The sequence below is a fragment of the Leptodactylus fuscus genome, chromosome 1 (assembly GCF_031893055.1).
Source record: "Leptodactylus fuscus isolate aLepFus1 chromosome 1, aLepFus1.hap2, whole genome shotgun sequence".
Lineage (NCBI taxonomy): Eukaryota > Metazoa > Chordata > Amphibia > Anura > Leptodactylidae > Leptodactylus > Leptodactylus fuscus.
The window spans coordinates 263,512,860-263,573,807 of record NC_134265.1 but is presented as its reverse complement, the minus strand read 5'-3'; the positions used below and the strand labels follow the sequence as shown (position 1 = coordinate 263,573,807).

General features: G+C 42.1%; 1 protein-coding gene across 1 annotated transcript; it reads right to left on the bottom strand.

Annotated features, from left to right (window-relative positions):
• Positions 1 to 5,981: 5,981 nt before the first annotated feature.
• FAM241A (family with sequence similarity 241 member A) lies at positions 5,982 to 28,800 on the bottom strand. Its single transcript, XM_075265416.1, has 2 exons — positions 28,529 to 28,800; positions 5,982 to 6,306 (listed from the first exon to the last, which is right to left on the bottom strand). Exons 1-2 carry the CDS (start codon positions 28,655 to 28,657, stop codon positions 6,061 to 6,063), a joined length of 375 nt encoding a protein of 124 aa, XP_075121517.1. The 5' UTR covers positions 28,658 to 28,800; the 3' UTR covers positions 5,982 to 6,060.
• Between the last annotated feature and the right edge of the window lie 32,148 nt (positions 28,801 to 60,948).

Below are 60,948 nucleotides of genomic sequence, written 5' to 3'. Positions count from 1 at the left end.
ACATGCTGGAGGATTAGATACACAGGTCAGCACACAGTATCACACGCCAGAGGATTAGATACACGCGTCTGCACACAGTTCCACATGCCAGAAGATTAGATACGCACGTCTGCACAAAGTACCATACACTGGAGGATTAGATACAAAGGTCAGCACACAGTATCACACGCCAGTGGATTAGATACGAGCGTCCTCACACAGTACCACGTGCCGGAGGATTAGATATGCACATCTGCACACAGTACCAAATGCTGGAGGATTAGATACACACGTCTTAACACAATACCACACGCCAGAGAATTAGATACGCAAGTCTGCCCATAGTTCCCCACACCACAGGATTAGATATGCGCCAATGCACACAGTTACACATGCCAGAGGATTAGATATGCGAGTCTTCACACAGTACCACACGCCAGAGGATTAGATACGTGCATCTTCACACAGTTCCACATGCTGGAGGATTAGATACGTGTGTCTATACACAGTTCCACATGTTGCAGGATTAGATTTGCGCATCTGCACACAGTTCCACACCCTGGAGGATTAGATACGTGCGTCTATACACAGTTACACATGCCACAGCATTAGATACGCACGTCTGTGCATAGTTCCACATGCTGGAGGATTAGATACGCACGTATTTACACAATACCGGAGGATTAGATACGCGCGTCTACACACAGTACCACACGCTGGAGGATTAAATACGCATGTCTGCACACAGTACCACAAGCCAGAGGATTAGATACGCGCGTATGCACACAATACCACACGCCGGAGGATTAGATACGTGCCACAACACACAGTACCACACGCTATAGAATTAGATACGCACCACTCCACACAGTACCACAAGCCAGTGGAATAGATACGTGCGTCAGCACACAGTACCACACGCCGGGGGATTAGATACATGGCTCTTAACAGAGTACCACATATTAGAGTTTTACTCCAGGTTTCCATAGCAACCCAGCCATTTTTCTTCACTTTGTCAGCCTTAAAGGGGTAGGGCGCTGTAAATGATACTGTTACACAATGTCACATACACACAGCTTTACTCCAGGTCTCCATAACAACCGATTGCAGGTTTTTCACTGATATCCAAGATGAGATACACATGATCACATGATGCTTATAGACACACACAAACGATATACAAAATACACCAGTGCAAAATTGGAAAATTCTTATGGGGCCACTAAACAAAAAATTAAATGTACCTGTGCAAAGTCGGGTCCTCCTGCTAGTTTTTTATATTTCTGAAGATTGTTCCAACGTAATAATTAATAATAATTTCCTTCCGTTACAGATACAAAGCCTTTCATGAGAAAAAATAAATAAAAATATCTAGCCTTGTGTCGTATCATTTTTTTGTATGTTCTCCCCATGTTTCTGTCGGTTTCCCCAAGAATTCAGTATTCCGCCAAAGACGTACTGATAGGGAATTTAGATTGTGGGCCCCATATGGAATAGCAATGAAAAGATCTGTAAAACACTGCAAAATATAATGCCACTATATAAGTAAGCTAAATAAATTATAAGTCAAATTATAATTATAAAGTTATTCTGTAAATGAAGATTAGAAAGATTCATAATTCTGTGACTAATAAAGAAGATTCCTGCCCTTTCCTAAGGCCCAGTTCACATCAGCATTCAAGTGGAGACCACACAGACCTCATTATAGTCTCTGGGGTCCATGTGGTTTCTTAGGTAACCACTTTTTAATGCATATAGGTTTCTGTTCAAGAGATTCCCAAACATTGATGTGAACCGGGCCTTAATGACAGATTTTTACTCTTATTATACTCTATGGAAACTATCCCTCTATGAGCAGACCAGACCCTTCTCTAACCAAAGACCACTTATTCAAGGGCACATCTCTGTGCTGCGTCACATCACTGGATGCATCAGGGGAGAAAAGTAGCTAACATTGCACTAGAGAAGACAGATCATCTCATGCTCAATGAGTGAGTGCTGAACAGGGACTGACTGCCGTGCCAAGCATATGTCCAAAACAGTCCTAATTTTGCTGGGACAGTCCTGTTCAAATTTAAAGATGAGCAGCGAAGGGGGAAAGTGGAAAAGGGGGTCATGATGGATTCTAACAATGAGAGGTGAACCCATACTGGGATTCAGGTTGGGGACTAGGAATAAGAGGGGAGCTATACTAAGTACCATGATTTAAAGTGATATCATGCTGGGGACTAGGAATGAGAGGAAAGTCAAGCTGAGGACAGATTTAGAAAGATGCCATGCTGCAGACCAAGAATGAAAGGGTCATACTGAACTAGGTCACTAGTGGATTAAGAAACACTGATGCATACCCAGCAATAAGCTAAACAGAGTTTATGGTAGAATTCCAATGGTAGTAAATTTAGCATCTGCGTTACCAATGTCAGCATCCTCTCAACACATATCTAGATTACCATAGGGTTTTATGTTGATCCATCTTCAATGAGAGACCCCTGGGAGATACAGGTATTACAACTTTCATTAGGTGGATTGAAACTGGCCCCTCTCTCTCTCTGGGAGTTTAGACATCCTACCAACCCCAAGAAGAATGGTACTAGTTCCAAAATCCCTTGCTTTCTTCTTGTGGGTGACTGCTGAGGCTATTATGGGACATCTAGCAATCTGTACAGGAAATCTTTCCGTGCAGATACAATACGTCTTACAGGTTCCCTCCAACCACCACTGTTTATTTAATCGACATCCCTGCAAAGAATACATCATCAATCCTGATCTGAAATACCACGTATGAGATGTTGTCTTTTACTATTGTTCCTTTTCTCACGAGTTGGGGCTCCCAGCACAGTAAAGCTGAGCCTACTACCTCTGGCTTCCTGTGTGTGGGAGCAGAAAGTATAGACATAACCATCCCCTGAGCTTCCAAAATCCTGCAAATGGAAGGACTATTATGTCAGTTCTATTCAATAAAGTGGATCTGCTAAGATTACTGAAGAGGGTTATAAGAAAAGATTTTTTTTTTTTTTTGTTTTACACTATTTCTCTTTTTTTGATACAAGGGTCCTACCTGGGACAATAGGCAATGACATCCTATCCTACTAATATTAATTAATATTTATTTAATATATTTAAAAAGTTTATATGTTTGTTACTCATTCACGCAAAAATGGCTGAACAGATTTGGCTGAAATTTGCAACATACATAGATAGGAACCCCAGTTTAAATCATAGGCTACTTTTTATCCCACTACAGGACCATTAAGCACGAACTTAGACACACACTACATTTGAGGACCTTTGACAGGCCCTTCAGCCGTCCCATAAGATCATGCTATGTGATGGGTGGAGCTACACGCTAATTTGGGGGCAGAACTAAACAGGAGGGAGCCAGATGTGTGAAAGCTGAAGAAAATGGAGTCTCATGGAAGATCAGGAGGCTACAGAACATACAGGCTGTGGGGGTATATCGGGTGTAGAGTTTCAGTAAGTAGGACAGGGAATCTGTTCTGCCTTGGATAGGGGAGAACTGTTGCACATTTCAGCAACATCCGTTCAGCCGTGTAACACAAAAAACTGCTCACACACAACACAAGCCCTGTAATCTAAATTAGCCGATGTAGCAGAGCTGAGGCAGCGCGGTACCACAGCTTGTTCTGCTCTCCATACAGATGTGCATACAGCTGGGGCTGCTGCGCATATGCACAGATGTAGCAGAGCCGACACACGGATGCAGGCGGTGATCCGCCAACCACATTTTGCTAATTATAAGCGGCTCATCGCCAACAAGCCGCAGATGAAGTCGCGGACAGAAGCTAGTTATCCATAAAGTGCTGCAGAATATTTTGGCACTAAGCAAGCAATATAAATACAAGCATGACTAACTGGGTGGTAATGTAAACTCCATGTGACAGGTTCCCTTTACCATGCTGAAGTTTTTTTGCACAGCGTAAGCATTTCTTAGTGTCTCAGCTAGCTTACAATGAGAGCACTCCCATTGTACTCAGAACCGATAAGGATTTTCTGTAATATCAGCATAATGAGATCCCTTGCATTAGTCTCACCTCTCTAGATCATACTACCTACTCAAGGAGGGAGACAAGACTGAGGTTATGACACCTTTCTCTAACAATTCTTCTTTGCTGCAGTGGAGCTAATGCATTGTATTAATACCTTCCTGTCTTGATGCCACAGCCATTATCTTGTCAAATGTCTTAGAAAGTACACTTTGTCTGCATTCTCTAATGTACATTGCAATTATTACACACAATAAATGCATTTAGCTCCATTTAGCACAGAGGTAGAAGACACTTAGATTTTTTTTTTTTTATCCACTGGCTATTTTTTATTCATTGGCCAGGTCTGTACAAAACACAATCTGAACTTATTTTAAGTCATAAATAGATTCAATTATCTTGTGATTTCATGCTTTTTCAGTTGTGTTTATAGGGAGCGAGGAAACAGAACCAGGCCGTACAAATAGGTTAGGGTCTCCTGAAACAAAACAGTGTTTCCCCTCAGAAATCAGAGTCTCCGCTGCAGAGATCTCTTTTGTCAATATATAAATGAGCTTTTTGGAACAATAAGGGTGTGGCCACGTACCTCTTTGGAGAAACAGCAAGGTTCACTGCTCCATAGAGCTCAAACAGTGTTTTCGGTAATGGAGACAAATTCACATGGAGAAAACACCACTTGATTTGGGTGTACTTTTTTTTTTTTTTTTAAATGTAGATTGTGAGCCCCACACAGAGCTCACAATGTACATTTTTTCCCCATCAGTAGGTTTTTTTTTTTTTTTTTTTGGAACATGGGATGGAAATCCATGAAAACAAGGGGAGAACATACGAACTCCTTGCAATGTTTTTTTTTTTTGCCCATGGCGGGATTTGTACACCAGGACTTGCAGTGCTGCAAGGCTGCAGTGCTAACCACTGAGCCACCGTGTGGCCCCTGATTTGGGTGCACCTCTCTGTGAAGCTTTGCTTATATTTTGGGTTCTAGTGGCAGACTCCCTTTGAGATAGTAGAGGACACAATACATATTAGGTACCCTTATGCATCTAAAGCGAGTCATAGATATGATAGGTGCTAGCTATAACAATCTTTTTTTGGGGACACTTCAGACACTGGCTCATTTCATGAAGTAACAAAAGGATCAGAAGGTCTGATTCTCATTTTCCCTGACACTGACTTTAGGGAGAATCAGGAGGACCTCAAAACTACATCTATACACTAGGTATACACTCAAAGGTAAGCTTTGAGTTATTGGTGGTCATCTTCTGAGCATACTGACCAGTGCACATGGTACAAGTTTTAAATAAAATGCTATCAGGTACAAGGTAGACCTAGGTCATATGCAGAAGCTCCAATTCTTACTATATTGAGTTATTGAACTCCATGTCCTATTGAAAACATGAATTACACCAAATTAATTTACAGCTTGAGAGATCTACAAGATCCACATGTGCTAATCTATTCGGAATTGGTGCATGTCATAACCATAAACATAGGCAAGGTTTACAGGGAGCAAGCTTGAAAAACCCATTGAAATCAAAGAGAGGCGGGGAAAAAAAAAAGTTACTTTTTTTAGATGTGGTTTTTGCAAAGTGTTAAAAAAAACAAAACAAAAAAACAACTTAATTCCTGAAGCAGATTGCAAAAAACCTAGTGTGAACAATTCCCTTAGCCTAAATGTCCCTGCAGAAACTTGAACAAAATATTGTTTCTATGAATGAAGATTTTGTTTCAGTAACAGTTTATTGCTGCAATTTCAGCCAAAGGTTAAAGAGAACCTTTCATGTCCTCATCGATGTGCGGCATTAGTTACCACTAGAAAGCTGACAGTGCGCCGAATTCACCGATGAGGACGCAAAAGATCCTCTAAGCACCTGTAGTATACAGTAGGTTATAAGACACTGTTGTATATGACAATTAACAGGTCTAAAAAAGATTTTTTGGAAAGATTTTAATTGTTCAATGCAAAACATTTACATAAACAATAGGTTAGCAGACAAATTTCTGAATTTAAAATATTGCTTGTGCCATGTTGTTTAAATATATTAATCTTACATAAAAGGATTTCAATGCCATGTTATCATGACTGTATATGAATAATTACAAGGCAGAGTATGGACACCAGTCCTAAAGCTTGTATGCCAAGAAACCAGAGCATGACTCCAAAGAACAACAGGAGCACGGGTTCCACAGTCCTTTCACCCAAGTACATCCGGGAGAAGCCAGTGTCAAGTAGAAGTTTGTTGATTGCACCAAAAAGTGTCCCCATTTTTTCATAGTCATCCCTTACGGTTTGTGCACGATGGTTGTGCTGAATGGTTGAGGTCTGAAAGGACAGATAACACAATAGATTAGTTCCATTTCACATAGATATTCATGTATAATTCCAATATCACTAAATACTCCGAACAATAAAAAGGATGTCAGAAGTTTACTCAACAAAGCAGCCATGGCTGAGCCTGGTATTACAGCACATTGTGAGCTCTGACAGATTCAGCTGAATAAAGGAGAAGGAAAAAAATAAATAAAATATTCGCAGTGTTTTACAGTCAGAGCAAAGGGGATAGGATGCTAGCAACTCCCATGCCCACTTCATTGTAATAACACACTGTGGACACGCGGCGATTTCCAAAACCAGCACGGTTTTGGAAATTGCAGCACGTCAATTATCCATACACGTCATTGTACAAACGCTGCCGGTTTCCCCAAAGGTAGAATTAAAACAAAGTTCACAGAAGCAACCTGTCTGTCTAAAGTGCTGCAGGAAGAACTGAGATGAGTTGTCGCTGCAGTTTTTTCCCGTGGGATGCCACGTCGGGCCTCAGCCTCAACCACATCTCACTACCACCAGAATCGGCCCCTTCAGTCTGCTGGTTGGGCTGGGTATATAAAAAGGTTGGGTTTCTGATTCTTACCAATAACACATGGATAGATCAGTAAAAGAAAAGGTCATCAACATAAATTGTGTTCTGATGGGACCACTTCTTTAAAAGGCCATAAAGGGGGTGGGGGAAGAAAAAAAAAAAAAAAAAAAAAGTAAACATCCCACCACACTACTAGAGAAGCTGGAAAAGTAAATAAGACTGCATATACCACAGTTTCATTTATTTTTTTCCCACTGTGCTACATTCAACACATGAAGAACAATAAGAGGGCATTGAAATCTGCCATTATGTGCTGCATTTCTATTTTCTCCCTGCATAAGAAGTCTACTGAACACATGATTAGACAAGAGGTCTCCAAATATCTGATATATAAGTAAGCAGAGTAATCTTTTGTATCTGGATTCTGAGATTCTATAGCCAAGCTCAAATACTTTCTGACTAGCTGTACCAGAGATTAAGGATTTTCCTGTTTACCCACTTCTATGTAACAGTAACATTCTCTCTAGAAACCGGTTTGGGAACTTGTCACTTTTTAGTATTCTTGAATGTGGATAAAAAGTCAACAACTAATGTTTACATCCTTATGTGCGCAGATGACATGATAAATGACATACCTGCAGAATAAAGATTATATTGTAATGAATCATCCTTGTACGCAAAGTAATGCGTTCCAATTATATCAACCCTGAATTTCTAAAATATCTCAGTAGAATCTGGAATTTGAGCACTTTATTCTTTAATGTTTCTGGTTGACCTTTGAGTTGCACTTAGAAGGTGTGGCGACAGATCAGTTGGCTGAAGGGAATGATGTTGGTCTGATGACTGCCATATCATTGTTTAACAGGCACAGTGTCACACACGTGGTAACAGCTAAAGCTCGTACTACAGCGGAGTATTCAAGTAAATAGGACTGAGACGCAATACGAGGCACAGGCACTTTCAGGTGTGCTTGGTAAACAATCATGGGGATGTGATTCTCTAAAGTAGTAGGCATCCAGAAATCCCCTCTCTTGTGTAGGACAGTGATTGAGGGATATACCCCCAAAAAACACCAAAAGCGTGCTCCCTTCAGTAAAGATAAGTTCTGGTACGCTGATGTATCAAAATAAAAAGGATTTATTTAAGATGATGCGTTTCGGGGTTCTCTGGTACCTCACACGTACCACCCCTTCATCAGATCGTGGCTCAATGGTAGTGAGTCTTAATCTCCTAGATGTCAGTGAAGTCAGCTCTCGTGTAGGGTTAGTCTAAGGGAGTGTCCAATACAGACAACACCTTTCAGATAATAATAATAACAAATATATATATATTTTTTTTTTTCTTTTTTTAATTTCCCAAACAGGAATTGTCCAGTTTCAGCAAATAAACATACAGGTCCACAGGTCAGTAGAGTACAGTGCTCTAATTATAGGACTCTCAATGTACATTTTTTTCATTATCAGTATGTCTTTGGCGTATGGGAGGAAATCCACACAAAGGGAGAACATACAAACTCCTTTGCAGATGTTGATCTTGGCAGGGTTCAAACCCAGGACTACAGTGCTGCAAGGCAGCAGTGCTAACCACTGAGCCACTGTGTTGCCCCCATGACCATGGACAGATTTCTACCCATTTGGAACAGGTAGTTTGAGAACAGCAGCTTTTGTCAAGAATGCTGGGATCAATAAAAAAGTGGTAAGCTAGTAGTTTGGCAAGTCAAAAATTCTGGAGCCTGCTTCTAAGAATGAATATCTCCACTGCACTACACTAGACAGAGGGTCCTCCTGTGGCACACAGAACCCCTACTGCTCTGTAGTACATGAGATGAGTGAGAAGTTAAAGAGGAGAATTTTAAAAAGAGTTTTCTGGAATTCTAACCTGCTCTACAGATGGGTCATCAATATTCAGTCAGTGGAGGCTCAACAACTGGTACCTTCTCTGGTGATCAGCGGTTTGTAAGTAAGCGCTAGGTCCACAAGCCAGTGACATGACATGAATGAATGGGCAGTGCTAGGTGTCGGACATCCACTAGTCTAAGAAAGAAGACCTATCCTACGGATCGGTCATCAATACTGTATTGTTGAAAGACTTCTTTAAAGGGAACAAGCAACACCACAAGAGACACTTGTACAATGTTGAGAACATATCACAGCATTTTAATACTTCTTACTTACTTTTAATCACTTACATGCTTACGTCTGGTAATAAGCAGCTTATAAAACATTCCTTTTGCATGACACTATGTAGCTGCTAGCTCGGAGATCACAGATATTCAGGAAATGGTTTTTCAGAAGGCAATGTATGTGGCCTCTGCCATACAGGGCATGTATGCCACATCAGAGCAGTAGTACTAAATCTAGAGTGAAAGCTCCAGGTGTATACAACATGAAGACTATGAATGTCAGAAAGCTTCCTGTACTCTGCTCATAACAGGAAATCGCAAAAAGCTAATTATGAAAGCTTTCACCATCTAATGTCACCAAGATCCTACTATAAGATCACTATAACCAGGACTGCAGCGTCAGAGATGGAAAAAGTTACCGGATCCTGCTTAAAAGCATATTATACAACTATTGATATTGTATACTTTGCTGCATATTTATCTTCAAAGGAATTCAATCACTAGATTTTTCTGTGAATTAGAAGATCTTTCCCACTTCTGTTTGACCATGGCTGTCAAGCATTTATGAAGTCAGAGCAGGTGGGCTGTGTAAAAATAGAGGAATCTTAGGGCAAGTTCACACAGGGTTTTTTGGTCCGGAACCTGAGGGTTACTTATCTCTCATGGGCTCCAACGCAGGTCTCAGTTATTTTCTTCTCTATGGCTTCAGAGACTGTCTGTGATCGGTCTTCAGCTGTTACATGAATGATGCTGAGGTCATTACACTGGTGTAACCCACATGGCTGCTGAGGCCCAGACCTGTGTCAGTGCCCAGGAGAGGTCAGTAACATGTTTTTTTTTTTGTCTGCTCACCTTCTCTTGTTCCTCAGCTCATCTAAAGATCCCGCAACAGTTTTTGGGTGGCAAACCCCAAACTTTTTTGGAAAATTCCTAACAAAATCTTATGGACTACTACAGGACATTATACTGCATGATGGCCACTTTGGGACATTATACTGTGTGTTCTATAAAGCATTATTCTTAAAGGGGCTGTCCAGAAAGTGGCCAAACTGTGGAGGGGTCCAGGGCAGGTGTAACAACCCCCCCCCCCCAAAAAAAAAAAAACAAAAAAAAAAAAAAAAGCACAAAAATAACCTAAAATAATATATATTTTGCTGAGCATTGTTCAAACTACCCTGGATCCGTAATGGGTTACGTTACATTGCCTCTGTCTAGAATCCCTTTCTGCCCATGTTACAGAGTTCCCAAAGTTGAACCATTTCTCCTTTTATCTGCAGATCTGGATCTCTAAGCTAATGATGCTCTCCTTAGGCCTCATTCACATAAAGCAAAACAACCAGCACTATCTCACCCCCAACCTTTTATTTCAGTTTGCTTAATGCATTGTCCATCTTCAAATGCAGAGAAACCTAGACTGTAAACTAACCAAACCAGTTACTACACACTGTGCCCTAAGCCTTAGCAGCAAAATGCAGTGTTTGCATACACAATAAGAGAAGATCTAAACAAATGGATCACGTGAGCTCAGTCTTTGCATGCTGCGCTATTTCGACATTATAGGAAACAGCAGCAGGAGACAGGAAAAATGGGATTGCTCAGTAAGGTATAATGTATTGTGGCTTTTGTCTAGTGCTGCTGTCAGACCCAAGAATGCAACAGGACAACGAGATAAAGTTGCCGGGTCACCATAAGTGTCTGAGCAGAGATAGCAAAGCTCCATATGTCAAGTATAAAGAAGACAGACAGCGGGGGCTATAAGCCTTACTTCAGTCATATGTCTCATGTAAGCTCACAACACAAATATTAGTACAGGTGAAAAACAAAGCAGAACCATAGATGTATAGTGCACAATAAGCTACAGATAATGTGACACATTTACAAAAATGTTGTGGTTGTGCATAAAATGTAGGCCATATTCACATGTCAGTGTTTTGTTCAGTTTTGCATCTGTGTCTGCAAGCCAAAACCTGAATTGGATTCTACACATAGGCATAACAAAGATTAGTACCCCCCCCCCCTTTTTTTTCCCCCTCTCTCATATTTATCTGATTTTAGTAAATTAAAATAATGTTGACAATTTTATTTATTTACCGGGTATTTATTTTTTGTAAATAGCTTCTCTCTACTGAAAAGCCATGAATGCACTTGCAGGCTATGAACGTTAAAATGGAACAGATCCATTGCAGGATGTCCGTACCAAAAATTCGACAGAAGAAGTGTCAAATCTTTTGGTTTTGCCCGTGACTTTCAGCTGGCCCAGCTTTCAATCTTTTTATTGCAAAAGTTAAAAAAAAAAAAAAAAAAAAAAAAAAAAAAACACAACCAAAAAACAAAACCACACTTGAAGCCGCAGCAATGCTTGGATAAGTGGGATGTTTACACAGTGCCACAGTGCATTGCAGCAGGATAACTGCCAAGGATTCTGCCATAGCTAACCCACGGCAAACTCACCTCATGTGTTCCTGGAGATATGGAGCACTGACATATGGTAGGAAGTAATAAGATAATAGAGAATATCAAGCAATACAAGGGTTAATCCAAGTTTAATATTCCTAGAGAAAGACAAAGATGGGATCTCGCCACATAGTAATAAACATTGTATGCAATAACAATTGGATAGAATAAATTGCACAGCTTTCCTGTAAACTGAGCACTTGGGAACACATTTCATGGAAGAATCATGTAGACGAGCCATTAGGTTTGATACAACAGGAAGAAGTTTCCATAATGAAAGTTTTCACAATAGAATTCTAGAGAAATCTGTAATTTCATTTTCATTAAAAATTAAAGTGGACTTTTAGCAGAAATCTAAAGTGTGGTATTTACACCACTACTACATGAGTGATATCCGGTACGTGTTCTCATAAGCACTTCTCTATTAGGCACAACTAGGATTAATGGCCTAGCTGCTAAGAAGGCCTAAGGTATATATATATATATATATATATATATGTATATATATATATATATATATATATATATATATATAAAAAACAGTTGGGGGTCTCTGTCAGTCCTCCATACCTTACAGGTCTGGGTACTCCGACTGACTGGTAAGTTGATTCCTTACAGCTTGGAATGGATATAGCTAGATTTCAAAGGGTTGTAAAAACGAGAACATTTGACATTCTTACAATTTCCTTTTCAGAAACCCTACTTCAAGACAGGGTCTGGTAGATTGTTGTAGAAGGCTTACAGGTATTGTCACTGTTGAAGTAACTAAAACTTAACTTTTAATTGATATGGAATATAAAAGACTATATGATAAAATTACAGGTAGCCCCTGCACAGCACCGGTGATGCACGGTCTGACGTCATCTTCTGGCACGCCTTCCTCTTCTTTCGGCGACGCCCTCCGGTCCTGGCACTTCCCCAGCTTCATCGTCCTCTTCTTCCGGTGCGATTGGTTCAAATCCGGCGCGTGCGCAGTATCGCTCACTCATTTTTCCCAATGGAAGTTCGCAAGCCAAGACCGGAGGGCATCGCCGAAAGTAGAAGAAAGAAGAGGAAGGTGTGCCAGAAGATAACATCAGACTGTACATCACCGCCCACGATAAGTATAATTTACATACATGTTTTTATGGTTTTATTTTAAAATGGGGTGGGGGTTAAAATACCATTAACTGTGCGTGAATAGCCTATTCACGCATATGTGGGGCTCATACAGCATAATTTTATCCACGTCAAACCAGGTGATTTAAAGGGGTTGTCCCATCACAAGGATCCTATCTATACTGCTTGCTGTAAGACTTTTCCTAAATACACAGCTTCAGCAAAACTGCTTTGTTTGTCCACGATCTTACTTTATTCAATTCATTGTTGACACAGCCCTTGGGCTTATCTGCTCAAAAGTCAAGTGACGTAGCTGCCTGCTCTCAGGGAGGGGGGGGGGGGAGGGGCTAAATGCACGTGCTTTTAGCTATTCCTGTGTCTGCACCACATGTGACCTAACTTCCTGCTCTCAGATAGGGGAGAGGAGCTGCTTTCATTTCTGAACGTCTTCTGTTCTCCCAGTTATCAGGCTAGCTAATTCAATTGTGTTCATTATGGCAGAGACAGGCAGTCTCTGTATGCAACACAGAATGGAGTTGCTCCTGCCTGTACTTCATAAACCAATATTGTGCATATAGTGTTGTTTGAGGACCTTTGATGACATCACAGGCCCTTCAGCCGCCCCATAGGATCACGCTATGCAGTGGGTGGAGCTACATGCTAATTTAGGGCGGAGCTAAACGGCAGGTTGCATATGAAACCCCGCCCACCAAATGACGCAATAAACCAGGAAGAAAGAAGATTTTACAGCAGTGAAGACTGGTGAGTAGAGTATGCGACGTGGGAATACCCCTTTAAAGGTTATATATAGAATGGGCATAGTTAGCCTCTACTTTAACAGTGCAACACTTGAAAATGCTAAGGGTGCATTCACATGGAGGAAAATGGTGAGGAATTTGGTGTGGAATTGAGGGCTGAAAAAAAATAAATAAATAGCCTCCCATTGACTTCATGCTAGCAGAAAAAGGAATCCATTGAAGTCAATGGGAGGCTTTTTTTTAGCGCTGAAATTCTATACCATTTTCCTCCGTGTGAACGGATCCTAAGGCTCCAGGTGTGTTAGCTTTGACGGGCTGGTGAACAGAGCCCGCCAGACTGCACAGCTAGCACTTCTTGTGCCGAGGCTGTGCCACCTACTGAATCCATGACACATCTGATTTAAACTAGACAACCTAGTTTGTAGCCCTGTCCCACTGAAGTGTTGAGAAGAAAGTTCTGAAATTGGCTTGTGACCCTCAGAGGTTTTTGCACACTCCCCAGGGAGTAATATGTCAGAGTTTGGAAGACAATGCTGTACACCAGTGCCACCTATTGTATTAGTCTTTGCTAATATTTTGAAGTATAAACAAACAAACCAAAAAAATACTTACAGTATTTTACAATGATATAAGAGAAATCCAAAAAACAATACCATCTCCAATTTCATTGGCACAAGTGCACAATTATTAATAAATGTGAGCCAATGGCTTCTGTTTCTCACTAAAGGATATCACACAGAGCTAAATGTAGTCATTTCCTTTTCAGAGAACAGCTAAAAATAATGTGTACTGAGCACCTGCATATCTCCAGAACAACTAATGCATAGGAAAATTCCAGCAGGAGGGGGAAGAGGCAAAGCACATGCCAAATAGAACAGCAAATAACAAGTTTAAGAAAAAAAAAACAAAAAAACATCAGATTCAGAAAGGTGTTCAGTAAAGTCCGAGCTTCAGTCACACGGCCACAAATAATGAGCAGTCCATCATTCTTAAATATACAGTTTGATCTGTGAAAGATATTGGGGGAACTCACTGACATGTCTATGTCGATTTCCTGGGGTAGATGTGTGAGGATATGGGGCACATTTGGACCAAGGCCCTCTCTTGTGACAAAGATGCAATAGATCCCACATTCTGCACGTCGCTCACCACTTTCCTAAAATGTGGGCAGAGAGTGGGGCAGGCCAGGGATATCTCGGCCTAACATTTTTTACTCTAACTCATGCCAGAATATTAAGTTATACAGGAGACCTATGCCAGACATGACATAAGTTGTTTTTTTTTTTAAAATCCGTCACATGCATGATTTATTAAGAGATCATCATCTGGATTGTGCCTGTTGGGACCTTTATGAAGACTGGCATACAAACTGCCTTAAGTCTTAATAAATCTGCTCTAATGTGTATACAGTATATTGGACAGTCATACATACTGCAACTACTGAATCCACTCCCATTATTAGGGTAAATACCTCTATAAGGTTACGTTCACACGGCGGAAAATGAAGAGGAATTCCTTTAGAAAGGCTATTTGTCTCTTACCTTTAGACGTGGTCTCCGCTGCGCCGTTCCTTAGAAATACCGGTTTTTACCGGTATGCAAAAGAGTTCTCCCGCAGCGATGGGGTGGGCCCCAGCGCTCAAACACCAATGAGGGTGTCCCCACCGCTGCCAGAGAAGTGTCTCTAGCGACGCCTCCTTCTTCGTCCGCTGCGTCATCTTCAATGTCTTCTTCCGGCGCAGGCTCGTAACTTCTAGCAGAGCAGACTGCACAGGCCACAGGAAAATGGCTGCTAACAATACTGTGCAAGCGGCCATTTTTCCGTGACCTGTGTGCCTGCGCAGTCTGCTCTGCCCAAGGCCTAGAAGTTACGAGCCTGCGCCGGAAGAAGACATTGAAGATGACACTGCAGACGAAGAAGGAGGGAGCGCTAGAGACACTTCTCTGGCAGCGGTGGGGACACCCTCATTGCTGTTTGAGCACTAGGGCCCGCCCCCATCGCTGCAAGAGAACCCATTTGCATACCGGTAAAAAAAACTGTATTTCTAAGGAACGGCGCAGCGGAGACCATGTCTAAGAGACAAATAGCCTTTCTAAAGGCTATTCCGACGTCTTATCCACAAAAAAAAAAGGTTTTAATGGTAGAATCCCTTTAATCAATTCTGTTCAGCCATAGCAAGACACTCTGCACAAGTTATATTCCAATAAATACTATATATTTTACTTATTAAAAGCCAGATTACTAAGTGATTTCAATGTTACCAGTCTATATAAGGCATTTGCAGTATTAAAGAGTCTGAGTCTGGCACAGCCCTGCTTTTGTCTATTTAAGAGCTTGACACGAAAAACCCCGCAAATCTACTGTGCCACTAATGCCCCCTATAACAACCAGTTTGTTTAAAGTAGGTAAATTCTTGAATACATAATTCTTTTAAGAAAATCACCTAGAGAGAAAAGCTCCACGAAAATAAAAAGGAACAGAAATTCACAACCCACCAACTACAGAACCTGTTTGCAGGCCACCATAGTAGGTGCATATAATCTAATTTTGCAACACTAAGTATTCGCCCCTGAGCGGTGACCATTCTAATCATCTTTACAATCAGCATTCAGAGCATGTGGTTAGGCGAGTTTTGTTCACTTTCATTTGCTAGTTAGCTTTATAGCACATGCTGTAAGTCTTATCTTTACACACAACTTCTGAAGCCTGTAACTGCATACAGCCTGTTCAGTAACTGTATGTTATCATGAATGGAACAAGGTTTATATAAATCAAATGTACATTATACATTTATTACTATGCTAAAGAAATAACCTAAGACTGTAGTTTGGTGTTAAAAATAAAAGAAAATTTTTATATATTATTATGGGGACTCTTGTGACGACAACACCTTTCCAGATCCGTTTTAAGGACAAAAGAACATCACAGAGAAATTTCCTTACTGATGATATTTTGACTGATACGGGTAACTTAGATATGTTAGAAGTCATCAGTTTTACCTGTATTTAGATACATGTACAGTGGTCAGTCCGCTATAAGTGTGTGAGGGTTGGGTGAGAGGCGAAAAGAAGCCAGAGATGTGTACTATAAAAAGGTCTATGCAAACAGATGCTTTATATGGTATCCACCTGCATTCTTTACACAGGGAGGAACTGTATAGTAAAGACGTGTTGTGATCCTGGCATTACCTAAACCTGACATTAAAGGGTCTATGTTCAGTTACAATATATTATCCTGCATGACCTCTCAATGAATATACACAGTTTGGAAAAGCAATGATCTGGCGAAGCGAAGGTCTGAAAAGCAAGTGGTAGTAGTCGGTTTTTGGTTTAGAGAATTGTAAGAAGTTTAGACAATAGTGACAAGCTGTAGGGTGTTTATATGGGTGACAAATATTCAGTTATCTACTGCTACCCTCACAAAATCAATAGTCATGCAGTGCAGTCTAGGTGGTTCAAGAAAAAAAAAAATATAAAAGTTAGCCATGTACATAACACAAGACGCAAGCTGAGAAGACAAGCGGTCACATACCCTATACTTGATTCTGTGGCAGATGCCATTGGAGGGCTGTTCATCTGCACATCTCAAGCACATGGGCAGTTTTAGTCTAATTTCTAAAATTCTCTTTATCAGAGACATAGCTGGCTGAGGTGTTGGTGGGCAGTATTAAGGAGCAAGGAGGGGTAGGAGTGTGACGTAGAGGAGTCGGTGATGATATAACAGTGGGCTTGCTCGCTTCATAGGATTTTCCTATTGTATATGCTTATTATATCCAGATGCATTTTGGATCCTAAAACTAACCTACAGTGGCTTCTTTTCTTGAATAAAAGTTATTAATAGAGAAAAACTTCATATGAATCAGCCACTAGCAATCCAGGACACACCTCTGCCACATCCCTATGATGCAGACACTATAATAATGATGTTTATGAAGCATTTAGAATAGATGAAAGCTACAATTAGAGGTGTAAGCTGCACAAACAGGAACGCCTACCTACAATTAGATTTACTAAAAGCCTACTTTACCAAATGACTATACTGTAGTGTACCTGCCTCCATGAAACCACCAATTACAACCAAGGACATCCAACTGCTGAAGTCAGCCACCAAAAACCCTTATCTGGTTTTCACCAGTTTAGTTCAGCAACATTTTATTATCCAGCATTTCCAATAATCTTATTCCGTCATGTATTGGAGGTCTGGAGTAACCATAGAGGTTTTACACTATTTTTGGTGTATTAGCATGGATATTTCCATTAGAAGTGTATCTGGAACAATTTCCCAGTGTAATGTAAGGTAGTCCGTCATTCACCTAGGGTAACGATTCTACTTCGTGCAGACATTTTTTACATTGTAAACTTTTCATCATAAATTTTTCTGTGTGCCCAAGCAAAGTAGCGAGAGCCAAAGGAACTGACAATTTGATAGTCACGCTGGCACAGAAGTTCAGATTAGATAACGGTGCCCATGTTTTTTTCTGTCAGTGCAGTGCCTACACCCACCCACCCTATTCCACCAAGGGAGTTCTACTGCAAACTCAGCCCCACAAACTAGATAGTATGCATGTAGTCCAAAAACGCAAGATCATATCTTTTATATATACATACTGTAATCAGCAGGTGTCACAGTTGAAGTTGGGAGGTTATGTAGTTGGTTACTCAGAGGGGAAAAGTAATTAGTATTTGGTCTGGTTTAACAGGGTTTTCCTTGTGTTCATATACCAAATCCTCAAAAAGGATGATCTGGTTAACCTGGAATTTTCACATGCTCAGAGTGGGGATGGCAGGGATACCCGGGAATAATAAGATTAATTTATTTTTTTTTTATTTTTTTTTAGTACTGGTAGTTACTAACTAACCTTAAAGGAGTGTTCCCACCACCAGGATCTCAAGTTCTACCAATACACTGCTTTTATCTATGCTGCTCCATTTGTCAGATACTACTGAATAAGTCTCAGGGTTTACAGTTTGCTGTCCAAGTTTCTAGACCAACTCTAGTATCTAACTGCAGTAACAATAGGCACCTTTATTCTGGTCACTGACTAACGGCTAATGGAGTAACCTGTCAGCTCTGCAAAGTGCACTTAGCTGCTGAGACCTGTATATAAATCTAAATGTAACAGTGTGTAGTTCCACCTTGGAAGAACACTGCTGGCTTGACTTGTACATCACACAGGCTAAGGAAGTCCACTAACTTACCACCACGAAGTGGAGGGGAGAGAAGACAGAAAAGCAGGTGAAATCCTTAGACAAAATTACCTAACACTGATTTGATCAAGCATTATTTCTCTGAAGTTTTTTTCTGTTAAGCAGGGTTCACACTACCATCGGTCTCCGACAGCTAGTGTCCGATGGTAATGTCTGAGCAAAATCTTGCGCAGACATTAGCATCGGACACTAGCTGTGTCCGTTACATTTTGCATTATTTTAAATGGGACTCCATGCAGTGTCCTTTACTGTCCGTGTCTGTCCTTAAGTGTCCGTTCACAAAGATGTCCGATTTTTCAAGCAGACAGCTAAATCCTGCATGTAGGTGTCATCCACATGTACAGTAAAACAAATTTTGCCACATCTGTTCTGTTCACACGAACACTTGGAACCATATTGCTTAACTATGCAGGCAACTTCAGTCAGTCTCATTCACTTGAATGAACACATGCTGCAGCTCTCTGTAGTGTAAGTTGCCAGAGTATAGTTTTGCTGGGGCACAACAAATAAATACATAATACATTTATATAGCGCCAACATATTCCACAGCACTGTTCAATTTGTAAGGTTCAAGTACAGACATAATGATTCATTACAATTAAATAGCCACTTCACACAATGGAACTGAGAACCCTGCTCGCAAGAGCTTACAATCTATGAGGTAGAGGGGGTGGCAAGAGGTAGCAGGGGCACCATTGCTTATACAGTGGTCAGACAATTTTGTAATAGAGGTTACTGTCATTACATAAACATAAAACTGTATGAGCAGTCACCTGTCATGTCCTTAAACATGCAGATGGTGCCTGGACATAAAGTTAGTCTCAAGTGACATATCATGTGCGTTAATGGGGGGGTGTGAACAGAGGAGGGTTTGTTTTAGGGATGCTAATATGGAACAGAAGGATTTACATTAGTAATTGTGATAGGCCTGTCTGAAAAGATGTGTCTTTAGTTTGCGCTTGAAGCTGTAGAAATTGGGAGTTAATCTGATTGTCTGGGGTAGAGCATTCCAGAGAAGTGGTGCAACTCGGGAGAAGTCTTAGAAGTCTTGTATACGAGCGTGGAAGGTTCTGATAATAGAGGATATAAGTGTTAGGTCATTGAGTGAACAGAGAGCACAGGTTGGGAGACAGCGATCAGGGACGAAATGTAGGGAAGTGCAGCATTATGGAGAGCCTTGTGGATGAGGGTGATAAGTTTATATTTTATTCTATAATGACTAGGCAGCCAATGTAGCAACTGGCACAGACCAGATGCATCGCTGTAGCGTCTAGACTGATAGATGAGCCTGGCCGCTGCATTCAGAATAGATTGTAGAGGGGAGAGTTTAGTGAGGGGAAGACCGATTAGTAAGGAGTTACAGTAGTCAAGGGGAGAGTGAATCAGAGAGACAATAAAGGTCTTTAATGCATCTCTGGTAAGGAAATAACATTCTGGAGAAGTTTTTGAGGTGGAGGTGACATGAGTGTGCGAGTGATTGAATATGGGGGGGTGAAGGAAATGTCTGAGTCAAACACAACCCGAGGCAGCGGGCATACTGCCTAGGAGTTAAAGTAAGGCTGGAGACTACAATGGATATATCAGGGACAGATCTATTAGATGGTGGAAACAGCGAAAATACATAAATAAATATCACTAAAGGGGAAACAGGAATAAGTTAGTGCTGTGGCCCCTTCGTACTCAATGGAAGTCCTGAAGCTTGGGCACCAACCAGTCAGTATGTGATATCCTAAGCAGTATATGCCTACAGTTGATAAGATAGTCCCTTTAATAGAAATTAGATTATAATTTAATATATCTTGCAGAACAAGAAGCTCTGGGGCCATGGAGATATATCAAACACCTATTAGCTATGATCTAGGACACACAGCACTAATGAATTCACCTGGGATAAGTGGATAATGCTAATGAAATCACAATGAAGCTCATAATGTGGCTTCCTGTTTTCCTTGCTGCACATTGCTGACCTACAGTAAACTTGCACAGAAAAGGTTTTAGGCTAGGCTGACATCCCTCGGTTGGAGACCTTGCCACAGAAGATTGGAGATTTTTTTTTTTTTTTAATAGAGGGTCCTGTTCCCTCCACTGTTCAGTTTCGCTGGTCCGTCCACAAATGTGACTCTGGCCTTACCCACAATCATTTTTCTAACAAGTCAAAAATCCTATTTTTTTAGGCTTCCTTTCATTCTTAAGAGAGAACAGTTAGGCCAGCCTGCTGGGGAAGAGAGCGCAGTGGAAACACATTGCAGTTTTTTTTCCGTAGAGTTTCTGCAGGCATAATTGACATGCTGCGATTTACAAAAATGCTGTAGTTTTTGAAATCACAGTAGTTCCGCTGTGGATACTTTTCTGCAATGTGTGGATGGGATTAGCCAGAATACCATCCACTTTGCTGATAATGTAAAAACGCTGCAGTTTGTGTCACAGCGTTTCTGCCATAGCCAACTCATGGCGTTTTTATAACCCAAGTCCGCGGCCAAAGCAGGGCACGTAAAAGCATTCTTTCAGTGTAACATTTTCCCTGCAGTCATATTACAGAAGTCTTCTGACTCTGAACAAATACATTCTTACTTGGAAACTTCCTTCTTAGGGCTAGTTCACACGTGAGTATAAGGGGAGGTTTTTGACAGCGGATTTCGCGTCCAAAACCTCCCCTTATAATGGTGGTCTATGGAGACCGCCGGGCTTCTGTTCTCCGCTAGCGGCGAGCTGCTGCTAGCGGAGAAAAGAAAGGACATGTCCTTTCTTCAGGCGGAAGCCGCGCAGGCTCAGCCGCACGGCTTCCGCCCCCGGCAGCTCCCTCCTATGTCGGCTCATTCATTTGAGCCGACAGCAGAGGGTTAAGCCGCGACAGCGATGGTCGCAGCGGGCGGGTTTTGACAAGAGAGAGACGCGGCTCGCCGCGGCTCTCTCTGTGTCAAAACCCGCGCGGGCAGTTCACGTGTGAACTAGCCCTTATGGTGCCTGGACTTGAAAAATCAAATCATGATCATGCTCTTCTACAAAGCAAGTAGTGTGAAGTCTCTATAACAGTGAAGACAAGGGTAACACAAACATAATAGGAGTCACAAAGGCAGCAGCCGAGTGTAATCCAGACGGTATTGCTACCATTAGTAGGTTAGGCCACCATTTATGTTGCTCCATTCCAGTTATGTTAGGTGTATCCTGCTTGGACAAGCAGCCTCTATATAGTGTTTGAACATACTTCTCATACTTGGAATACTTATTAGAAGGCAAAGCATGTTTCTTCTGAGCTTCATTACAATGCTAAATGAGCTATTGTAAACTCTACATGTAATTCAACTATTGCAAAAGAAATACTGGCCATGTTGCGTGATTAGGTTTTACCTATGGGCATGTGACCACATCGTATTTAACCCCTTATTTCCAAAGCCATTTTCCACTGTCTTTTATAAGTATATATATATATATATATATATATATATATATATATATATATATATATATATAGGCCATAGACCAATATTGCCATGACAAGCCTGGGAGCCTCCCATTATCTTGCGGTGTGGGAGCTGGCCTGCAAAGGTAGGGGGGCAGCTTTGGGAGAGAGCTCTTCCCCCAACACCAGTTATACAAGAAGTACCATATTATCATACTATCTTTAAAGACACAGCATCAGGCGTAATAGTACAGCGGATGTCAGGAAGGGGTTAAGGAGATCCACTTCCTTCTCCACTTAGTAAATTGGTCTCCTGCTCCTTATAGTGAATCTTATGCTTGTTTACATTATACCTGTCTCTGTATTCAGCTTTACACATACAACTCTATAGAGCACAGAGGGGCTGAGTAGAATGGTTGAAAAATTAGTTGTTTATCTGCAACCTAGCAGTGTTAAAAAGCAAGGAATTGCAGGGGATAACAATACCTCTGCATTGACTAATACAGAAAAATGACTGCCTGAAAAGTGAAGAAGAAAACCCATTTCCTTGCTAAAATATATCAAAAAATTTCTTATTTCCACCTGTACTAGTCATTTATGAAAAATTGTTTAGAACTGGAGGCATTCTTTAAAGTATTCGCTCAAGAGATACAACTTGCTAGTATGCATCATCTACTTTTTTATGGAATGTCTCAAGTGATGCATGCTTTGATTGCAATTGTTTTGCCCAGCCCTATAATGTAATGCACCATGTTTTTATGGGCTTTATTTATACATTCTGTGGTTGGTACAATTACAACAATACCAAATTTAGACTTTTTTGTACGGTTTTTTTTTTTTTTTTTTTTTTTTTTTTTTTTTTTTTTTTTTTTACACACACAGAGGTTAAAAAAAATGAATAAACAAAAAATGAAATAAAATATTGGAGCTGTGTAAAGGCTCTATTTTGTTAGCGGGGTAAGCTATAATTTAATAGGGAATGCATGAGGCCCAGTTCATAGTCGCACATGGGTTTCCATTCAGGAAACTGCTTGGGGACCCCCCCCCCCCCCACCCGAATGTAAACATAACTGCTTTTTTTTTTTTTTTTATGCAGGTTACCTTAGGAAACCTGCGGACCCCATATACTATAATGGGTTCCGTGTGGATTCCGCACAAAAATTACAGGGAGAAAAGTGTTGCTTGCAGGAAAAAAGTGCAAATATACACCCTAAAGACATATCTTGAATTATAGAGAGCTGCATTTTGCATAACTCAAAATGCATCTCTCTGTAATTCAAGATGTGTCTTTAGGGCGTATATGTGCACTTTTTTCCTTTATTCATTTTTCACTGAGCACCGGCACTCTTTTCACTGTTTTTTGGTTTTTCTTATTCTTATTATTTCTACTGTCATACTTACCTTCATTTTTATATTCACACTGTATACGTGATCATAGGATATTTGCACCACTCTTAAACATACCAGGTTTTGTGTGTATTTATTTTTTTCTTTTTGTGCCTACTTTTATTACTTTATTCGTGAATATATATATATATATATATATATATATAAAATGTATATGATCAAATGATTGAAGTTAGCCCACTTTTAACTATGTCAGATTTTGTGAGCGCATTATATGGATTTTGTATGTATGTATTCACACTGTTGCGCTGCTTATATGCGTTATCGCATACAGTTTTCTTTTTTACAATTAGTCATCTGTTCTTGTGTAAGGTCTGTTATTTGTTTGTAATGTTATGTGGGTCGGCGTCTGTCTTTTATATGTCCCTGCATATTTATTACGTCTTATTATGTTCGGTACATGCCTGTGATCGTTTATTCCTTTTTCTCAGCTTCCTTTTTCTACCTGTTCTCGTAATCGCTGTGGGCGTCTTATATGTAGAACTTTTTAGCATCACTGTGAGCATGTGCAACTTTGCTTACATACTTATTCCTAGTACACGGGAACCTTTCTCGTTCTCACGATACGGGATTTCGCTACCGCGAATGGGCACTGGTATTCCGGCAGCTGCTGCCACTAATGAACAGACTTGGCGCAATTCTCCCCATTAGCCAATAGGAATCATGGCTATACGCTATTTAAAGTCCCCAAACAAGTTGAGTGTTGTCCCTTGACGAAGCCATCAGTAGCGAAATGCGCGTGGGGCGCATCAGTATTGCTGGTAGGCATATTATTTATATTGATATAATTCTTGTGCTTGGTTTTCTCACACAGTGATTTATAGTATTCTTACTTGTTGGGTACATTCACTTATTTTTAGTGTTATTAATTAGTATTTGTTGTATCTCTTTTCTATTTGGAGATTATTTCTCCCCTTTTGCACCTCTGTATACCAGCACATTTTGATTATGATGGATTCTTTAAACAAACCGTGCCTCCCACATGCTGGTTAATTTTTGGTTGCATTGGTCCTCCTTTTTATTATTTGTAATTATTTAGTCCACACTACATTGTTTTTATACTATATTCTAATAAAATATTTTTTATGGTGATTCTGTCTGACAATTTTTTCCATTGGTTTTTTTTTTGTTTTTTTTTTTTTGGGGGGGGGGGGTATTCACCTTTGTTATTAAGCCTTTTGCATTTTGTGTTACACAGCTCCATACAATGCTTATAGCAAAGGCTTTATCCGATTTTCCAGGTCTATACTTGGAAAAAAGATGTAATAAAAATGTCCTATTTTGAGCCTACGGATGCAACAACATCATAAAAGTCGGCAAAGCAAAAGCAAACATAGCTGTGAAAACTCATCCTTAAATCAGAAACACATACAGTCTTGTTTGCTTATACTATTAATGTGTAACTTTGCTTCACTTATGGTTGAGTCACATGTACAATGCAAATAAGTACAAATAATGCTAGAAATGATATTGGCTTGATGTGAAGTTGTTCTCTTAATGCTACAGGGAACTGATCACTAGGCAGTGCTCTTTAGGGTATGCCATAAATAAGGTCCATTACACATTTTAGTGTAAAATCAGCATGTAGACATTACAGGAAGTAAATGCATCCTGTCCCCATAGGGATTCATATACAGAAGAGCTGAATCTTTGGAGTGTTAGAGCAGAGGCGAACAGGACACTATACTGCAAGTTTATTTTTTCTTACTGCATACTAGAGGTCCAGTAACTTTGTACATTAGTCTCTTTGATCAGTGACTTATCAGACGGTAGAAATTACGGGCTCCTGGCCAACCACTTGAACTGTGACACACTTGGGTTAGGTTGGGTTGAAGTCTGAGGGCACTTTGTTATTTCTGCATGCTTACAGGCTTAAGGATAAGTGTCTGATTGGTTGGTGGTCCAACGACTGGGACCCCACCAGTCATGAAAACAAGGAACCCAAATCCACCTGTTTGAAAGGTGCAGTGGCTAAATGTGTGTGCTGCCACTCTGTTCCAATTCTATAGGCACGCAGGAAACAGCCTGATGCTGTACTTGGCTTCTCTTAAGTCGGCCATACACTTTAGATTTTGGATGGCTGTGACATGGTTGTTCCAATTGGTGACTGTTTAAAGGAGTGATCCCGCCATCAACATCTCAAAAGCCCAATGAGGCTGAATCTGGCATTTCAACTGACAAATATCTATTGTGGCTGTCTTTAGACAGCTCCATAGGGAAGAACAATGCAGCAGGTCCTGGTTTTGACTTGCAATCACTGATGAAAAACACTGAGGTATGACTAAAGCCTTAAAGGGGTTATTCAGTTTCAGTAAATAAATGTTATTGTTTGTTCAATGAAATATAATGTATTCATTCCTCATAGTTTTCTAGTTCTCTGTTTACAGTCATTCTTTGTTTACTTGTATTTGACATAAATCTGTCCATGGTCATGTGATGGACACACAGGAGCACAGCTCGTTACATTCACTGCACAGTAATCAGACCCCTGTCTTGTAACGAGCTGTGCACATGTGTGTCCATCACATGATCATGGTCTGTCCATTACATGGTCATTGACAGACTTAGGCCTACTGAAATAATACAATGAAATACAGCCAGCAGAGATCTAGAAAACCAACCAGGAATTCTTACAAAAAAAGTATATTGTAAAACTGTACAACTTATTATACAAACAGTAACATTTATGACAGTAAATACTAAAAGTTGAACAACCACTTTAAGTCATGGCTGCTGAAAGCGGCCTCAAAATGCAGGAAATAAACATCCTGCTGTGTTACATTTCTGCCGGCTAGTATGCCCATCTAAGGCCTGAGATATAGGATCCCATTTATTTCAAGTTTCTGGTTTTCAAATACTTAAAATATAAGATATACAGAAGCTATTCACTCAGATTCCTAAGAAGTGGAACCACCACATAATCTATCCCCGTCCAGAACAATAAAGAGATCACAGTGTAGTCCAGCCCTTGGGCCATTTAGTATACGGGTATTTACTCGTGATATATATCACATCATTTGTATATATCCCTTTATACTGTAAAACCTCCCCCAGACAGGTAAAATGTACACTTCTGGTTTGGGTATTCACTCAGATAAGCCTGGGAGGGTCCTATATGAATTTTTTTTTTTTTTTTTAAAATAATGAAAGCCTTACTCTAGGTTCACACCAGTATTGCCTCTCCATCGTTCAAATGCATTTTGGGAACCAAACAACAGAGAGGCAGCCCGCTTACTAAAGCAGCAGTTACACATGGAGCCTGGTGGACCCCTTTGATTATAATGGGGGTCCGCAATTACAAAACAAACTACGTGCAGGACTTTTTCCTCTTTTGATCACACTGCAGAGACTTGGCCGCAGATGTGAAGGTAGCCTTTTGTTCAAATGCACCCCGCTGACTTAAAATGTGTCTGTCGGGTTTCCTCCCCAGGGTCAGTTATTCTAAATTGTGTACCATGATGTGCTATTTTTCCTGAGAAATACTGCAAAACTTCAGACAGAAATGTGAATAGAGACTTAGTGACCCCTGGACCAGAGCATATACACATTTGTCACCTTCATCATCCTGACAGGTGGGAATTAAAGTGTTGGTGACATGTATGCATACATATTGCTAACACTTCAACATGAATATTTGTAGCGCTCCTCTCTGGATGCCAAATAACAATAACATCACACACGGTCAGTAAAATAAGGGACTAGAATGGGGGAGAAGTGTCAGATGTATTTGGACCCCCAGTAATTAGGAGAATGGGGCCCTGAAAGTCACAAATAGACTTCAGGGGAAATGAAACATTAGGCTGAGTTCACACGGGGTATTTTGGTCAGGATTTTGAGGTCGTATCCGCCTCAAAATCCTGACCAAAAAGATGGCTCCCACTGAAATCAATGGGAGCTGGTCAGGTCTTTTTTCAGGAAGCCGTTTGTTCCAGCTCCCAGAAAAAAGAAGCGACATGCTCATTCTACAGGCAGATTCACCTCGCAAATCTGCCTGAAGACGCTCCCTCCTCCTGATTAGGCTCATTCATTGCACCAGCATCCAGTCACAGCTACCCATATTTTGGTCTGGAAACTGAGGTGGCCTCTGCCTCAGTTTCCGGACCAAAAAACCCTGTGTGAACCTCAATGGAAACATCTTTTTACGGCCGTAAAAAGCACAAAAACCGCCTGGTGTTACTCCGTGTGAATGGAGCCTAGTGCTTGTGTGACTTCTTTCATTTCAATAGGGCTATCAGAGATCGTAGTCCAATCAGCCACATTGAAGTGAATGGAGTGCCAGCCACACAAGCACCTCATTCAGAAGGGGACTTCCGGGCCCTCATTCTCCTGATCACTGAGGATCCCATTTATTAGTCCTTCAGGTATCTGATATCTATCCTCTATCATGTTGTAACAGCACAAGTCCTTTACATGTCCTTACTTTTGAAAAAATAAAATAGATTTGTCTGTGTTTTTTTTTATTTTTATTGTGGTTGTAATTTACACAGTTCTCGTAGGTTTGTCCAAGTCCCACTGCAGAAACTGCCAGAAAACAGCAGAGAGAAAAGTCCTGTATGGAGGACTTTTCTCTCCACCACTGAGGGCCCGTGCACACGGAGTTAACGCAAGCGCATTTTAGCATAATACACGTGTATAGAATACATGTGTTAAAATAACACTTCCATTGACTTCAATTAAATTTTTTACACGTGTAAAAAGCACGTAAAAAAAAAAAAAAAAAAAAAAAAGACTGCCCTCCCAGCGCAGTCCGGTTCTTCTGGTGATCTGTCTTCTTTCAGTGGAAGTCCTCACAGGCTGTGACATCTCTGTCCCATCCGCTGAGGCCACTGACTGGTCTCTGCGGTCACATGTGGCGGGGACTCCTGCGGTCACATGTGGCGGGGACTCCTGTCAGAAGAGCAGCAGGACCAAACTGCGCTGGGAGGCCTAATTAAAAAATTAAGTTTTAGCCTGGACAACCGCTTTAAGTTTCCTGGTCATGGAGCTCTTGAATAAAGACAATCTGCCAGAGATGAGAAGAAATGAATAACTTTCTATGAAACTTCAGTATTGTGTACTAGTACACGCAGCGGATCCACTAACGGGTATGTAAACAATGGGGCGCACACGCTGTATTACACTATGGTAAACAGCGGCTGGAACCACTAGAGGGCATGCTGGGACTTCTAGTGCAGGCAGTGTAAAGTACGACATAGAAGCCCTGGACTACGTGTACGGGCACACACCAACACGTCTCACCTGCGCCTGTGCCGAGCCGCTGTCCCGGGCTGAGTGGACGCTCATGTGGCCGCACTGCTCCGGCCGCTCGTCCTGCTGCCTGCTGCCCGGGCTGTGCTGCTCCAGAGCGGACCTTCCTGCTCCCTCCATGCCGCCTGTCAGTGTCTCATCACTCCGCCTCTACACACGCAGAACCGCGCCCGGCCGCAATCAGTGGAGGCTCCTCGGTAGCCGCAGCTGGTCTGCCCTGGTCGGCTTGAGGCAGTGAGTCACTCCGGGGCATGGACTGGACTGCTTCCTGCACAGGGGCGCGCCTGTCACTGAGCACTGGCGACTGTCACTCACTACACGAGTACACACGCTATATAGTGTAGGCTCGTCCTGCCGGTGACATCATCACACTGACGTCATGCTCCTCTGCTCCCACCTCAGATGGAGGAGTTTGTTACTACTCTGTATGAGAAGTGATAAACAGTGTCCAAGCATTAGAGAGACACTGCTGAGTGGATACTACCTATTATTATAGATGCAGTATTAGTCCTGGGCTGTCTTAAAGGGATGTGCTAAGAAATCAACTCATAAGGGTGGAAAATGAATGGTCACTGGAGCCCCACAATTTCTATAACATTTTCTTTGTATGATAAACTGTATTTCATAATGGCACCATTACCTAAATTCGAAAATGGGTCGAACTACAAAAAACACAACTGCCATTTTCTTACAGGTTTTACTGCTAGCAGAAAAGGAACCCATTGCAGTCAAGGGAGGCTTTTTCTCAGCACTGAAATTCCACACCAAATTCCTCACCATTTTCCTCCGTGTGAATGCACCTTGAGGGTAAGTTCACACAGGAGTTTTTTGGACTGGATTTTGAGGCGGTGGCTGCCTCAGAATCCAGTCCAAAAAACGGCTAGCTGCAACTGGATGGCAGTGCAGTGCATCGGCATCCAGTCATGGCATTCCGCTCTAGATCAGGCCCAAATGAGTGGTCAGGAGGGAGTGTCGCGAGGCAGACATCCGCAGCTGAATCAGCCGCAGAATCTGCCTGAAGAAAGGGCATGTCGCTTCTTTTTTCTGCTCGTGGAAAAAGGAAATGATTGGCTCCCATTGATTCCACGTCAAAATCCTGACCAAAAAACCCAGGTGAATGCAGCCTTAAAGGCTCCCATTAAAACCATTAAAACCTTTTTTTGTGTGGATAAGACGTCGGAATAGCCTTTAGAAAGGCTATTCCTCTCTTACCTTTAGACTTGGTCTCCACTGCGCCGTTCCTTAGAAATACCGTTTTTTACCAGTATGCAAATAAGTTCTCCCGCAGCGATGGGGGCGGGCCCCAGCACTCAAACAGCGATGGGGGCGTCCCTACCACTAGCAGAGAAGTGTCTCCAAGCGCCGCCTCCTTCTTCGTCCGCCTAACAATACTGCGTAAGCGGCCATTTCCCCGTGGCCTGTACGCCTGCGCAGTCTGCTGTGCCCAAGGCCCGAGGCCTAGAAGTTACGAGCCTGGTAGAATCCCTTTAAGAAGAGTTTTCCCAATACTGAAGTTTACATAGGGACATACAGATGTAGCTGAGGTAACCTGAACTTCTGTTCCAGCTTAGTATCTTACCACAGAAGACAACAAATTAGGGGGCGTTCACACTACCGTCGCATGCATGCAGGGTTTTTCTGTCCGCTTGAGAAGTCGGACATCTTCTCTTGCGGACAGGGAAGGACGGGCACGGAGTGCAAAAGAATGCACCCGATGCCCATTCAAGTGAATGACAGGTGTCACGGACACATCTAGTGTCCGCTCCTAGTGTCCGTGACAGATTTTGAGCGGACACTACATGTCGGACACCGACGGTAGTGTGAACGCTCCCTTACAAGTCACTGAACAATGTTTTGCCAATGATTTTTTATTTTTTTGTTATGTTTTGTAACAAGATATCACACTACAGTATTTTAACCAATTGCAGAAGTTTGGGTTAACTCTGCTATATCTGTATATAAGCCATTTATCAGCTGTATCTACAGATATTCTTTGACATTTATAGGTACGTCTTGTGCAGGATAATAATACGTAATTATAAGATTATGATTAATAAAAACTATATTTACGCAGGTAGTAATCCGGTCACTGCTTAATTGTGATGACATGACATACAAGCATGTGACTAATGCAACCAATCACTGCCAAACATAGAGTACCAGATATACCAAGTTTTTATTAATCTCAGATAACCACAGGCTATTTTTAGATATTTTCTTCTTGTGTTGGTATCATTTTTTTTAAGTGTTTATGCTATTAAGTAGAGAAGAGCAAACCAGTCAGATCAAACTAGATTCGACCTGAGTTTTCCCAAATTTTTATGTTCATCCTAATCCTAAGAAGAAATTTTGGGGATTTGTCACTTGTAAACCGAGTATAATAGGTAATGGCCCAGGGGAGGTGTAAAAGAAAATCACAAATAACGCAGCGCTCATTCTGACACATAAACACGTGTCAGAGTCAGCGCTTCAAAACAGAATCCCATTGACTTCACGCGCGTTAAACGGAACCCATTGAAGTCAATGGGATTTTGTTTTGAAGCACTGACTCTCACACGTGTTTACGTGTCAGAATGAGCACCGCGTTACATCGTGTGCACGGGCCAGCGCCGCACCTCCCATGAGGCGACCTGAAGCAAGCGCTTCAGGCGGCGCTATGGCAGGGCCCCAGGGAGGGCGGCATTTTTTCTTACCTAAGCCAGTCCAGGACAAGCTGTCCTGCACTGGCTTAGCACGGAGCGGTGGATTGGGGAGTCCACTGGAGCAGCGCTGCTCCAGCAGCCTCCCCTCACATTCAGGCAGAGAGCAGGTCTTCTCCGTGCCTGCGAACGGTGCCAAGCCCCGCCCCTTCGCTAAGCCCCACCCCCTCCACGCCACCACGCCCCCTCCTCCCGGGCGGGGGGGGGGGGGGCGGCTTTCTGTCATTCGCTTCCTGCGGTGAAAGGGGCAGGTTCACCCCTGGCACGGGCCTTTATACTTTGGATCTCTTTGGTAGCGATCTCCCTGAATGCTTTTTTGGCCTCTCCTGGCCTCTTGGGTTATGTCGTGCACCTGTGATTGGGCCTCATTGTTCACATGGGATGCATCATGACATCACCTGAGGTACATATTATCAACTGCAAAAAGACACAGAAGAGATGAGGGAAGGTGAGTATAACTGGTCACCGATGCTGCTTCTGGTCTTCTTCAGGCCTACTAACTGTTGATACCACTGATTTGGCCTTAGTAGTACATAACGTTGTGACGCAAAGATGCAAGTGTAACTGATATTGTCCCTGATGTTATTTAGGATCCTGGAAGATGATAAAGACCAGCATCATAGCCCATGGGAGGTGAATAACACTGTTTCTTATGATTAACACCTTCCTGGCATTTCAGGTCTTCAAAGTTGGCAGCCACTCTGGAAGCACGTTCGGAGGGGGCGGCAGCCACGGGAATTTTATTTTTTATTTCTTTACCTAAACTAGCCCAGGACAGGCCTCTCTGAAAACAAACCGAGTGGCCCTCTGTGTCTGAGCGCAGGTGGCATTATTACACTGCCTGCGCTGAGACGTAGACGTCTTTTCTCAGGTGAAGATTGCACGACGTGGGAGCAGTAGTAAGGGATTGCAAAGGTAGGTAAGTAAATTATTATTATTATTTTTTTTTAATAGGTCGCTACCTGCAGGAATATCCCCAGTAGCCCTGCTCATGGCCGCCCCCCACGTCCTATAGAAGAAGGAGAAGCGGGGGGCGGCTGTGAGCAGGCCGAGGCTGTGAACCCACCACCGCTATTATTAAAGACCCCCGAGTGTAATAATCGGAGCCCCAGGAGAGGTGAGGAAAAATAAGCACTGTTACTCACCTCGCCTGGCTCCTGTGTTAATCTAAGCAGGCTTCGGGCTTGTATGGTAATGTCCCAGACTACATGACATCTGGGACAGTACCATACAGGCCCGAAGCCTGCTAGGAGTAACATTGGATCCCGGAGAGGTAAGTAACAGTATTTATTATGTTCCCTCATCTCCCCTGGGGCCCTGATTATTATATTCCAGGGTGTTAAAAGACCCCAAGTATAATAATAGTTCAGGGGTGGGCCACTATGTGACATAATAGAGTTGGGTTGGAGCAGCCCCTGCAACCTCTGTTATGCCCCACTGCGGCACCCTGCAACCTCTATTATGCCGCACCCCACAGTCTATTGTGCCACTGTGGGGCATAATAGAAGCTGCAGGGGCCGCTGTGGGGGGTAATAGAGGTTGCAGGGGCCTCTGTGGGGAGTAATAGAAGCTGCAGGGGCCACTATGGGGAGTAATAGAAGCTGCAGGGGCCGCTGTAGGGAGTAATAGAGGTTGCAGGGGGACATACAGTCCTATGAAAAAGTTTGGGCACCCCTATTAATCTTAATCATTTTTAGTTCTAAATATTTTGGTGTTTGCAACAGCCATTTCAGTTTGATATATCTAATAACTGATGGACACAGTAATATTTCAGGATTGAAATGAGGTTTATTGTACTAACAGAAAATGCGCAATATGCATTAAACCAAAATTTGACCGGTGCAAAAATATGGGCACCTCAACAGAAAAGTGACATTAATATTTAGTACATCCTCCTTTTGCAAAGATAACAGCCTCTAGTTGCTTCCTGTAGCTTTTAATCAGTTCCTGGATCCTGGATGAAGGTATTTTGGACCATTTCTTTCTACAAAACAATTCAAGTTCAGTTAAGTTAGATGGTCGCCGAACATGGACAGCCCGCTCTCAAATGATCTGAAAACAAAGATTGTTCAACATAGTTGTTCAGGGGAAGGATACAAAACGTTGTCTCAGAGATTTAACCTGTCAGTTTCCACTGTGAGGAACATAGTAAGGAAATGGAAGACGACAGAGACAGTTCTTGTTAAGCCCAGAAGTGGCAGGCCAAGAAAAATATCAGAAAGGCAGAGAAGAAGAATGGTGAGAACAGTCAAGGACAATCCACAGACCACCTCCAAAGAGCTGCAGCATCATCTTGCTGCAGATGGTGTCACTGTGCATCAGTCAGCAATACAGCGCACTTTGCACAAGGAGAAGCTGTATGGGAGAGTGATGAGAAAGAAGCCGTTTCTGCACGTACGCCACAAATAGAGTTGCCTGAGGTATGCAAAAGCACATTTGGAGAAGCCAACTTCATTTTGGAAACAAAGATTGAGTTGTTTGGTTATAAAAAAAGGCGTTATGCATGGCGTCCAAAAAGAAACAGCATTCCAAGAAAAACACTTGCTACCCACTGTAAAATTTGGTGGAGGTTCCATCATTCTTTGGGGCTGTGTGGCCAATGCCGGCACCGGGAATCTTGTTAAAGTTGAGGGTCGCATGGATTCCACTCAGTATCAGCAGATTCTTGAGAATAATGTTCAAGAATCAGTGACGAAGTTGAAGTTACGCCGGGGATGGATATTTCAGCAAGACAATGATCCAAAACACTGCTCCAAATCAACTCAGGCATTCATGCAGAGGAACAATTACAATGTTCTGGAATGGCCATCCCAGTCCCCAGACCTGAATATCATTGAACATCTGTGGGATGATTTGAAGCGGGCTGTCCATGCTCGGCGACCATCTAACTTAACTGAACTTGAATTGTTTGTCCAAAATACCTTTATCCAGGATCCAGGATCTGATTAAAAGCTACAGGAAGCGACTAGAGGCTGTTATCTTTGCAAAAGGAGGATCTACTAAATATTAATGTCACTTTTCTGTTGAGGTGCCCATACTTTTGCACCAGTCAAATTTTGGTTTATTGCATATTGCACATTTTCTGTTAGTACAATAAACCTCATTTCAATCCTGAAATATTACTGTGTCCATCAGTTATTAGATATATCAAACTGAAATGGCTGCTGCAAACACCAAAATATTTAGAACTAAAAATGATTAAGATTAATAGGGGTGCCCAAACTTTTTCATAGGACTGTATATATATATATATATATATATATATATATATATGGTATGGGTTGGAGCGTGGAGAAGAGAGGAGCCAAAGATGTCTGTGTTACAAACATTACATAGTCAAGTCACAGCTGGAAGAAGTGGTCATGGCGGTCCAAAGGGAAAATCCTGGAAACGTGGGAAGACGTCTCCTGTAAGTAACAAAATATTACTGCACTGTATTCACCTTAATGTTACCACTAGCATCTCCCCCCCCTTCACGCTGCCCGATGCAGATGATCAAAAGACGAACCATCTTCCCCAACCTCCCCCGCCCGATATTCAGTCTGGGAGGGGGGGGGGGGGTCTTTTGATTGTCCGCCTTAGGCAGCAGAGAGACTAGGTTCACCACTGCCCACTAGCCCTGTGCCTTCTTTGTTGCAGGACGGCTTCCGTGACAAGATAATTATGAAGGCTCCGAGGACTGCCAACATAGTTGTTTTGCAGTTTATGGGACTTGCATTTTCGGATGATTGCAGGTTCAAGCGCCCTATGGGGGCTACTAAGATGATAAAAAAAAAGAAAGTTTTTAAAAACCGATAAAAACTTAAAAATACAAATTACCCATCTTTCCCTAGATTTGAAATAAAGATAACAAACAAATAATTTATACATCCTATCCGAAAACACCCAGCCTACAAACATATAAAAATATTTTTCCCATTCATAAATTCATAACAGTTGTGAAGCCATGTCATTTACCAGGATAAAAAAGTAGCCTTTGTGTTAATCGAGGTTACAAACTATCTATGTGCCAAATTTCATCCAAATCCATTCAGCCGTTTTGGCATGATTGGGTAACAAACACACAAACTTTCACATTTTTAATATTAGTAGGATATATATTGTTAGGAAATTGCTTTGATGACAATTCCCCAGTAGCTACTGGAAACCCTGGAGAAAGGGGCACCAGAGACAGTGAGCCCTAAGCTGAATCCCCCAATGTCTCTTCCTCTTGCCTAGTCCTATCCTAGGTAATAGGGGGCAACTTGGAGACAATCCCTTACTATATACGTGAAACACAAAACGCAGACAAGACAAACAGCAACAAAGGGAGGTCAGCTTGCCGAGGGTCCAGTAACAGTCGAGCAATGCAGTGCCAAAATCGAAATCCAAAAGAATAGTCAGTAGGGAAAGCCAGAGGTCAAGAATCAGAATACAAGTAATTAAACAGCAAGAGAAAAAGCCAGCAAGCACGAGGTAATGACAGGCACCAGTGTGATTGTGAGCCAAGACTAAATAGGGAAGGATGAACCTGGACCTGACAGGAAGGCAGGCTGTCAATCACAGGGCAAGACCAAATTTAACTAGTTCACGGACAGAGGCAGACAAGGGCAGAAGACGGGTGTGGTGCAAATTCAATTAAAGAACTAGAGCCGTGTTCACACATTACAACCAAAAACCCTAAGCAAGGACCTAAACTGCACACGCCTTCTGCACTGTCGCATGCGAGCAGAGGGTGGCGCAGTGACCCGAACAGGCAGAGATGATATATATATATATATATATATATATATATATATATTGGAATATACTGGAATATTAAGTGACAGCCATTATTACTATCATCATGGTCACTATTTAACCACAAACAATATAGATATGTTTAAATGTATTTTATTGAATAGGCAACATTGTAATGAAATATTACTATCCCTTTAAATTAAATAAAGGTCGCATTGACTGAGAGGTCAGGCCTGGTGGAGAGCACAAAACTCACTGCAATCCCCCCTTGTTCTGCGATGAAAGCTACCGACCCAATGATCCAGAGGAAGGCAAAACAACCCTTCCCCCAGAGGTAGTGGGGGCAAAAAATTTCCTTCCTTGCCCCAGATATGGCGATAGGATATATACCTGGATCATATCTCTTTGGCTGCCTACTGGTGTATGCATGTATAATAAACTCATGGGAGCTAAACCTGTAAGAAAAGAGAGAAACACAAACAAAAAACTGAAGTAAAGACTCCCCTACACATCCCTCATTGACCATTTTATAAAAAACGTGAAAGCATGCTATGTCAATAACTACAAGTAAGTAAGCCGTCCACCCCAACCAGTTTCTGGCACATGGATCACCCAAGATTAATAATTGTGGTCTACCTTGTCTGATTCAAACACTAGAAAATGGTCTGGGATTCAAAGAGCAGACAATTGTGCGTGGGGAAGGTCACGATGCAGGCACGCTATTTCTCACATCATGGCACGACTGCAGACATGTTGGAGAAGACTATATCAGTATTTTGCCTATACGCTGCATTATATATATTAGAGCAGTCATTCTACAGCTATTCCTCTCAAATCTCTTATGCACATGAACACTTCACAATCATACATGTGCTTTTAACAGTGACTGGCAGCAAATTATAGATATAGCAACCTGTAAACTAATGTCCATTCCACTACAAGGACTGTTAGGTTTGTTTAACGTATATAGAGATATTTAGGTCAGGGCCACACCCAGAACACACACTGCAGAATTTCCATCATAGCTTCCCTATAAGGGTATGGTCACACGGCGGAAAATGGATTCTGCATGTGAGCATACCGTGCGGCTAGCCGCAACGGAAAGCCGATGCAGTGCACCGGCATCCTGTTGTGGTATTCAGTCTCACGCTAAATGGGAGGGAGTCTCATGCTGCGGACGCCGCAGCTGAGTCAGCCGCAGAATCCGCGGCAAGAAGGGTCTTCTTGCTTCTATTTTCCGCTACTAGGGAGTGGCTCCCACTGAAGTCAATGGGAGCCATTTTTGGAAGTGGATTTTGAGGTGGATTCCACGTCTAAATTCACTGGCAAAAAACTGTGAACAGACCCTTAGGGGAGCTATTTATAAGGAGGATCTACCGATTGATCTCAGTAGTCACATGTGGCACAGGACTTACACCGAGAAAGGCATGGCATAAGATGAAATGGAAAATGACAGCAGACACCAAGAGCACAGGGGACAGGTGAGTATGGTACATATATATATTTTTTATGTTGCACCTACCCCGCCTCCTCTGTGTTCAATTCCAGCACAACACCTTTAATACAAAGAGGTTATTAATGGCCATTATTCATACAAGGGGAGCATTACTTATGGGAGTAATTTAGCGAAGTAATATTTATGTAAGAGGGTATGTGGGGCATAAGTTATACAAGGAGAAATAAGAGGGTATAACTAATAATAGGGGAGGGGACCACACGGTGGCTCAGTGGTTAGCACTGCAGCCTTGCAGCGCTGGAGTCCTGGTGCTCAAATCCCGCCAAGGGCATAAAACCATCTGCAAGGAGTTTGTATGTTCTCCCCGTGTTTGCATGGATTTCCATCCCATATTCCAAAAGACATACTGATAGGGAAAAATGTACATTGTGAGCTCTATGTGGGGCTCGCAATCTACATTTTAAAAAAAACAAAAAAAAAACAAAAAACCTAATAATAGGGGAATTGTTCGATACTAATTTTAGGTGGCACTCTGGCATTATTAATTTAAGGGGGTACACAGGGCATTCATTATTAATCAGGGACATTATTTATGGAGGGGCATAGAGATGAGCGAATAGTGAAATATTCGATATTCGTTTCGAGTAGAGCCTCAATATTCGACTACTCGATCGAATATCGAATCCCATTATAGTCTATGAGAAAAAAATGCTTGTTTCAGGGGAAACCACTATTTGACTAAAGGAGAGTCACCAAGTCCACGAGTAGCAGGAGGAGAGTGTTTAGGAGGAGCGCTGTGCAGTTAAAGCACACGGACCCCATTATAGTCTATGGGGTCTGTGCTCTTTAACTGCACAGCGCTTGCAGTTGTGCTTATAAAAAGTAATCTCCTTCGTAACCGCAAGCTGCCAGATCTCCTGGTTCTGCAGCAGGCTCGTCCTTGCTAGTCGGGACAGCTGGCAGCTTGCTGTTATGAGGGAGCTGACTTTTTCTGATAGGAATGCATTGACAATGGAGACTGCTGTGGTCCGATCTTAGACTCCACCTGCTCACAGATGAGCCTTCGGCAGAACCAGCGAATGATTGCTCGAATGCTGTACACTGGCCAATCAACGCTGGTCAATTCATTCCTAGCTGCCAGCTCTCCTGACTAGCAAGGATGAGCCCTGCATGGAGGGTTCTTCTGTCTGCTTGAGAAGTCGGACATCTTCACTTGCGGACAGGGAAGGACGGGCACGGAGTGCAAAAGAACGCACCCGATGCCCATTGAGATGAATGACAGGTGTCACGGACACAGCTAGTGTCCGCTCCTAATGTCCGTGAAAGATTTTGAGCGGACACTAGGAGCGGACACTACATGTCGGACACCGACAGTAGTGTGAACGCTCCCTTATACATTCAAAAACAAAATAAAAATAATATATTCAGGTCCACAAGTGTCCGCATCAACAAGAGCTTCTTTTCTCAGAAATGCAGAAAGATTAGCCAAAAATATATAATACATACTATAAACCAAACTTGCTTTAAGCAGAAAGTAAAGTACCTACACTGACACATTTCCTTTGGAGTGGCTCAGACTATAGATCAGCAGACCAGAGATGTCCTCTACTTCAGTCAGTTATTGATAGCAGTATAGGGAACCAAAACAGGATGCAGCCAGCAACAAATTGTGCAATCTTCAAGTTATCTTCAAAGCAAGTTTGGTAGGACTGGCTGAATTATCATTAAAGGGAATTGACTATCACATCGCCAAGCATATTCAACTGCCACAACTGTATTGCAGACACATTGCAGTGATAAACAACATAGCTTTGTTATATATGTCACCTTTATAGATTTGGAGAAAATCAACTTCAAAGTCTTATGCAAAGAAAGCAGTTGGTGTACAGGGGACAGGCCTTCAGCTCCCTGGAGCACTGCATAGCTAGGGTGGGTGATGTCATAGTAGTGGGAAATGATAGGGGCCTGAATGACAAGAACAGTGCTCCAGGATGCTGTAGACCCATCTCCATTGCAATAAATGCCTAATTTGCATAACACACAGTTTTTTTCCTCCAATTCTACCAAAGTGATAGACATAATTGAGGTATCATTGCAATATGCTCTGTACTCTGTTGAGTATACTTCGGAGAGGTGATAGACTCCCTTTAAAGAGGACCTTTCATCACTTGGGGCACATGTGGTTTTATATACCGCTAGAAAGCCGACTGGTTTCACGATATGTGCCCCAGGTGAAGAGCTATCGGTGCCAGTACCGTAGCTCTTCACCATCAGAAGGGCGTTCCTGACAATCAGTCAGGATCGCCCTTCTTCACAGTAGCACTTATAGCGCTGTACTGTGAGAGTGGGGAGGAACTATGGACGAGTACTATCAGGAGGATAGTATCAGGTGTTCCTCCCCCCCTCACAGTACAGCGCTATAGGCGCTGCTGTGAAGAAGGGCGATCCTGACAGATTGTCAGGAACACCCTTCTGACTGTGAAAAGCTACGGTAACGGCACCGATAGCTCTTCAGTGGGAGCACCGAACGTGAAAGCCGATAGTGCGCTGAATTCAGTGCACTGTCGGCTTTCTAGCGGTATATGAAACTGCATGTGCTCCAACTGATGAAAGGCCCTCTTTAAGCACCACAATTTTGAAGCTAAACAGTGATCTAAAGGTATAATATAGAAATAACAAAAAGTTCTGTTGTAGCTATTAAAGGGATTTTCCACCAGAGACATTTTTAGCATATCCACAGGACCTAAATGCTGGTCCCACCTCTGCTATCACTTAGCGCCAAGTTCCCACTGAAGTAATTTGAGAGTTAAAGGAACGGTGTAGAACAGTGAGTTATCTTATACAAATGGGAGAAATAATCCAGTTCATGCACCAGAATAGCTTGAGGAAAATCAAAATAGTGCATTTTTTAATGCACTATTTTGATTTTCCTCAGAACAGTGAGTTATGCCATTTCTGCATCTCTCAAGTTACAAGGAGGTAGACCTAAGGAGAATTTTTTTCCGCAGTGTTTTTCACAGAAAGTCTGTGAAAGAGGAAACCTCTGGATTTTCTGCTTCCATTCTGAAATTTGGAAGCCCCACCACTACTTTCCACTTCAGATATGGCATAGGCTGCTGCTCTATTCTTGCAAGTTTTCCCCACTGTAGAGGATCATTAATCATTCTTGCTAAGGATCTACAGACTGACTGGCAGCCACATAAAGAACTTGTGGTATTTTCAGCATTTTACTAAGATTTACCTTGGCCATAAATTGTAAGGGTGAGTTCACACTGAGTATACGCCAGCTTATTCTGAACATAAAACACAAAGTTGATGGGATTCAGGCTAATTCACACACTGTAGAAAAAAATCTTCAGCGGACATGCTGCCATTTCAAAGACGCTCACTTGTTTGTAAGTAGCAGCATGTGAATTATACCTATGGAATACCGGCATTTTTTTTATATAGCCAGCACAGGAAGTTCCCAGCAGCACTTGTCTCTGCTATTATCTCCTATCTGCGTGTGCAAACAGGAAGCAGGAAGTCATCAGCAGCAGCAGCAGCCTGTGCTGTATACATACATAGGAGAGAGCAGAGGGTGCACGATGAGACTTCTGGGGTGCACCAAGAGGCTAACAGCATATAAATAAAAACAGACTTATTCAAAAACCACTGAGACAATTTACATACAAAAGGTAGGTGTAGAATAGCCACACCCTTTCTAAAGGCTATGTAATGATGTGATTAGTTAAAAATGACTTTTTCCAATGATAGAGCCCCTTTAATGTGATTTGATATGAAGTCTAAATACATCCTAAAGGTTACTTACAAACCAATGTGATGACAAGTTTAGGTATAGTAGATGAGTAATACAGGTATAGCTGCTACAGTTGGTGTATTTGTCATCAATGTCAGATACCTGGGTAACCTGTATCTGTGTCACTGGAAATAGTTACTATCATATACAAGGCAACACCTGCAAATTAGTGTTAGGCTATTGAACTAGGATTATAGTTTAGGGTTTAAGATAAAACTGGATTACACACCCAATAATTTACTTTACTGTGGTGTGCAAGCGTTATTTACATTGCACATATGACCATTTTTATTATCTATGTGTCACAAGTTACATTGGCATAATATAGGAAAATTTAATGGAACTCGGTCATGTCAAGCACTGGTACAATTTGTTGTCACATGATAATATCCATCAACCGTTGGATAAATATATTCAATACTCCTGAGACTTTGTTATCCGTAACACTGAAAAAAAATAATTACATGTAGAAGAAATTAAAAAAAAAAAAAAAAATTAACCAATATAAAAAAAAAAGAATTATCACTAGAAAGTGTTTCCTATTCTACTATTCTATGCAAAGATAGTTATAGAAGTTTACACACAGCAATTACGCTTAGAAAGTGTATTAGTGTGGGTGCACTGTCACCACCGATATGATTGGCTTCTCTGCGTAGGACAACATATCGGCTCAAAATATACACAAAAACAAGACTTGGTGTCTATTTTTCAGCGTTCCCATTGACTTTAATGGAAATATCATCTAGAACATTTGAAAGATCTGTATAGTATCAGGCACTTTTGAAGCTAAAGGTGGCCTGTATTTGGAGCGGGAGTTGATGTATACAAATATGCATGAACTAAACAGTGACAGGTATTTCCTGGTGTATGGGAAGTCAATGGGAGGATGTTGGGAGGTGTGTTTGAACTGTTTTATACTCTGTTGTTTTTATGTGAACAGACTCTAAGGCAAGGGTTTCAAATTTGGCAAGGCAAATGTTATACAGATTACCAAAATATGAAGTTGAAGGACCACATTCCTTACAAATTCTATAGAATACAAATAGCTCCAGCAGTGGCGCCAATTGGCATAATGTCCCCCAAGAGCGGCCCTGTACAGTTTAACCCCTTCCTGTTGTTGGCATTTTCTGATTTTCGGTTTTCACTCCTTGTCTTCCAATAGCCATTACTTTTTTATTTTTCTGCTCACAGAGTCACATGAGAACTTAATTTTGGTGGGACAAAATGTACTTCGTAATTTTCCATTGTGCAGCCAAAATGACATGTCTCCTGTGCTCTATGGGTTGGTACGATTCCAGGGATACCTAATTTATATATATATTTTTTAATGTTTTAATCCCTTAAAAAAATCCAAAACGTTAAAAAAATAATAATAATTTTTAATTTCCTTATTCTAACACCCATATAATTTTCAGACTTCAGTGCATGAGGATGCAGGGCCAGTTATTTGTTTTAGATATACCATTTTAGGGAATATATTTTGCTTTGTTTGCTTTCGATTTAATTTTTTATGAGAGGCAAAATGCAAAAAAATGTTGATTTGGCCATTTACATTTGTTTTCCTGCTATATCTTTGTAGATTGGGTGTCTTAGGATATGGGGATACATAATTTGTTTATTTTTATTTTATTTATTTATCATTATTTAAGATCTAAGGAAAGGTGGTGATTTGAATTTTTATATTTTTTAAAATATATTTTAAACTCTTTTTTAAGCCCCCTTAGTGGGGCTTAAACCTGCGATCTTTACATTGCTTGTTTCATAAATTGGTACATACCTATTGAGGCCTGCTGCAGGAAAGCCTGAGTAGGCATATAGTTAAGACAGGCCTGGAAGTCTTCACACCAGAAGAGGGGAACTTATGGGGGCAGTGAGGGCACTATCAATAGGTGTTGTCCCCCAGCAGTAGTCACATACAGTTTAATATTCCCCACCAGTAGCCTCACAGTTTAATTCCCCCCCCCTATATAGTATAATGTCCCCTTCACCAGTGACCCCATACAAGTATGACTGCAGTTTTGCAGAGATGTGAGAAGATAGTGGATAGAACTATGGACAAAACCACTAACACACATTCAGAAATAGACCTATACAGACGCAAAAACTTAGATGCAAAGCCTCATGCAGGTTGGCTGTATGTCACTGAAACTCTGCACCCCACAAATTTGTGAAGCCATTGGCCAGCACAGGTGGGCAGCGTTTGGAACTCGTGATGTTACCTAGGGTTAGAAACCAGCCCAGAACCCCTAGGTACAGCATCTTAAATTTGCTCTATCACTGGGAAAAGTCAATTTTAACTAAATATATACTTGCATACCCTTTAGAAAAGCTATTTCACACATACCTTTTGTATGTAAATCGCCGTAGTAGATTTTGAATGAGCCAGTTTTTATTCATATTCATCTCCCTGCTCTCACACACATACAGCAGACAGTGCTCGCTGAGACTTCCGGTGCTCGATGAGACTTCTGGTGCTCGCTGAAGGCTAATTAGCATGTGAATAATAACGGGTTAATTCAAAAACTACGGCCATTTACATACAAAAGGCATGTGTGAAATAGCCTTTCTACAGACTATGCAAGTATATGTTTAGTTAAAAATAACTTTTCCCAATGATAGAGCCCCTTTAAGCCCCCTGGGAGAGGGAAGTAAAGAAAAACTCCCTGTAGTCTTTTCTCTTATATAGTGCAAACTGCTATATTACCTTTTCAGAGATCTGTCAGAGCAGCTGCATGGGCTCATTCTGTGAGTGTTATCTGTGATCTCTTAAAGGGGTTGTCCCACGTCGCATACTCACCAGTCTTCGTTTCTTTGAAATCTTCTGTCTTCCGGCTTTGTTTCGTCATTGGTGGGCGGGGTCACATATGCAAAGCCAAACGGCGAGATGCCGCCGGCCCTGCGTGCACGCTCATAGACCAGTCTAGCTTTCACAATGCAAATACAGACCCGACAGGGTGACGGGTCTGTATTCGCTTTGTGAAGGCTAGACTGGTCTATGAGCCTGCACGCAGGGCCGGTGGCATCTCGCCGCTTGGCTTTGCAAATGTGACCCCGAAGCGGAATAACAGCATCGCTTCTGCCGCTGCTTGCTTCATGCAGGGCAGAAGCATAGCGATGTTGCTGGCTTCACCTGTGCCAGCGTCTAACTGTCCCCGGCATCCGCCTCTCTATTACAGCGGATGCCGGGGACAGTTGGACGCCGGCACAGGTGAAGCCAGCAACATCGCTATGCTTCTGCCCTGCATGAAGCCAGCAGCGGCAGAAGCGATGCTGTTATTCCGCTCCTCCGCCCCCCCCCCCCCCCCGGAATAACAGCATCACTTCTGCCGCTGCTGGTTTCATGCAGGGCAGAAGCATAGCGATGTTGCTGGCTTCACCTGTGCCGGCGTCTAACCCTGTGCCGGCATCTAACCCTGCATTGGCGGCCCCTTCCCCCAAAGGGTAAACTACCCCCCCCCCAGGCTCGCTCCCTGCACTTAGCCCCTCCTCCCTCCCCCCTAAGAGCAGCAGATACATCACTTGACTCAGGAGCAGCTAGGTCAGGGCTGTGGCCACAAAAAAATAAATAAAGTGATGTAGTGGACAAACAAAGCAGTTTTGCTGAAGCAATGTATTTAGGAAAAGTCTTACATTCACATTAACAAGCAGTATAGATAGGATCCTTGTGACGGGACAACCCCTTTAACTACACACAAACATTGGTTTAGGCTGAATTGATCATAAATACGATAGTACAAGAGGGAGTACAACATCCTAACACATAAGTCACTTATCCTAAGAAGTATCTTGTCAACTAGGAATAAGTACTAGTGCTCCATCTAGTGGTCACATTGTGATACTACTTAGGCGTTTCAAATGAATGCCTCTTAGACTATAATGTTGGCTAAATGTGCATGCCTGGCCACTTGTTTGTATAAAGCAGAGACTGTGACTATTTGGAGAAAGGCCTTTGACATTGCCAATGTAAAAGTGAAAACTTAATACTTTGAAATTCTCTGTGCCACAGCCCCTACCGCCAATAAGCGGACTGTTAAGGAAGCACTCTCGATGTTTGTTTTTTTTTTTCTTACTAAGGCTGGATTCACATCTGCATTGGAGTGTCCTTAGCAGACTGCTTAAAGAGGACCTTTCATGTCCTCAGGGCACATGCAGTTTTATATACTGCTAGAAAGCCAACAGTGCGCTGAGCTCGGCTTTCACCATCTTTGCCCCCGGTGAAGAGATATCGGTGCTGGTACCGTAGCTCTTAACCGTCAGAAGGGCCTATAGCGCTACACTGTGAGAGCGGGGAGGAACACCCCCCCAGTACTCATCCATAGACAAGCACTATCAGGAAGGGATTGAGGCGTTCCTCCCCATGCAGCTTCTCTGACAGATCTCTGAAAAGGTAATATAGCAGTTTGCACTATATAAGAGAAAAGACTACAGGGAGTTTTTCTTTACTTCCCTCTCCCAGGAGGCTTAAAGGGGCTCTATCATTGGGAAAAGTCATTTCCCAATTTAGTATATGTGGGTGTAAACTGCTGTTTGTGCACACAGTAGAGCTAAGAAGGAAAGAGCACTGAACTTTTTAGCTTTTAAAGTATAGATTTGGAGGGACTTTCTGGAAACCATGTTGTTTTTGCAGAGCCCTGGAGGTGCCAGTAAACTGGAACTCTCCAAGAAATGAACCCATTTTGTAGGAGTAATTTAAGGGTCTTCTCAAATATGATATTATGTCCAAAAACCAAAAATCTAAATCCGTGCTCCAAAAGCACATAGCGTTCCTTCACATCTGCTTCCTGCTGTGTGCTCAGTGGCGGTGTTTGCCTACATGTATGACACTGTTGTACACAGGATAATGTACTTAATGTCTTATGTGGGTAGAAACTGCTGTTTGGGCACAGAAGAGGAGTGTTATTTTGTTTTTTGGAGCACAGTTTGGTTTTTGGACATCATGCCACTTTTGCAGAGCCCTTGAATTGCCAGTAAAGTGGAATCCATAGACATGTGAACCCATTTTGGAAACTATACGGGTGCATTCACACTAAGTATACGCTGAGCTGATTCTGAAAGTAAAACACTTTCAGAATCAGCGCGTACAAAGCAGATCCCATTCATTTCAATGGGAGCCGGCATACGAGCGCTCCCAATTGAAATGAATGGGCTGCTTTTTTCCCTATTGGTTTCAATGTGATATGCACGTATCACATTGAAACCAATAGGGAAAAAAGCAGCCCATTCATTTCAATTGGGAGCGCTCGTATGCCGGCTCCCATTGAAATGAATGGGATCTGCTTTGTACACGCAGATTCTGAACGTGTTTTACTTTCAGAATCAGCTCAGCGTATACTTAGTGTGAATGCACTCTACCACTGTAGTATTTTATCCAGGTCTAAGTCTGTACTCCAAATGCTACATGGCGCTCCTTCCCTTTTGTGCCTGGCTGTGCCCAAACAACAGTTTATACCCACAGATGACATTGTTAAGTACGTTCTCCTGGGTACACCAGTGCCATACATGTGGGCATAAACTGCAATTTGGGCACACAGCAGGACACAAAAGGAGCGCTATGTGGCTATTGGAGGGCAGATTTAGATGTTTGGTATTTGGATACCATGTCATGTTTGCAGAGCTTCTAAGGTACCAGAAAAGTGGAATCCACTAGGAAGTGATCCTATTTTGAAAACTGCACCCCTCAAAGAATTTATCTGGCCATTTTATATGTAACATCAGCAAACTGAGTGCCTGTCATGTCTCACTTGGCTGATCACCTGGAGGGAAACGGTCACAGTAGACTCTACCTGCTCAGGAGGCTGAGAGCTTTTGGACTCCAGGGGCCACTTCATAGGGCCTTTTTTTTAATTCTGTGGTAGCATCAGCCTTCTTCTTTGGAGTGGCCTGCTGGGGGAGTGGCATACCAGCCAGGGATAGAAATAGACTTGACAGGCTGATTAGAAGGGGCAGCTCTGTCCTGGGGAGCCCCCTGGACCCAGAACAGGTGGTGGGTGACAGAAGGATTCTGTCCATGGTGAGCTCCATGGTGGAAAACAACTCCCATCCCATGTGACAGCACTGGGTATTACTGTCAGTGACCAACTGCTTCACCCCAAGTGTGAGAAGGAGCGTTATCGAAGATCCTTCCTCTCAACCAACCGCGGTCAGGCTACATAATGTACACCAGGCTAAGCGCACATCACTCTGCACAAAGAACTAAATGATCATGAAGTTTTTCTATTTTCTTGTTATGACTCCTACTATCTTTTTATCTTCTATTCTGAGCTTTGTTTGTGTTTTTCTTGTATTATTACTGTATTATCTATGCTGCTGTAACACACTGAATTTCCTCATGGTGAGATATCTCTCTCTATCCTTACAGCTACTAAACTGGGAAGTTTGTTGAAGGGAATCTGTCAGGGAAATTCGGGACAGTAAACCACCCATAGATCCTTATAAATTAGGGGTTTTGTGTCCCAAATCACATTTAAATAAAGCAAACTATGACCGCAATAAAAAAACCCCAAAAAACTTTATACTCAACTATTGGACATACGCAGTGAAACTGGGGTGGACATTTCCAGCTTTACAGAAGAACATCGCAGGCGCTGGGAGCAACAGAGATGAATCCGATGAGACTCATAGGACACATCTCTAGTTAAGTATAAAGGTTTTTTCATTTTTTAATTGCTCTATAACGGGGAGAGTTGGGACACAAACACCAGATCTATGAGGATCTGTGGGTAGTTTAGTGTCCCAACTCGTCCTGATTGCCCTTTAAATTGACTAATAAGTTAATCTGCAACATGCTGAAATTTCCCCACTGTGGGACTATTAAAGGATTATCTTATCTAATTTACTTGCCTTAAGGCATTTAGATAAAAGTTCACTTTATGTGGCAGAAGTAACCGAGGGGATTTTTCAGGTCCTGGGCTCAGTAGCAATTGCTATCTCTGGCTTCCAGAATAACCCCTTTAGGCCCCATGTCATGAAATGCTGTGACAAAAACCGCTGCATTTTACAGTATCTGCAACATACTTTGCATAGTACCCACATTCTAATCCCATACACAGATTCTGCAGCTTAAAAGATGCGTTTTATTGTTGTGTCTCACTACATGAGGCCTTAGCCTTAAAGAGGACCTTTCATCAGATCGGGCACATGCAGCTTTATATACTGCTAGAAAGCTGACAGTGCGCTGAATTCAGCGCACTATCGGCTTTCCCGATCTGTGCCCGGTGTAAAGCGCTATCGGTCCCGATACCGTATCGCTTTACAGTCAGAAGGGCGTTTCTGACACTTAGCCAGGGATGCCCTTCTGCCCAGCAGCGCCTATCGCGCTGTGCTGTGTGAGCGGGGAGGAACTCCCCCCTCCCACTCCTGATAATACTCGTCTATAGACGAGCACTGTGAGCAGAGGGAGGGGGTGTTCCTCCCCGCTCACACTGTACAGTGCGATAGGCGCTGCTGGGCAGAAGGGCGTTCCTGGCTAAGTGTCAGAAACACCCTTCTGACTGTAAAGCCCTACGGTACCGGGACCGATAGCGCTTTACACCGGGCACAGATCAGGAAAGCCGATAGTGCGCTGAATTCAGTGCACTGTCAGCTTTCCAGCAGTATATAGAACTGCATGTGCCTGATCTGATGAAAGGTCCTCTTTAAGTACTGGCTCCTATTGCCATAGGTTTACAGGGCAGAGTGGGAAGGGGTTAAAGCACTGCCATTTTTGACGGATCTAATGCTGTTTTGCATATGTTCCCCTTTTCCAGTTTTGATCTATTTATTATCTGTTTTTACTGGGTGTTAAAAAATGGATGAATTTCATTAGTCCTTATGTCTATGTACATGACTGTGCCCCATTTCTATTAGGTTTGTGTGTCTGCCAAAAGAGACTTGGGCTACATTGACATGACAGTGAAAACTGGTTGTGTGATGTCCATTTTTTTTTAACATCAATGCTTTCATAATTTTTGGTCCAATTACGTCTTCTTTATACTGTTTTAAAGAATAACTTTTTTTGAATGATTACAGATCCACATTTCTTCCATTCCAGCATTGACAAAGTGACCCTTAGCCTACATTCTGGTACATTATGTATTATTAGATTTTTTTTTTCACATTACATTAAAGACTCAAACATCTGCTTATTGCAATGTTACACCTCACTGACTTTGATGTGTCATTTTTCTATTGAATTTATATATCTAAATAAAAACAGTCTCATGTTCAGCAGTCTCTGACAAATGGACAGATCAAATATAATTTTCAATGTGATAATATAATTTTAGATTGCTAGTTTCAAACCATTGCTGATCTATTATGTGGAAAGGATTACTAGCAGCTTGAGGGACACTCAAGAGAAATGGTAACGTTAATCCTCATGTCTTTAATATACTGTACTAAAAAATGTAAAGAGTCAATAGTTGTTTTAGGAGACTATCCAAAGGTTAACCTGATAAATCTGAAAATGATTGTCATAAATAATACAAAGACCAGCCAGCAGAAACAGATGGTGCTTCTGGAAAGTCCTGTATAATGTCCATGAGACTTTTACATAAACCTTCTGTCTGAAGCTCTTCAGAAACATGCAGCAGTATGTGTTATTCTAAGAGGCTAACCTATCTAGGAATAGTGGCTAGTGTTGGCCCAGTACATGTATGCTTTACCAGCAAATACTGAGGAGTAGAAAATGACTTTTCCTATATTGTCATTGTATATCAATCCAATAGAGCATCTTTGGGATGTGGTGGAACGGGAGATTCGCATCATGGATGTGCAGCCGACAAATCTGCGGCAACTGTGTGATGCCATCATGTCAATATGGACCAAAATCTCTGAGGAATGCTTCCAGCACCTTGTTGAATCTATGCCACGAAGAATTGAGGCAGTTCTGAAGGCAAAAGGGGGTCCAACCCATTACTAGCATGGTGTACCTAATAAAGTGGCCGGTGAGTGTATATTTATGCAATTTATCTATAAAGGGATTATTGGCCTGGTCTGTGAGAGAGAAACCTGCTGCCTTGGTACTGAGAAAAATAGCTTGTACCAGACATTGTATCAGTGTGAATCACTTTGCCCTGTGAGATGAATGAGCAGTAGGTACTAGCCAGCCTGCAGCCCAGAAACACTACAGGGTGAGAAACAAAAATTAAAAGATAAACCCCAACAACACCGTCATATTTAGTCATTTCAGAAGTCAGGGCTGCACTTCCAGAAGCATTATATAGTCTTAAAAGATTAGGAAAAATAAATAAAAAATTGTAAACATATATTTAGTTGTGAAACCACCATGTGTGTACCGCTATACCGGGGAGAATTATTACCGCTATACAGACTATTGCTAAACTAAACACATTCTATAAAGACCTCTAAAACCTCTATATTAGGCCCAGGTAGCACACTAGCTCAACACGGTGGTGACCTCCATGAGGTAGTTGTGCACTTCACATATTTCTATCCTAACAGGCATCAGATTATTTATCCACTATCCATAGATAAATTGCTGATCAATGGGTTCCAACCTCTAAGACCCCACTGATCCCAGGAATGGGGATCAGCTGTTCTCAGTAGCTGATACACAGACAATGAGCTACCTTTTCTGTTCTCAGTACAGTAGCTTCAGTGAGTAGCTGCCAATTAATTTCAAGTGTATAGGAGCTGCGGTAACCCGGTGTGGCCAATTCATATAGAATAGAGCTGGAAATATTGAAGAGGGTTTGTTGTGAGGTGTGCATAGAAAATAGTTATCCACTCATATTTTTTACATAGAGTAATTATACCTATATGTAATTTCTTAATCTGTCTTGCATGCCCTGCACATTGTGGGCAAATAAGCAATTTCACGGCTTGTGTTTAACTTCAGCTATTTTTGTCAGACAGTTCTGTTATATTTGAGTACATATTCAGGAATGATATGCTTGGTGACTAGTAATAAACAGACTTTATATGGAAGGGATTCCACAATTCACTGCACACAAGTTTATGTTAAATGTTCTGATTTACACATTCCAAATGAAACTAATCACCTCTTGATTTAGAACCAGGGGACCTTGATATCCATAAACTACCCTGTCTCTTCTAAGAACATAGAGACATCCTTAGAATAATATAATACATTTCATGTAAGTCTTCAGTATGTCCATATGTGAGACACAAGTGTTATTATTACAGTATTGTAAATAATTGTGAACATTATAAGGCCTCTGTCATACTTGTGGATTTTTCTCATTTTTTTTTACATAAGTATCTTTTAACCAGAAACAAGAGTTATTTTAAAATATGAAAAAGTGCAAACATTGATATACGTTTTTCTGTTTATATCAAACTAAACAATTAGTATCAATTAGAACAATCCCTCTTCCTACTACTGGGATCTTCCATTGGGCAGTTGAGGTCTTCTAGTTACAAAGAGATAAGAACCAATTGTCTTTCAATTACAGACCTAAGGGTAAGTTCACACAGAGTTTTTTGGTCAGGGTTTTGAGGCCGTATTCGCCTCAAAACCCTGACCAAAAAGACGGCTCCCATTGAAATCAATGGGAGCCGCTCAGGAACTTTTTTCCGGCTCCCGGAAAAAAGAAGCGATGTGTTCATTCTTCGGGCCGAGTTGCCTCGCGATTCGGCCTGAAGAAACTCCACCCTCTGGACTAGGCCCATTCATTGGGCCTAATCCAGAGCAGAGTGCTTGGCTGTATGCCGATGCAGTGCACTGGCTTTCAGTCACGGCGACCCGTTTTTTGGATCGGAACCTGAGGCGGCTTCAGGCCCTGAGCAGTTTCCATTGATTTCAATGGGAGTTGTCTTTTGTCTCCCGGAAAAAAGAAGCGAGGTGTTCATTCTTCAGGCCGAGTCACCTCGCAATTCGGCCTGAAGACACACCCTCCTCCGGACTAGGCCCATTCATTGGGTCTAATCTGTAGCAGAGTGCATGGCTACCTGGTTTTTGTATCGGAACCTGAGGGAGGCCGCCTCAGGTTCCGATCCAAAAAACCCAGTGTGAGCTTACCCTAAGAACCACCTGTGAAACTCTTCAGAGATCCCAAAATCAAATTGTAGGCCACCACTTCAGAATATATAGACAATTCTACTCCAGTGACCTTCTTAGAGCACCAGGAAGGGACAAAGTAGAGGCTGCTTGAGTCACTAACAAACAAAATCATTTATAAATGTCATCACTGCAGTTCACCTAAATGGAGAAAAAGAACAGATTTCTTTAGTCACAACTGGTTCAACCCAGAAGCCTATCATTCATGGTAAGGAATATGTAAATAAGACCTCCTTGAAAACTTTTTGAAATGTAGATCCCTATAGAGTATGACTCTCTTTTTCATAAAACCTAATTGTATAATCTGACCATAATAGCCAAACTAGAATAACTCCCCCAAAAGGAGGAGGGTCCCAACTACAGTTGCATGCAATGAGCGCATACCCTTTTTCTGCATGGGTTTTATCTTTCATTTAAAACAATGAGAAACAAAGTTTCCATCTTGTTTTTAACATTGCAGTTAAAGGTGATGGTCGCAAATGGAGGTTGAACCATCTGTATCTGTTATCCTGTGAGGACAACAAACTGAAGAATGATTCCGCAAAGCTGTGCCAAGACATAGACCCTAAACTGAACCATTTTAGCTTTCATGTATTAACTATGTGAACTCATTAATGAAGCTTCTCTAAAATTTCTAATTCTAAAAATCTGAATTTTTGGTTACAATTGCCCGTAGAATAAATGCTCTTTCTATTGGAGAACCATTCCTTACTTTTCCAGAATATAGAGAAACATTGTTCAATGTCAACATCCAAACAAGGGTTATGAGGCTTCCAAGGGGGCTACAAACAAATTGCTGAAATTGCTGTATTGGAGACCCATAAAGTAGTAGATGAAGACCCTTCAAATTCTTCGGAAGACCACTCAACTCATGTAGTGGCAGTTTCCTGTGCTGATAACGTAGCAGCCTCCGTGGAGCTAATCTGCAAAGCTGCAACCTGAACTAATCCCCATACCTTTTGTAAGCGTTATATGTTGGATATTTCTGCCTCTCAACATTTGGCCTTTGGTAGAAAGATCTTCCAGGCATCTCTCCAGTGCTTGTGTTGTCATAGTGATGCAATATAAAGGTAAAATAATGCCTTGCTGTTAATTCTGTTTTCTTAAGTCACCATGACAGCACCAGCACCTGGTGTCTTTACTGCCATAGAAAACACTGGGGCAGTGGAGGGATATTGTAACCTCTCTGTATTCCTGTTCCAGTTAGGGCCAAGGGTCAATTTCTCTAGTACTAGTGCTTTTATTGTAACTCATTAAATATTGAAATAGTGAAATATTCAATACTTTTTGAGTAGCCCCTCAATATTTGACTATTTGACCGAATATCGAATCCCATTATAGTCTATGGGGAAAAAATGCTCATTTCAGGGGAAACCCAAATTCGACTAAGGAGAGTCACCAAGTCCACAATGACACCCCAGGAAATTATACCAACACCTCTGGAATGCAACTGGGACAGCAGGGGAAGCATGCCTGGGTGCATCTAACACGCCCAAGTCCCAGGATTACCCCACTATCACAGACTATCAACTAGACATTTTCCAAACTCAATAGAACCTCTATGAAAGTTGAAAAAATACTTGGAAACCTTCTTTCCTCCACAATAGTATGGACAGAAACACAAACTTAAAGCAAAAGAAACATTACCAAGCACCCCTTTAAATCACGTTGCCCATGACAACCACAGATGGCATAGGCAATGGGAAATCCAACAGCCCCCACCCTTAACTGTCATTGTGTGTGTGTGTGTGATGTGGTAAGACCTTCAAAAATTCACTTTTCTGGCCCTTAATGTGAGCCCATCCAACTTAAGTTAGAGTCCCTTGAGCTGAGCTACCAGCAGAGATTGAGGCCCTTGACGTGACTTGAGCCTTTTACCAGCACAGTTTTAGGCCCTTTAAGTTAGTTCAACCTTGCACCAGTGGAGTGTTAGGCCCTTTAAGTGAGTTGCGCCTTGCACCAGCAGAGATTTGTTGGCCCTTTGGGTGAGTTGAGCCTTTAACCAGCAGAGATTTGTTGGCCCTTTGGGTGAGTTGAACCTTAAACCAGCAGAGATTTGTTGGCCCTTTGGGTGAGTTGAGCCTTTAACCAGCAGAGATTTTTTTGGCCCTTTGGGTGAGTTGAGCCTTGCAGCAGCAGAGTGTTAGCCCCTTTAAAATTGTTAGCCCCTAAAATGGTGGTTCCAAAACCTTCCCTCTTATTGTGTGGGATTGATGCAGTGGATTGGACTGAGGACCCAGACATTGACCTTGATTTTGATTGTGAAATTGATAACATTTTGGCATCAAGTCCTGGGGGTAACTTTTATTTAGAGGACCACAAAGGTGGAGAATTGGCTGTAACCACTACTACCGGTAATGGTCCTTTAATATCGGACTCTACATTACCTCTACAGGGTTCTGATCAGGTGTTAATAGTCTAAACAACATGCTCCAGTACTTTAGATGTAGATCAGAAACCACTTTCCCTTCCGACACCAGATTTAACCAAGCTTCACCATCATCATCCTGCTGAGATGGAGCTACTAAAGGAAACCTTGCCTTCAAAAGCATGTTCTGGAGCTGCGACTGAGCCAAATCTAAACACAGAGTCGTTTGGAACTGAACAAAATTCAAAGTGTCTAAAGACTTTAGAGACTGTTGAAAGTAATGGGATCCAGAATGAAGAGTTCATCACAAAGCTGACAGACCAAATTCCAAATGCTGCAGCATAAGCAACCAGCAGTCAGACTAAGATTGTCTCTTCTTCAAGTAAGACACAAGATTCTTTGGAACCGGAACAGGAAAAGCCAGTGATTGCCATTGCAGCAGTGCCTAGGCCATCTTTCAGAGCAGTTCATTGAGAGATTGAATTGGAGAAAAATAAGAACATTTACTGTGATCGAGTCTTCATGCACATTAGTTGGTATGGACAACCTAACGCAGAAGATCCTCATACTGAGCTGGCCTCATTACTGAACACGATCAACCAGGATAATCAGGGCTGGAAACAACCATCAGATCTTACCAAAAGGAATCACCCTCGGTTTGGAAAGAAGCCATCTAAACATTACACCTTTAATTGAGTTGAGCATTGCACCAGCAGAATGTTAGGCCCTTTGGGTGAGTTGAGCCTCTAACCAGCAGAATGTTAGGCCCTTTGGGTGAGTCGAGTCTTTGACCAGCAGAATGTTAGACCCTTTGGGTGAGTTGAGCCTTTAACCAGCAGAATGTTAGGTCCTTTGGGTGAATTGAGTCTTTAACCAGCAGAATGTTGGGCCCTTTGGGTGAGTTGAGCCTCTAACCAGCTTAGTTTTTGGCCCTTAGGTTGAACTGAGCCTCTAACCAGCATAGTTTTTGGCCCTTTGGGTGGATTGAGCCACTAACCGGCATAGTTTCTGGCCCTTTGTGTGAACTGAGCCTCTAACCAGCATAGTTTTTGGCCCTTTGGGTGGATTGAGCCTCTAAACAGCATAGTTTTTTGGCCCTTTGGGTGAGTAGAGCCTTGCACCAACAGTGTTTTATTTTTTTGGCCCTTGCGGTAAATAGAACCTTGCACCAGCAGTGTTTTATTTTTTTGGCCCTTGGGGTACTGCTGGCAGCCCCTCTCCAGTAGCTGGACTGTGGACTGGATCCCCAGCTGGATTTCCACGTCCACGTCCCTGGCTCCTACATTTTCTTAACTTTACAGATCAACACATTTATTTAAAGTTGACCTGTAAAGTTAAAGGGGTTGTCCCATGAAAAGCATCCTATCTATACTGCTAGTTTATGTGGATTTAAGACTTTTCCTAAATACATTGCTTTATCAAAACTGCTTTGTTTGGCCGCTATCTTAATTTATTCACTTCATGGTTGACACTGTGTTTGTATGGCCACTGGGCTTATCTGCTCATTTCCCAAGTGATGTAGCTGCCTGCTCTCAGGGGGGGAGGGAGGGGCTGACAAGCAACGGAGCTCCTCAGATAGGGGAGGGGGGAGGTGAGCGCTCCCGGGATTACTGTGCTGTCTATCTTCAGCTTTTCCACTTATCAGCCGGTTTAATTGAATTTGTCTGATAAGGGCTGAGATAAGGAGTCCATTACCTCTGTATATAATGCAAGGGGACTCAAATCCAGCTCTGCTACATCAGCTTCTACATCAGCTTCATACTGTGGTAATGCATTTACAACCAATCCCTCATTACTGACTGCAAACATAGCAGATAGCAGAGCAAGTGAAACCCCGCCCACCAATGTGCCGAGAAATCCAGGAAGTGAAGAGAGCACAGAGCCTTGCAGGCTGCAGAACAAGAGTTATGGGAATACCCCTTTAAGAAACTGCACCAAACATGGCATCAAAACCTTTTTCTGACATGGTTTTGATAGAGTATTAACTGCACCCAACTGCACTATGTGGTTGCACCAAGTGTGTGTAATCTGTATATATATCTATCTAGCTAAGGCAGGTTTAGTATTGGGTCCCATTTCAATGAGTTGGACATGTCATGAACTTGTATGTAAAGAACCTCAAATTTATATGTATAGATAGTAACTAAGTATAGTAATTTTTTGTGAGTATATAACAAATAGCAGCAATGCATTTCCAGCTCTATTTACATACTGTATGTCTGTGCTGGTTACAGAGTACTGTCTTTGTTTATTTGCAACGTAATACTATATTATTGATTGATTCTAATTCGTATTTATGGATTTGTTTATTTCACAACATCAGTGTGTCATGTTGTTCAATTCGTTTATTATAGTGATCAATTTTTACGCTAATATATGTATTGGATTGGATGGAAATTGATCATTTGAGGGAATGTTTAAAGTTAGTTTTACTGGAATCTTTGTTGGCTTAATTTGGCCAAATTTATCAAATGTTGTACGATGTTTGATAAATAAGATATATCTATAAGTCTGACACATCTGTCCTGAAATGCTTCTCCACTTTTTATGCCACCCACTGAATGGAGTAAGGGCTCGTTCACACGGTGGCAAAGGGGCGGATTTTGACAGCGGATTTCGCTTCAAAATCCGCCCCTTTACAATGGTGGTCTATGCAGACCGCCAGGCTTCTTTTTTCCGCTAGCGGCGGGCTGCTGCTAGCGGAGAAAAGAAGCGACATGTGCTATCTTCAGACGGAAGCCGCGGCGCGCCGGGCCGCGGCTTCCGCCTAGCGGCAGCACCCTCCTATGTCGGCTCATTCATTTGAGCCGACATAGGAGGGGAAAACCGCCGCGTCTCTCTCTGTGTCAAAACCCGCGCGGTCGGTTCACGTGTGAACTGACCCTAAGTTTGCGACAATGTTTGTGACAGTGTTTATGAAGTAGTAGCTAAAGAATCTCAAGTACAAAGAGCTAGACAGGCTAACCTTGCCACCCATGTCTGAAAAGTGTATTGTGTGGTGCAGAAATCAAAAAGTTTTTCAACATTTTTGCTCAAATGAACTAAAGTTGTAAATCCCTGCCTTGTGATATTTTTATGGTAGAATTTTGGAATTAAGTTTTGCATAAATTCTCCCCACAGTTATTAATCATGTCTCAGCTAAATGTACTCATGCTGCACTATTTGGGGTAAAGACATACTATCTATACTGCTTATGAAGTTATTCAATTGTTTTATTGCACAGAGTGAGAGCAGGAAGATGAATCATGGGAAATGTAGTTTATCCACATACTCACTGCATGTAAATAACAGTGATACAAGGAGCAGAAAGTAAACTAAAGTCAAGCAAAGGGTGCACAACGGAACAGTGAGTATTTGGCATTGTTTTGGATATATTTGCAGATTATTTTTGAAAGCTGAATAACCCCTTCAATGCCAATAATGAGAAATAGACTGGATTTAATCAGTGTTTCACTTACTTATAAATGACTGCACCTTTGACCCCAGAACTGAGTGGAGTTCTAACTACATCCAGGTACATGGTGTGTCATCCCCCATCAGTAATAAGAAATAGCCTGAATTTATCTGTGTTTAACTTACTTATAAGGGAAATCACATGTGACCCCAGAACAGAGTGCAGTTATAATTGCCAGTGCAGGGGATATGAACACTGGTGTTTTTAAAATTTTAATAAATTTGCCCCATATGCTTAAAATGATTCAACAATATAGAACATGGACAATGGAATCATCATACGTAAGAACAATGATTTATTTGAAAATATTAAAAAACATTGATACAACACAGTGCAGAGACATCAACATATACATATAAGGGGACCAATGCTACCAGTCCAAGAACATACATGGTAGTTGAAAATATGTGAGTATGTAACAAAAATGCAATCCAGCAATGGAGTATGGTGATAAATAATAGCCTTTAGCAGAGAGATCAACATAAGTGAGTATTTATATGTAGTGAAGTCATAATGACAGCTTTCATATGGGGGTTAATATAGTTAGCTCTGCATAAGGAGTATTATCTGACAGAATTGCAGGGGTGCCAATACTTTTGGCCAACACTCACTCTATCTATCTATCTATCTATCTATCTATCTATCTATCTATCTATCTATCTATCTATCTATATTTTTTATGTCCTACAGTGACCCCTGCAGCCTATATTATGCTCCCCAGTGGCACAATAGACTGTGGGGCATAACAGAGGTTGCAGGGGCAACAGTGGACCCTGAAACCTCTATTATGCCCCATGGTTGCCCACCCAACTCTTATGCCCCATAGTGGCCCACCCATGAAATATTATTATACTCAGGGGTCTTTTTAAACCCCCGAGTATAATAATCAGAGCCCCAGGGGAAGTGAGGGAACATAATGAACAGTGTTACTCACCTCTTCAGGATCTGATGTTAATCTTAGCAGGCTTTGGGCCTGTATGGTAATGTCCCATACGTCATGTGGTCTGGGACTTTACCATACAGGCCCAAAGCCTGCGCTAGCAGTACCATACAGGTCTGAAGCCTGTGCTAGCAGTAACAGGGCAATAAGCAGGCCCTGGTAGGTAGATAAATAGGTCGCTACCTGCTGGGGATACTCCAGCAGGTAGCGACCTATTATTAAAAAAACCCCAAAAAGTATGTTACTTACTTACCTTGCCGCTGCTCCTGCTGCTGCCGCCCCTCCTTTTACCCGGCAATAAGACATCTGTGTCTCAGTGCAGAAGGCCTCTATACTGAGATGAAGAGCTCTAAAGCAGCACAGGAGAGGGGTTCTCGGTTTGTTTTCAGAGCGACCCTCTCCTGCGCTAATTTAGAAAAAAAGTAAACAAAAATAATTTCCGTGGCTGCTGCCCCCTCCAAAATGCCACCTGAGGCCACCGCCTTACTTCGCCTCATTAAAGGTGCCGCCCTGTGTCAATTGCCACTCAGCTTTCCACCAAAACTATTAGAACTAAACTCTAAACAATATATGTTAATACTAAATGTACACATTCATCATCTATAGGGTTATGAGCTCTCCTAAATGTTCATATATGATAGGAACTAGAGATGAGCGAACAGTAAAATATTCGATGTTCGTTATTCGTTCCGAATAGCATCTCAATATTCGACTATTCGAACGAATATCGAACCCCATTATAGTCTATGGGAGAAAATGTTCGTTTCAGGGGATCCCACCATTCGACTCAGGAGGGTCACCAAGTCCATTATGACACCTCAGCAAATGATGCCAACACCTCTAAAATGCAACTGGGACAGCAGGGGAAGCATGTCTGGGGGCATCTAACACATCAAAGTCCCTGTATTACCCCACTATCATAGCCTAACAACTACACACTTTCCACATTCAAAAAACTTCTATCAAAGTGGGAAAATACCTGGAAACCTTCTTTCTTCCCCAATTGGATGGACAGAAACCCAAATTTTAAGCTAAAGAAACATTACCAAGCACCCCTTTAAATCATTTGCCCATGACAACCACACATGGAATAAACAATGGGAAATCCTTCAGTCCCCACCCTGAACTGTGAACTATCATTGTGGATGTGTGTGTGTGTGTGATGTGGTAAGACCTTCCAAAATTCACTTTTATGGCCCTTAACGTGAGCCTGGATGAATGTAGTTGAGGCTGGGACTGGGTCATAAACTGTGGTGGCCTGCTTTGTCTCCCCCGCCCAATATTCCTGGCAGGAGTGCTGAAACACCACCCTCCTCCTCCACCGCCATTAAATCGACCCCAGCTACTGGCGTGGGGAGATGTCAGCAGGCCACGCTGAAGCTCATCAGCTTGGGGGACAGACAGCACACTGCCTCCGAGGTCAGGGATGCCATCCTGGCTGAGATGGCAATGTGTTTTTCCCTGCTACACCTGGGGCCAGGCATGTTTGTCTTGTGTGATAACGGCAGGAACCTGGTAGCGGCTCTGGAGCTTGCCAGCCTACAACACATTCCATACCTGGCCCACTTCTAACTTAGTGGTGCAACGTTTTTTGAAAACATACCCCAATGTACACAAGCTACTGGTGAAAGTGCGGTGCTTGTGCGCCCACTTTCGCAAGTGTACAGGAGCCGCTGCTAGCCTCCGAAGCCTCCAGCAACGCTTCCATCTGCCAGAACACCGGCTGATGAGCGACGTCCCCACACGCTGGAACTCGACGTACTACATGTTGAGTAGAGTGTGTGAGCAACAGAGACCTTTGATGGAGTACCATGTCCAAAACCCAAGGGTTCCTCACAGTCAGCTCCTGCAGTTTCCGCACCATGAGTTTCCATGGGTGGCAGACTTATGTGAAATCCTATCCCATCCTTTCCACTGGACATGAAACATTAGCATGCGCTCATCACAACTCCGGAT

Coding starts and splice junctions, on each gene's coding strand:
- FAM241A (XM_075265416.1), bottom strand. CDS start 28,657: ATGGAGGGAGCAGGAAGGTCCGCTCTGGAGCAGCACAGCCCGGGCAGC. Junction 6,307..28,528: donor GCGGCTCGGCACAGGCGCAG/GTGAGACGTGTT, acceptor CTGTCCTTTCAG/ACCTCAACCATTCAGCACAA.